A 72089-nucleotide genomic window follows, 5' to 3' on the forward strand; every position below is an offset into this window, starting at 1 on the left:
ATTTCTCAGGAGGCAGGTAAGGTGCTCTGGTATTCCTATCTCTTAATTATTTTCCACAGTTTGTTGTAACCAACACTGTCAAAGACTTTAGTGTAGTCAACGAAGCAGAAGTAGATCCGTCTCTTCAGTTCAGTTCAGTTCGGTCACTCAGTCGTGTCCGACTCTTTGAGACCCCATGAATCGCAGCACGCCAGGCCTCCCTGTCCATCACCAACTCCCGGAGTTCACTCAAACTCACGTCCATCGAGTCGGTGATGTCATCCAGCCATCTCATCCTCTGTCATCCCCTTCTTCTCCTGCCCCCAATCCCTCCCAGCATCAGAGTCTTTTCCAATGAGTCAACTCTTCACATGAGGTGGCCAAAGTACTGGAGTTTCAGCTTTAGCATCATTCCTTCCAAAGAACACCCGGGACTGATCTCCTTTAGAATGGGCTGGTTAGATATCCTTGCAGTCCATGGGATGCTCAAGAGTCTTCTCCGACACCACAGTTCAAAAGCATCAATTCTTCGGCGCTCACCTTTCTTCACAGTCCAACTCTCACATCCATACATGACTACTGGAAAAACCATAGCCTTGAATAGACGGACCTTTGTTGGCAAAGTAATGTCTCTGCTTTTCAATATGCTATCTATGTTGGTCATAACTTTCCTTCCAAGTAGTAAGTGTCTTTTAATTTCAATTTAATTGGCTGCAATCACCATCTGCTGTGATTTTGGGGCCCCCAAAATAAAGTCTGACACTCTTTCCACTCTTCCCCATCTATTTCCCATGAAGTGATGGGACCAGATGCCATGATCTTCGTTTTCTGAATGTTGAGCTTTAAGCCAACTTTTTCACTCTCCTCTTTCACTTTCATCAAGAGGCTTTTTAGTTCCTCTTCACTTTCTGCCATAAGGGTGGTGTCATCTGCATATCTGAGGTTATTTATATTTCTCCTGGCAATCTTTATTCCAACTTGTGCTTCTTCCAGCCAAGGCTTTCTCATGATGTACTCTGCATATAAGTTAAATAAGCAGGGTGACAATATACAACCTTGACATACTCCTTTTCCTATTTGGAACCTGTCTGTTGTTCCATGTCCAGTTCTAATGGTTGCTTCCTGACCTGCATATAGATTTCTCAAGAAGCAGGTCAGGTGTTCTGGTATTCCCATCTCTTTCAGAATTGTCCACAGTTTATTGTGATCCACACAGTCAAAGGCTTAGGCAGAGTCAATAAAGCAGAAATAGATGTTTTTCTGGAAGTCTCTTGCTTTTTCCATGATCCAGCGGATGTTGGCAATTTAATCTCTGGTTCCTCTGCCTTTTCTAAAACCAGCTTGAATATCAGGAAGTTCATGGTTCATGTATTGCTGAAGCCTGGCTTGGAGAATTTTGAGCATTACTTTACTAGCATGTGAGATGAGTGCAATTGTGCGGTAGTTTGAGTATTCTTTGGCATTGCCTTTCTTTGGGATTGGAATGAAAACTGGCCTTTTCCAGTCCTGTGGCAACTGCTGAGTTTTCCAAATTTGCTGGCATATTAAGTACAGCACTTCCACAGCATCATCTTTCAGGATTTGAAATAGCTCAACTGGAATTCCATCACCTCCACTAGCCTTGTTCATAGTGATGCTTTCTAAGGCCCACTTGACCTCACATTCCAGGATGTCTTGCTCTAGGTGAGTGATCACACCATCATGATTATCTTGGTCATGAAGATCCTTTTTGTACAGTTCTTCTGTGATCCATCTCTTATGAGACACCAATTCTCCTTCAGTTTACCTTGGTGTATTTTCAACCTCTACCCTCTACTTCATAGATGCATGCCCTGAACATCCTTTGTATGGCCCTGTGTTGGCAGTAAAGGCAGTGCTATTATCATACACTACTCAGTCTGTGCTGTGCTAAGTACTGCCCAACTTAAGGCACAGAAATTAATTTCTGGGCTCTTTGCAAATCACAGTAGTTACTCAAAGTAACTCAAAGTAACAAAATTCAGTCATTTTAGACTGAATAAAGCAAGGAAACTTAATGACTCTTGGTCAAGTCATTGGCACTGTTATTCTTTGATCCTGTTCTACTATGAAGGTTAATGCACACTTTGGGTGAATTTTTTAATATAAATCATGATATTTCAAATAAATTTCAGGGTCAAGGAAGGCTGTTATAGTAGTATTTTCAGTTCTATCACACAGTGATGAATCAAATATTTTATAGGTATTCTTTAGCTAAAAGTTTTGGAAAGGATTTCATCTTCTGGGTTGGAAACTAAAAGTTCCACCCTAATCATGAGAGCAACATGGATAAATTACAAAACACAACAGCACACTGAAGACACAGAGAAACCTGAATGAATTAAATCTTAGAAATAACAAGGGGCCCTTTGGTACTTTCATCTCTGTGGGTAATGCAGAGCTACAGAAAAAAGTCCCCAAGGATGGGTGAAAAGAAAAACCAAACTATTAACAAATTTTTATTGACTACATATTTATGATGTGACAGATTCAAATTCTGAGGAGTCTAAAATAACTCCAAATCTGACTGTCAAATCTCCTTCAAGGCTCTCACTGGTTGCCTCTGAGTATCACACCAATGACTGAGAGCAGAGCAAGGTAGATGAGACAGAACCATGAATTCTTCCTTAGGTGTAAGATAATGACCAAGAGGAGGATGCTAATGTGGAACAAGGAACTAAGACCCTCCAAGGTACAGATCTTTCCTGAGTATAAAGCAGTGGCATGCAAGATACTGTGGGCAGAGAAAGCGAACTGACAGCCCATACTCCCAAGGTGTACAAAGTCATTGAGTACACAGTGGCCTAATAAAGATTGAGGCAGGGAATTAAGAATAAGAAAGACTTTCTGAAGCTTGAAAATGCAGGATCAGAGCTAGATAGTAAAGAAAATTCCCTATTGAACCCCAAAACTGTCATCCAGGTTTAAAGGAAGAGAATCAGAAGAGGGAAACTTGGGTGTGGGCAAGGGGAGGGAGAGATGCAGGGCAGGCAGAAAGTAAAATAGCAATTTCTTTCCTATAGTCTTACAACAAGCAACTGGACCTAATAGATACATATTTGAATTCGCATTGATATTAGATTCAAATCTCTGCTGAAAAGAATGTCTTACTCTAACCCTCAAAATATGTAAAGCCATTGTCTCCAGAAACTGAGTCTCAGTATAGTTGAAAATTCTCTATCCAGCAGGAAAAAAAAAAAAAAAAAAAACTTTCAAGAATAAGTTGATAGAGAATATACAATGAAGAAAGGATAATCTTTTCAGTGAAAGCTTTTGGGAATATTGGACAGCTCATGCAAAACAATGAAACTGGACAGCCATACATAAAAACCAACTCAAAACAAAGATTAAAGATTTGAATGTAAAAGACCTGAAACCATAAAAATAGAAGTAAACAAAGCAATAAAGCCCCTTGACATTGATCTTAGCAATGTTTTTTTTTTTTTTTTTTGGCAGTGGTGGGGAGATTTGATTCCAAAAGCAAAGACAAAATAAACAAGTGGAACTACATGAAAGTAAAAGGCTTCTGCACGGCAAAGGAAACCATCAGCAAAATAAAAAGGACACCTGCAGAATGGTAGAAAATGTTTGCAAAGTATTTATCTAATAAGTAGTTAGCCTCCAAAATATGTACAAAATGCAAACAGCTCATTAGCAAAACAAAAGCCAATTAAACAATGCTCAGAGGAATTAAACATTTTTCAAAAGAAGACATACAAATGGCCAACAGGTACATCAAAAGGTGCTCATCAACTCTAATCATTAGGGAAATGCAAGTCAAAACCACCAAGTGAGATATCACAACATATTGTTAGAATGCTGCTGCTAAGTCACTTCAGTCGTGTCTGACTCTGTGCAACCTCATAGACGGTAGCCCACCAGGCTCTGCCATCCCTGGGATTCTCCAGGCAAGAACACTGGAGTGGGTTGCCATTTCCTTCTCCAATGCATGAAAGTGAAAAGTGAAAGGGAAGTCGCTCAGTCGTGTCTGACTCTTCGCGACCCCATGGACTGAAGCCTACCAGGCTCCTCCGTCCATAGGATTTTCCAGGCAAGAGTACTGGAGTGGGTTGCCATAGCTATCATTAAAAACACAATAGATAAGAAATGTTGGCAAAAAAAATGTGGAGGAAAAAAGAACCCTTTATGAACTATTGGTAAGAATGTAAATTGATTTAACCACTATGGAAAAGAGTGTGAAGTTTCCTTTAAAAATTAAAAATAGAATTACCACGTGATCCAGAAATCCAATTTCTGGATATATATTCAAAGAAGACAAAATCACTACCTAGAAAATATATATGTGCCTCCATGTTCATTGCAGCATATTTACAGTAGTCAAGACACAAAATAAAACTGAGTGTAGATCAGTGAATCTATAAAGAACATGATATGTGAGTGGGGTGTGTGTACATATAATGGAAAACTATTCAGCCATGAAAAATATTCTACCATTTGTTATAACATGGATGGACCATAGGGCATTATGCTAAATGAGATAAGTTGGGCAGAGAAAGACAAAAAGTGTATGATCTCTCTTATAAAAGAAACTACATTCATAGTTACAGAAAAAAGACTGGGGTTGCCAGAGGTGGGGTAAGGAGTGGGCAAAATACGTAAAGTGGCTCCCCCCAAAAAAATGAAGGTAATGAGAGTAAAATAACATTTTCAGATAGGCAACAGCTGAGAAAATTTGTTTCTTCCAAATATTCACGATAAGTAATATTAAGGAAATTTTCTCAGGCTGAAGGGAATTAATACCAGAAGAAATCTTGATATGCAGGAAGGAATGACGGGAAAGAGAAAGTACATATATATTTATATGTGTGTGTATATATTTATATTTTATAAATGTAATGCAATATAAAATATAAAAGGACTTTAAAAACTATTCTGCTATATATTATATGTATAATGTTTACAACAGTTTAGCATGTAATATTTAATATAATGCATAATAATATAATAATAATTCATATATTTAAAATTGTATACACACACATATACATAGTATAGGCAGTCTATGATTTGCACAGTGTTGTGTTGAGTAAAACTTGTGTGTATCAGAACAACATTCTCATTTGTTCAGCTACCAGATATCTGAACAAAATTAGTACACTTTTCCAATGTGCACAGGATTCAGTTAATATGGTTTTGTGCATAGTAAGAACTGTAATATATATACTACATATCAGATCAGATCAGATCAGTAGCTCCGTGGTGTCCGACTCTTTGTGACCCCATGAATCCCAGCATGCCAGGCCTCCCTGTCCATCACCAACTCCCAGAGTTCACTCAGACTCATGTCCATCGAGTCGGTGATGCCATCCAGCCATCTCATCCTCTGTCATCCCTTTCTCCTCCTGCCCCCAATCCCTCCCAGCATCAGAGTCTTTTCCAATGAGTCAACTCTCTGCATGAGGTGGCCAAAGTACTGGAGTTTCAGCTTTTGCATCATTCCTTCCAAAGAAATCCCAGGGCTGATCTCCTTCAGAATGGACTGGTTGGATCTCCTTGCAGTCCAAGGGACTCTGAAAAGTCTTCTCCAACACCACAGTTCAAAAGCATCAATTCTTTGGTGCTCAGCCTTCCTCACAGTCCAAGTCTCACATCCGTACATGACCACAGGAAAAACCATAGCTTTGACTAGACGAACCTTTGTTGGCAAAGTAATGTCTCTGCTTTTGAATATGCTATCTAGGTTGGTCATAACTTTTCTTCCAAGGAGTAAGCATCTTTTATTTTCATGGCTGCAGTCACCATCTGTAGTGATTTTGGAGCCCAGAAAAATAAAGTCTGACACTGTTTCCACTGTTTCCCCATCTATTTCCCATGAAGTGATGGGACCAGATGCCATGATCTTCGTTTTCTGAATGTTGAGCTTTAAGCCAACTTTTTCACTCTCCACTTTCACTTTCATCAAGAGGCTTTTGAGTTCCTCTTCACTTTCTGCCATAAGGGTGGTGTCATCTGCATATCTGAGGTTATTGATATTTCTCCCAGAAATCTTGATTCCAGTTTGTGTTTCTTCCAGTCCAGCATTTCTCATGATGCACTCTGCATATAAGTTAAATAAACAGGGTGACAATATACAGCCTTGACGAACTCCTTTTCCTATTTGGAACCAGTCTGTTGTTCCATGTCCAGTTCTAACGGTTGCTTCCTGACCTGCATACAAATTTCTCAAGAGGCAGATCAGGTGGTCTGGTATTCCCATCTCTTTCAGAATTGTCCACATTTTATTGTGATCCATACAGTCAAAGGCTTTGGCATAGTCAATAAAGCAGAAATAGATGTATTTCTGGAACTCTCTTGCTTTTTCTATGATCCATCGTATGTTGCCAATTTGATCTCTGGTTCCTCTGCCTTTTCTAAAACCAGCTTGAATATCAGGAAGTTCACGGTTCACATATTGCTGAAGCCTGGCTTGGAGAATTTTGAGCATTACTTTACTAGCGTGTGAGATGAGTGCAATTGTGTGGTAGTTTGAGCGTTCTTTGGCATTGCCTTTCTTTGGGATTGGAATGAAAACTGGCCTTTTCCAGTCCTGTGGCCACTGCTGAGTTTTCCAAATTTGCTGGCATATTGAGTGCAGCACTTTCACAGCATCATCTTTCAGGATTTGGAATAGTTCAACTGGAATTCCATCACCTCCACTAGCTTTGTTCGTAGTGATGCTTTCTAAGGCCCACTTGACTTCACATTCCAGGATATCTGGCTCTAGGTCAGTGATCACACCATCGTGATTATCTGGGTCATGAAGATCTTTTTTGTACAGTTCTTCTGTATTCTTGCCATCTCTTCTTAATATCTTCTGCTTCTGTTAGGTCCATACCATTTCTGTCCTTTATCGAGCTCATCTTTGCATGAAATGTTCCTTTGTTGTCTCTGATTTTCTTGAAGAAATCCCTAGTCTTTCCCATTCTGTTGTTTTCCTCTATTTCTTATATTTTTGGATGACCTTCATCCATTTTACCCACCCATCACTGCTATCTCTGGCAACCACCAATCTGTTTTTTGTATATATCATACATCATACATCATTTTAAAAAGGTAACTGACCATTTAAATAGAAATAAATAGCCATGTATTGTGGGGTTTGTAGCACATACAGAGGCAAAATAAATGGCAACAAGAACACAGAGGAAGAGTCTAAACAGAATTACACTGTTGACAAACTGTTATATTACACATGAAGTAAGTAAGATATTTGAATTAAATGTGGCTAAATTGAAGGTGCATATTGTAATCTGTAGAGCACTATAAGAACATGAAGGAGGTATAAATTAACATCCAATACAGGAGATCAAATTGAATGCTAAAATATTTGATTAATCCTAAATGGGAAACAAAAATTAGATGGCAGACATAGAAAATAAATGCCAATATAGTAAACATGCATCCTACTGTATCATTAATTATAGTAAATGTTAAGTGATTCCATGAAAAAGGCAGAAATTAGCAGACAGAATTAATAAATCACAACCTAAGTGTGACTGTTAATTTTATGTGTGAACTTGACTGGGGCACATGGTGGCCAGACTTGGTCAAACATTATTCTGGGTGTTTCTGTAAAGTTATTTTATATATGATTAGCATTTAGGTCAGTAGACTCAGTTCAGTCACTCAGTTGTTTTTGACTCTGCTACATCATGGACTGCAGCATGCCAGGTCCCCTTGTTCATCACCAAATCCCAGAATTTACTCAAACTCATGTCCATTGAGTTGGTGATGCCATCCAACCATCTCATCTTCTGTCATCCCCGACTCCTCCCGCCTTCACTCTTTCCCAGCATTAGGGTCTTTTCAAATGAGTCAGTTCTTTGCATCCGGTGGCCAAAGTCACCTGTACAGAATATTGTCCTTCATAATGTGGATGCTGCTGCTAAGTCGCTTCAGTCGTGTCCGACTCTGTGCGACCCCATAGACAGGAGCCCACCGGGCTCCCCCATCCCTTGGATTCTCCAGGCACGAATACTGGAGTGGGTTGCCATTTCCTTCTCCAATGCATGAAGTGAAAAGTCAAAGTGAAGTCGCTCAGTCGTGTCTGACTCTTAGCGACCTCATGGACTGCAGCCTACCAGGCTCCTCCGTCCATGGTATTTTCCAGGCAAGAGTACTGGAGTGGGGTGCCATTGTCTTCTCCACATAATGTGGATAAGCCTTATCTAATTAGTTGAATGACTAGATAGAACAAAAAGGCTGACCCTCCCCCCACGTAAGAGAGAGTTATTTTGGTCTAATGGCCTTGAAACTGAGACACTGGGTTTTGTTTTGTTTTGGCTCTGTTTGGACTTGAGCTGCAACAATAGCTCTGACTGGGTTGCAAACCTGATGGTCCTCAGGTTGGAATTACACTATTAGTTCTGCTGGTTCTCAGTCCTTCTAATTCAGACTGGAATTAAATTATTTGCTCCTCTAGGTCTCCAGCCTGATGACTGACCCTGCAGATTTTTGGACTTGCCAGCCTCCATAATCACATGATAATAATATCTCTATAATAAACCATAAATTACCTGTGTGTGTATATATATATATATATATATATATATACACACACACACTCACATACACACATTCACACACACATAAATTTCCCATGGGAGAGTAACAGAAAAGTGTCACTTTATCAAAAATACATAATCACATACATAATGTGAGTTACAAGAAAAGAACTCATAACATTAAATTTTTAAGTAAGGGAAGAAATAAACAAATTCACCATCAAACAAATCCACCAAGTGTTAAATTCTATCTAACCCTTTCTGATTAATTGATAGAACAAACAGATAAAAAAATCATCTATGATACAGAAGATGTGAACACCATGCTAAATCTAATTGACCTAAGTGACAAATACATAATCGGTCAATGGCAGAACATAGTTTCTTAATCATAGGACATTTTTCAAAGTATACCTTATGTTGAGCATTAAATTCAAGCTTTAATACATTTACAATAACTAAATATTATAGCAATATTCTCTGATCACATATTACAGTGGAATGAAATTAATGTTAAGAAAACATGCATAATACGTACAAAAGTTTGGACATTAAGTGACATATTTCCAAAAAACATATAAATCAAACAAAATAAAGAAAAGCATAAAATATTTTGAAATGAATGATAATTCATTTCAGTTCAGTCGCTCAGTCATGTCTGACTCTTTGTGACCCCATGAATCACAGCACGCCAGGCCTCCCTGTCCATCACCAACTCCCAGAGTTTATTCAAACTCACGTTCATCGAGTCGGTGATGCCACCTAGCCATCTCATCCTCTGTTGTCCCCTTCTCCTCCTGCACCCAATACCTCCCAGCATCAGAGTCTTTTCCAATGAGTCAACTCTCTGCATGAGGTGGCCAAAGTATTGGAGTTTCAGCCTCCACATCAGTCCTTCCAATGAACACCCAGGACTGGTCTCCTTTAGGATGGACTGGTTGGATCTCCTTGCAGTCCAAGGGAATCTCAAGAGTATTTCCAACACCACAGTTCAAAAGCATCAATTCTTCAGCACTTGGCTTTCTTCACAGTCCAACTCTCAGATCCATACATGACTACTGGAAAAACCACAGCCTTGACTAGACGGACCTTTGTTGGCAAAGTAATATCTCTGCTTTTTAATTAAAACATACCAAAATTTGTAATATACTTCTAAAGTAAGGCTGAAAGAGATATTTGTAGTTTTAATTACCTATGCTACAAAAGAGGGGTTTCAGAGGTGGTTCAGTGAGTTAAGTACCTGCCTTCAATGCAGGAGACACTGGAGATATGGGTTCAATTCCTAGGTTGGGGAGATCCCCTGGAGGAGGGCACAGCAACCCAATCCAGTATTCTTGCCTGGAGAATCCCCATTGACAGAGGAACCTGGAAGGTTACAGTCCATGGGAGTCACAAAGAGTTGCACACGACTGAAGTGACTCAGCACAGCAGAGCACTACAAAAGAGGGGACTTCCCAGGTGGCATTAGTGGTAAAGAACCTGCCTGCCAATGCAGGAAACTTAAGAGACTTGAGTTAGATCCCTGGGTCAGGAAGATCCTCTGGAAGAGGGCATGGCAGACCACTCCAGTATTCTTGCCTGAAGAATCCCCATTGACAGAGGAGCCTGGTGGGGCCACAGTCCATAGGTTCACAAAGAGTTGGACACGATTGAAGCAACTTAGCAGGCATGGACACACTTCAAAAAATGAACGATTTAAAATAAATTACCTAAGCTTGCATGTTACCAATATAGAAAAAGAATAAATCAAAATTAAAGTAGAAGAATGAATAGAATAGAAATAAGACCTGAAATAAATGAAAAAGAAAACTGATCAACAATGGAGACCACTACACGTCAGTTATTTTGTGAAAAGAGTGTGAAAATGAGTAACCTCTAGAAATACTAATAAAAGGAGAAAGAAAGCAAAAGAGAGAGAGAACAAATCATTTATGACAGGAATGACAGACAATACTGAATATTTTACATTCATTAAAAGGATAATAAAGGGACAGTTTGTTGATTTTGATCTCCATTTAATAAAGGAAATCATTAACTTAAAACTTTAAAAATTAGCAAATTGTTAAATGTTAATAAAGGCATATTAATACCTTTAAGTCGACAACTTAGATGAAACAGAAAAAAATCCTTAGAAACTAAAATTACCCAAACTGGCAAATGAGAAAATTGAAAATCTGAACAATGTAATTTCTAAGATGATCATGCATCTGGCAGCTCAAAATCCCTGTGCTATTGTCACACCAATAAAAGACCAATATATGGTCAGGCAATAAATAAATAAAACAAAACAACAACAAAAAAAACCCAGCAGTATAGATTCAACACAACTAAAAAATTGGAAACAGAATGAAAAACACAAAGAAGATACATTGTGTTGGCCAAAAAGTCAGCTCGGGTTTTTCTGTAACATCTTTTAGAAAAATCTGAATGAAATTTTGGCCAACTCAATAGGAATAGTCTCCAAGTACAGCAACTTTGGAAGTTGGTTTTGGCAGTTTCTTATGAAATTAAATATACTGTTATACAATTCACATTTTTCTCCCTGGAATTCATGTAAATGATTTGAAATGTATGCCAGCACAGAAATCTTCATGCAAATGTTTATAACAGTTTTATTCATAATTGTCCAAACTTTGAAGCTACTAGCATGTCTACAATAAGTGAATGCTAATAAACTATGGCCCCTCCACACAGTAGAATATTATACCAAGATGAAAAGAAATGAGTCACCTACACATGGAAGTTTATGGCAGCTTTATTCATATTCATCAAAATTTGGAAACATCTGAGATGCCCTTTCATAGGTGAATAGATAAATGGTGATACATCCAGGCAATGGAATATTATTCAATGCTAAAAATGAAGCAATCTCACAAGCTATGAGATCTTGGAAGAATCTTAATTGCATATTAGTGGAATTAAAAGATGCTTACTCCTTGGAAGAAAAGTTATGACCAACCTAGATAGCATATTCAAAAGCAGAGACATTACTTTGCCAACAAAGGTCCTTCTAGTCAAGGCTATGGTTTTTCCAGTGGTCATGTATGGATATGAGAGTTGGACTGTGAAGAAAGCTGGGCACCGAAGAATTGATGCTTTTGAACTGTGGTGTTGGAGAAGACTCTTGAGAGTCCCTTGGATTGCAAGGAGATCCAACCAGTCCATTCTGAAGGAGATCAGCCCTGGTATTTCTTTGGAAGGAATGATGCTAAGGCTGAAACTCCAGTACTTTGGCCACCTCATGCAGAGAGTTGACTCATTGGAAAAGACTCTGATGCTGGGAGGGATTGGGGGCAGGAGGAGAAGGGGACGACAGAAAATGAGATGGCCAGATGGCATCACTGACTCGATGGACGTGAGTCTGAGTGAACTCCGGGAGTTGATGATGGACAGGGAGGCCTGGCGTGCTGCAATTCATGGGGTCGCAAAAAGTCAGACACGACTGAGCGACTGAACTGAACTGAATTGAGGTGAAAAAAGCCAACTTGAAAAGTTTATGTATGATTCCAAGTAAATGATATTGTGGAAAAGGCAAATCGATGGAGACATTAAAAATGTCAGTATTTTCCAGGGGATAGGGAGTAGGAAGTGTGCTTTCCAGGTGGCACAATGGGGGCGATATAGGAGATGTGGATTCCATCTATGAGTCAGGAAGATGCCTTCGAGTAGGAAATGGCAACCCACTCCTGTATTCATACCTGGAAAATCCCATGGACAGAAGAGTCTGGTGGGCAAAAGTCCATAGGCTTACAAAGAATTGGGCACAAATGAGTGACTGAATACAGACACACACACACACACACACACACACACACTCACACACATAGTGACTATTGGAGCACAGAGGATTTTTCAGATAGTGAAATTATTCTTGTATGTTATAAACGTGGACACATGTCATTATATATTGTCAGAACCCACAGAACTCCAAGAGGGGAACTTTACATAAACTACAGACTTTGGATGACAATGATGTTTCTATGTAAAGTGAAAGTCACTCAGTTGTGTCTGACTCTTTGCAATCCCATGGACTATACAGTCCATAGAATTCTCCAGGCCAGAATACTGAAGTAGGTAGACTTTCCCTTCTCCATGGGAATCTTCCCAACCCAGGTCCTGCATTGCAGGTGGATTCTTTACCAGCTGAGCCACAAGGGAAGCCCATGTCTATATAGGTTCATGAACATAACAAATGCACCCTCTGGTACAGGATGCTGATATTGGGAGAAGTTGTTTCTGTGTGGGATGGTCAAAGATTATATGAGAACCCTAAATTTCCCCTCAATTTTGGGGGAATCTATAACTGCTCAAAAATGATCTATTAATAAACAAACATATAGACAGATAAACATTGATACACCATTTTTTACCCACTATTAATAGAATGCCTAAAACCAAAATGGCCAATCACATCCAATTTTGGCAAGGATGAGGAGCAAATGGAACACGCATACATTGCTCAGAGGAGCACACAATTATACAGTCACAGTTTCAAATCTGCTAAAATGACCAAAGGACTTCCCTGATGGCTCAGTGGGAAAATAACTCACTGGCAGTGCAGGAGACACAAGAGACACAGGTTCAATCCCTGGGTCAGGAAGGCTCCTGAAGGAGGGCATGGAAACCTACTCCAGTATTTTTGCCTGGAGAATACAATGGAGAGAGGAGCCTGATGGGCTACAGTCCACAGAACTGCAGAGTCAGACATGACTGAAGCAACTGAGCACGTTTGTAGAATGACCACAATTAATTTAAAGAAAAAAAAAAAAGACCGACAATTCAAAATCTTGAAAGGCTGCCAAGCACCTGGAATTCTCATGCATTCTGGAAGAGTGTACATAAAGTGTTCTAACCCAACTATGGATAACTGTCACAGTTCCTTATAAACACACACACACACACACACACAAACACATCTGCTCTTTTACCCATAGTCTGACATTTGCTAAAGATACATGAAAATGAAGAATTTTATAAGAATTTTCAAACAATATTTTTATACTATCTCCAAAATATAGATAATTGTAGTTGGCCATAGAAAGTAGTGAACTTCTAATATAAGTAACATGTTTAATTCTAAAAAAAAGTTAAATACAGACACTTTAAAAAGAATATGCACTATACTTACTGGATTTATATGAAATTCAGTAACAGGTAGAACTTATATTTGGTGAAATAAATCAGGAAGTGGTTCCTTTGTACATGAAAAGATGTTCGACATCACTAATTCTTAGAGAAATGCAAAAGAAAACTATAGTGACATATCACCTCGCATCAGTCAGAATGAACACCATCAAAAAGTCTACAGTAACAAATGCTGGAGAGGGTGTGGAGAAAAGGGAACCCACCTACACTGTTAGTTGGTTGCTGCAGGCACTATGAAAAACTTCTATGGAGATAGCTAGTGGGAACCTGCTGTTTAACATAGGAGCTCAGCTTAGTGCTCAGTGGTGAGCTAGATGGGTGTAATGTCAGGGGAGGGAGATCCAAGAGGGAAGGGTTACGTGTACACTTATACTTGAACAGTAGAAATTAACAGTATATCATGAAGCAACTATACCCCAATAAATTTTTTTAAAAAACTAAAAACAGAGTTTCATATGATCCAGTGATTCCACGCCTGGGCATATATCTGGAGAAAACTCTAATTTTAAAAGATACATGTATTTCCAAGTTTTGTTGTTGTTCAATTTCTAAATCATGTCAAACTCTTTTGCAATCCTGAGGACTATAGCCCACCAGGCTCCTCTGCTCATGGGATTTCCCGGGCAAGAATACTGGATTAGGTTGTCATTTCCTTCTCCAGGGGATATTCCTGACTCAGAGAATGAACCTCATCTCCTGCTTGGCAGTTGGATTCTTTACAATGGAACCACCAGGGAAGCCCAACCCCAATCGTTATAGCAGCACTATATACAATAGCTAGGACATAGAAACAAACCATGTGTTCATCAACAGATAAATAAAGAAGGTGTTGAACACAGTGGAATATTACTCCACCATAAAAATGAACCAAATTTGCAGCAACATGGGTGGCTTAGAGATTATTATACCAAGTAAATTAAAGTGAAGTAAAGTAAGTCAGACAAAGAAAGATATGATATAACTTTTATGTGAAATCTCAAAATATAATACAAATGATTCTATATACAAAACAGAAACAAACTCACAGATATAAAAAGCAACCTTCTGGCTCCCAAAAGGGAAGGAGTCATTGGGAGGGGATAATCAGGAGTACAGGGTTAACAGATACAGAATACTCTGTATAAAATGAGTGAGCAGGAAGAATTTACTATTTATTTCAGGGAAATATATTGAATAGCTTATAACCCATAATGGGAAATGATTTGGAAAAAATAGTGGTTGCCTTTGGAGGAGAAAGAATTGATTGGGGCTTTATTTGATAAGACCTTCATCTTGTTTTGACAGATGGCTATTTGGTAACAAAGCTCATTTAACAGAATGCTGTGTATCTATGTATCTAACTGTTTGCTGGGGCTTCCCAGGTGGTTCAGTGGTAAAGAATCTACTTGCTAATGCAGAAGAAATTGGTTTGACCTTTGGGTCAGGAAGATCACCTGGAGAAGCAAATGGAAACCCACTCCAGTATTCTTGTATGGGGAATCTCATGAACAGAGGAGCTTGATGGGCGACAGTCCATGGGGTCACAAAAGAGTTTGACACAACTTAGCAAATAAACAACAACAAGATGGTATGTGAATTATATTTCAAATTAAAAAAAAAAAAAAAGTTTTGGCAGCGCCAGTGTAATGGCCAAAAATGCTCCCTTTTGGCAAAAAAGAGATCAGGTTTCAGTTCCAGATTTTGCTGTAGATTGCTGGATCTTCCACAAGTTAATTATCATCTGAAGCCTCAATTTCTTGATGTGTAAAATGGGGCCAAACATTGTGGATTTTGTGAGAAATATGCAATGTGTAGAAACCTTGTAGGATGGTATTTGGTAAAATAATAGCAATTCAATAAACAGCAGTTACACTATTTTTATGAACCTCTTGCAATTCTTCTTTCAAATGCCTGTATTTCTGACATACTCTGTTCTTTTTTTCTTTTAGTGCTCCATCTATCTGGAGAACATGTATGAATTTCCTACAGCTTTGGATTTTTTTTCTTTCTTTCTTTTTTTTTTTTTTTTCATTGCTACTGCCAGAATCACAACCCCACCACCACACTCCAAGCAGAAGTGAGTACTGTTATTTGCATCGACTATAATCAATATGAGTTTTAAACAGTGCAAACTACTTTATTGCACTAAAAATAGCATATTCATATCCCTCTGTATCTGTAAGATCTGATGTCAGATTTTTCTCTGAACACAGCACCATGTCAAGTACATACTAAATCCTTAATAAAAGACATTTCATTAATAAATAATTTTAGACTATGAAAATCATAACATTATTTTACTGACATCCATATTTACACCAAGTCTAAAGGTATCACAGAATGAAAGATGGGCACTTCTAGTACTAATCTTACACTTTCATCCACTAGCTCCTTATTGAATACTCAGAATGGGATGGGAATACAAGAGTGAACAAAAAAGACTCAAGTATGCAAGGAGATACTATGCTTGCTGTGATCCAGACAATAAAGAAATGTACAGAAACTTTATTTGTCTAGCCAGTAATTTCCCACTCCTATTTGTATCTCCTCATTTCTCCTACCCCAATCTTTTCCATTAATTTTGTTACCTTTCTGTTTTATACTTAAGAAATACTGAAAGTTCTTTCTGATTAGGAAGCAGACAGACACCTACATTCCATGAATGTTTTGTGTATATGTCTTTTCTTTCTAATGTACCTTCAATTTTTAAGCTGTTTCATGAGAAGAAAGGATGGGAATTTGACAACACTTGGGTCAGAGGTATGGAGATGGGAGAGCATATACACAAAAGGGTGGTGGGAACTTCAGGAAGCTAGAAGATTCCACAAGGAGAAGAGGGGGGTTTTGGAGACCTATTTAAGGCTTGTAGTTCACATCCATTAGACTGAGGACATTATTGGGAATGCTTTTATGAAAACAGTCAGCCCTCAAAAGGGTCAATATTTCAGTTAATTCTTCAGGTGTGACTGATACTGGAAGTAGGAAATTTTGGGGTAGCTAGGTTGTCAAGTGGCCTGGGTCCGAGATCTGTGACTGTCTAAAATAGGCATATTATTTTCCAGGGAAGAAAAATCCAATTCACTCATCATTACTTGACCCACCAGAATCACTAGGTACTTACACCTTAATTTTTCTCAGATAGTTCAGTAACATTACCAAAGAGTTGCAAAGGTGCTATTTTAACTACTTTCCATTTATAATGGCAGCTACATCCCCCACATAATTCCTGATCATTTTTTAGGCTTCCATATCAGTCCCAAGTATAAAGTAGGGGTAAAGGATTTTGACATAGAGGATTTGGTGGGAGTTGACATTGTGTGGCAGTGCTATTCATTAAGCCCTAGCCTCTGTGAGAACAATTGAGCTCTGCTGGCAATCATTTACTCTGTGGGATGACCCAGAGCATAATGGACCAAAGGTTAAATCCACCATAATCCTGAAAAACAAATGGTTAGTGGGAGAACTTAATCTCTGATGAATTTATATATCAGAATTAGAGGAAGAAGAAGTGTGCTTTAGTGAGGGTAGAAATGTAACTGGCTGAAAAATAAACTGATTTTCCTAGAGCCATCCACAGCCACCAACTGGTATGTGACAGGGTTGATAATAGGGAAACATGAGGGTGAAGGTTGACAGATGGCCCCAGTGAAGTAGGCACTTCTTAACCTCATAAAACTGATAACTCTTTTATGTACTATTATCAACCCATGAGAGGGACCCAAAACCATGAGATATGGTGTGTCCATTCTTCAGAAGCATCTTTCTGTGAGTATGGCAGCATGACACATCATCAGGCACCAGGGAAGAACTACTGCTTATGAAAAGAAGATGCTCCTAGGGGATAAAAATTCTGATTTCTCATCCCTTCAACTGCCAGAGAAACTACGGAAACCTCACTCTCAAGTTATCATTTCATTATTTAAGACAATAATAAATTTGGACATGTGTTTCTGCTTTCATTGGGATTCATAAATTACTACATTTGAGGACTACTAGCTAACAGTATTCTTGCCTGGAGAATCCCAGGGACGGAGGAGCCTGGTGGGCTGCCTTCTATGGGGTCACGCAGAGTTGGCCATGACTGATGCGACTTAGCAGCAGCAGCAGCTAACAGTACTGCAGGCGGAGTGGGATTTAGCCTTCATCATTCTCATCTGCCCCCTTGTGGTATCTTTCACACTTTTTTTTTTTTTTTATCACTCCAGACTCCTGCCCTAGGCTGTAAATAGCCTATGCTAAACTAAACATCCTTGATATTTAATATTTTGTATATTTCCAGGAAACTATACTAAAGGAGCTGTCATTTCCTTTCCGCATGAAATAGTATACTGTTACTCAATACATTTGATACCTTCTACTTTATCTGTTAATACATTGCTTGTTTAATTTTTAAGCTAAATTTCCACACACACACACACCCAGTTCTGTGTTATGCTGTTTATCTGTTTTCCCTATATATGAACTGTGGGTCTATTCATTCCCCTATTTGATTATTCTCTAGTGATTTTTTGTTGTTGTTGTCATTGTTACAATTTCTTTCTTGCTCTGCAACTGAAAAATAAGCAGCAGGAAACCTACCTTGTTCTTTCATTCCAGTTACTCCACAGGAATTCCAACCCCCCTCCATACTAAAATTGCTCTCTCTCATGGATGTCTGGAACATCTCAACTTCCAGTGTCTCTTTCCTTATCTCTCTATTCTTGGATGTCCTTTTTCTGCCTGTGTCTGAAAATGTCTGCAAGCTCTAAGACATACCTCAGTAATTTCACTCTAAATCTCACTCTTCTTCTGCACCACAATCCCTGCAGCAGCTCTATTTCCATGAAGAGTATCTGGATCCCAATTCAGTTTTCTTCTGAATCCCAAGCTTTTATACGAAAGTGTCTGCAGGCTATCCTCTTTGGCATGTCTACAGGACTGTAAATGCCTATGTCCCACCCAATAATCATCAATTTCTCTTCCTTAGGAGCCTCCAGTGTGTCCCTGTAAGAATCACCCACCCTAGCAATTTATCCACTTTCCCGGGACTTCTCCTCCTCTTTCACATTTACATTAAAATATAATAGGTGTCTACTGTGAGTCTTGAGATATATATATATATACTCCTGTGTATGTGTGTGTGTGTATTTTCTTTTCTTCCCTCTGGCTCCCGTTTTGCTGTATCTGAGCTCAGACCACACCATCTTCCCCCTCTTGGATACCTTCCATGTTCCCAGTGGTCTGTTCCCAACTCTATACTGCAGTACAGGGATTTCTAAAACATAAATCTGTCCCTGTCACTCCCCTGTGAAAACTCACCCATGGGGAATCTGACCAGGCTGCATTTGGGGACTGGTCAGAGTGAGGAGGGATCTTGTGTCGGCTAGGATTTCTGGTAGACGCCCCTCTGCACTATCCACTTGTGGTGGTCGGGGGCGGGGAAGGGGCGGGATTGAGCCCCCTTCCCCCCTCCTCCTTACTGCGGAAAGCTGCAGAGCTAAGGGCACTCACTTCCTATTCACCAGTCAGCAGGGAGGACTCCTCTCAGCAGCCACGTAGGCATTCTCTTCTCTCTGGAGGAAAAGGCCCAGCAGCTGTCGGAGGAAAAGGCTCACCAGCTGTCAGAGCAAAAGGACATGTCGCAGCTAAGTAAGAATCTGGGAGATCCGAGTCCCCCGGAGGAGGCCCCTAAGCCCGCGGTTTATAGCCGCCCTACGGTTCTGATGCGGGCCCCGCCCGCCTCCTCGCGGGCCCCTCCAGTCCCTTGGGACCCACCTCCGATTGATTTGCAGGCTTCACTGGCCGCTTGGCAGGCACCGCAGCCTGCTTGGGAGGCTCCGCAGGGCCAGCCGCCTGCCCCCGTGGCACCCATGTCCCAGCCTCCGTCCCTAGGGGGCCCGATGGTCCAGGCTCCCCCTCTGGGGGGCCCGATGGGCAAGCCTCCGACTCCCGGAGTCTTGATGATCCATCCTCCACCTCCGGGAGCCCCGCTGGCCCAGCCTCCGACTCCTGGGGTCCTGATGATGCATCCTTCGGCTCCCGGAGCCCCCATGGCACATCCTCCTCCTCCGGGGACCCCAATGGCACATCCTCCTCCTCCTGGGACCCCGATGGCCCATCCTCCTCCTCCCGGGACCCCGATGGTGCACCCTCCTCCTCCGGGGACTCCAATGACGCACCCTCCTCCTCCCGGGACCCCGATGGCACATCCTCCTCCTCCGCCGGCGACCCCAATGGCCCATCCTCCCCCTCCGGGGACCCCAATGGCGCAGCCTCCAGCTCCGGGAGTCCTGATTCCCCAGCCTCTGACTCCGGGAGTCCTGATGGTTCAGCCTCCTGCTCCGGGAGCTCCGATAGCCCAGCCTCCGCCTCCGGCACCCCTGATGGCCCAGCCTCCTCCTCTAGGAGCCCCGATGGCCAAGCCTCCAGGTCCTGGAGTCCTGATGATCCATCCTGCAGGCTCAAGACCTCCGATCACCCAGCCTCCAGCGACAGGAGCCCCGATAGTTCAGCCACCGGCGCCGGCCCCACCTGCGCAGCCTATGGCTTCCTGGGCTCCACAGGCTCAGCCTCTGATCCTGCAGATCCAGTCACAGGTTATAAGGGCTCCTCCGCCGGTTCCCCAGGGCCCACAGGCCCCGCCGGCGCCGCTGGCCACTCCCCCGGGCTGGCAGGCCACCTCGCCAGGATGGCAGGCCCCACCACAAGGCTGGCCAGCCACACCCCTGGGCTGGTCGACCACACAGGTCACCTGGCCTGGTCCGACAATCGCTTGGCAGGCACCTCTATCTGTGCGCCCTGGGCCACCACCCATCCGCCCTGGCCCACCGCCCATCCGCCCGGGCCCACCGCCCATTCGCCAGGCCCCACCCCCAATACGCCAGGCACCGCCACTGATCCGCCAGGCACCGCCACCCATCCGCCCTGCCCCGCAGGTCCTGGCTACCCCACCGCCTCTCTGGCAGGCCCTGCCACCCCCACCACCACTGCGGCAGGCCCCGCAAACCCGACTGCCTACCCCGCAGTTGAGGGCGGCCCCGCCAATTCGGGCGGCCCCGCAGGTGCCAACAGCCCCTCCAGCACCGCAGATGCCGACCGCACCTCCTGCTGTCCCGCAGGCACCCCCAACCGTGATGCCGGCCCCTCTACCGGTCCCACTGTCGGCCCCTCAGGCTGTGCACTGCCCACCCATCATCTGGCAGGCACCAAAAGGCCAACCTCCAGTGCCACAGGAGATGCCAACGTCCATGGAGTTCCAGGAAGTGCAGCAAGCCCAGGCCAGCCTGGCCTGGCAGGCTCCGAAGGCCCAGGGGCAATTCTGGCAGTCCCTGCCCACACAGGAGGCCCAGAGGCAGGGCCCACCACTGGTTCAGCTGGAGCAGCCCTTTCAGGGGGCCCCCGCCTCCCAAAAGGCCCTGCAAATCCAACTACCCACCCAGCAGGCCCAGCTCTCGGGCTCGCAGGCAGAGCTGCCATCCATGCAACTCCAGCCCTCCTGGCAGGGCCCCTCTGCAGCCCTGCAGGGCCAGCCTGGAGCCCCCTTAGCAGGGGCAAATTTTCCCATGGGCTCTGCTAAATCATTGATGACTCCATCAGGAGAATCTAGGGCTTCTTCTATGGACCGAAGGACCTCTTCAAAAGATCGTAGGACCTCTTCAAAGGAACGCAAGGCTCCTCTAAAGGACCGGATGATCTTCGGTGGCACTTTCTGTGCTCCCAGGGCAATCCCAACTGCTGGAGCACACCTGCCGACTCCCTGGAAAAACTTGCCTACCACATCTGAGACCTTTAATGCCACCCCAAGGGTCTTTCCATCTACCTCCCAGTTCCAGCCTGCCTCTTCTAATGCCTTCAAGGGCCCATCTGCCACCTCAGAGGCCCCAAAGTCACTGCCATTTACTCTGCAGGATCCGTTTGCCTGCATTGAGGCCCTGCCTGCAATCCCATGGGTTCCACAGCCCAATGTGAATTCCTCAAAGGCGTCCAAGGCAGGACCCAGTATCCTGATGGCGACTGCAGCTGCCCCACAAGTGATGGCCATCACTCAAGAGGCCTCAAAGACCTCGGCTGAGCCACCACGTCGCTCGGGCAAGGCCACCCGGAAGAAGAAGCATCTGAATACAGAAGAGGGGGATAGCAGTGGCAAGATGCTGAACATGTGTCGCTGGCAGGCCCCCAGGCACTGGGAAAGTCTAGACTTGAACGACTGGGAGGTGCAAACCCCCATCCAATTCCTGTGTGACTGGGAGGGCCCAAGCACTTCCCGAATCCTGAGTGGCTGGGAGGGCCTGAGTACCTCCCAGATCCTGAGTGGCTGGGAAGGGCCCAGCACTTCTTGGGCCCTGAGTGCCTGGGAGGGCCCGAGCACCTCAAGGGCCCTGGGTCTCTGGGAAAGCCCAGTTAGCCCTCCGTCCTTGATCATCTCTGAGCTCCCTACTCTTGCTCAGGGATGTGGTGCCACCCAATATGATCCCAAGCTGGAGACTCAACCACTGTCTCCCTTGGATGAGCGAGCAAATGCACTGGTGCAGTTCCTCTTGGTTAAGGACCAAGCCAAGGTGCCCATTAAGCGCTCAGAGATGGTGAAATTCATCATCCGTGAATATAAAGATGAGTGCTTAGAAATCATCAGCCGTGCTAGCCACAAGCTGGAGTGTGTTTTTGGTTATCAGTTGAAGGAAATTGATCCCCAAAACCACTCTTATATTCTCATCAACAAGGGTAGAAAGGGTGACACAGGTGCGTCCTATTTGGACAGGCCCAAGTTAGGCCTCCTGATGGTGGTTCTGAGCCTTATCTTTATGAAAGGCAATTGTGTCAGGGAGGACCTGATCTTTACTTTTCTGTGCAAATTAGGGCTGAATATCCGGGAGACACATGGTCTCTTCGGAAATACAAAGAAGCTCATCACCGAAGTGTTTGTAAGGGAGAAGTACCTGGAGTACAGGCGGATCCCCTTTACTGAGCCAGAAGAGCATGAGTTCCTCTGGGGCCCCCGAGCATTCCTTGAAACCAGCAAGATGATTGTCCTGAAGTTTTTGGCCAGGCTGTATAAGAAAGATCCACGGTGCTGGCCGTACCAGTACTATGAAGCACTGGCAGAGTGTGAGTCTGAAGATCTGGATGAGGATGAGTCTGGCCCCGATGATAAAACCGACGACCCCACCAGCAGCCCCCCTCCCCATTAATGTTGTTTAGCAGATATCTCATGGTTCCTTTGGGTCCCCGGCCTAAGGCCACTGACAGGGTGGGGTGGGGGGGACGTTTTGTTTCTGGTATTTCTGTTCAAGTTCTGTGTGTGTAAGTTTGGATTTCAATTTGCTTTTGTATCTGCCAAAGCTTTGTACATTTTCATGTGGTGTTGATTTCAACTAGCTATCGTTCTATTTGGTATTTTGGCATCTGTATTTTTAACTGAGATCTGTGATCCTCTGTTTTGTGTTATAATTGTTATGTTTTGGTATCAGAGTTGTGCTGGCTTTGTGAAATGAATTGAGAAGCTATCCATCTCATTCTGGTACAGATTATGTAGCATCAAAATAGGCTATTCTTTGAATGTTAAAATGACTCATCAGTAAAAGCTGTCTGCAGAAAAGGAAATATCTATATCTATATATAAATATAATTTCAGCATAATATGGAAGTGTTTGTCTTTATTCTAATTTTTATTCCAGGTACTGGGAGCCAAGTTTTACCATCCTCTCCAAATACAGCTGAACATCAAGACAATTTCCAGTAATAGTAGATACCACGGTGACAGAACTGTTTTTCAAAACAGTGCTACATATGTTGTAATTATGCAGTAATTGCAGTGGGAGTTGGAATGTAAGATGAAAGCAAGAGTAAAGCTTCACACATCAATGAAGGTGAATCAAGAGGAGGTTTTTAATCCTTCTGATTCATCACAATAGTCTTTCAAAGTAGGCATTATTCCCATTTTGTAGGTGAGTGTCTGAGGCTAAAGTCGATCAACTAAGTGGGACATGTCAGTACCAAGACAAGGTTGTAATTTGAAGCAGAAAATTTTCTTAAGGTTATGTGGAAAGCCACGACCATCTATCTGCCTGTAGATCAAAGTACCAGGTTTGTTAGCCATGGGGAGAACAAAGGGGTCTTGGTCAGTTCTGGTGGGTGGCGGGTGTCCAGTACCTCAGGGAACCATGAGTTTAATCAACACATTGACATGGGCATTGAAAGATGCTCCCTGCAAAATATAACAGGGAAAAGGAAATACCAGGCTTCATTGAACTGAGATCATGCAGGTCGCAGTGGGTCAGGGGGAAGACGGGGGATAACACAGGGGTCTAACATACAAGGGAAGTCAGTTGGAAACTGGCTGATGTACTAAATAACCGGCAGTCAGTCCTTGGGTGCAGGATCTGGTGTGGGAGGTGGGGACCAAAGAGTTTTGGAAGAAGATATTCATGAGCACCTGACCCGCTGGAGTGCGCAAAAGGACGTTCCTGAAGGTATCGCTATCTTCTCAGGGATGGGGACCATCAGCGTTGTTGCATCTCTACTGTTCTGGAAGGATCCAGAGCCCCCAAATCCCGCCCTCCTTCTCTTGGTGGGTAAAGCACCTCAGTGGGGGTACAAGGCAAAAGTGGTATTCATCTGCCACCTAGCGGCCTGTTACGGTTCTGTCGCTCCTGCAATGGCTCAGCCCCAACCGCGGTCAAGAATCTCACACCCCAAATACTTGGATTTAGACTGGAACTTGCTTCACAACCCTTGCCCTTAATTTTACCTGCATTTAGGCTCAAATGCTCCTTCTTTTCTTTTACATCATAGGGCAAGGTGAAACTTCCTCCCGAGGTCCAATTCAGTCTCATTTGAGAAGCTGAAATTCTAGAAGAGGAGATGAACTCATAAATCCATTCCCCGCCCCCAGCACAGAGCTGTATTTTCTGGGATGACAGCCCCCACCCCAGGATTGTCCTGGCTACAGAGTATTTTTGGCACATTATCCACGTGGCTAGGTTTTCCAGAGATTCGGAAGGAGTTTCTTGTAAACTCCTTAGGTCAGTGTACTGGGCTTCCTTGCCAATCTTCACTTATTTAGATGACAACAGCAAATGCCCTTTGAATGTAATAGCACCGTTGCAGCTGAGAACTGTCCCCCAAAGAGGCTTTGCTGAGCCTCAAAATTGGCACATGGGTCTAGGATTTTTAATTTCTTTATAGCTTATTTACAATTTTTATAGTTTTTTTCTCCAAATTATCCACTCACGGGTGACTTGAGCAACTTCATCTCATTTATCCTATCATCTGATGCAAAGCAAATGATCTCATTTAAGCAATGCCAAAGGCTTAAGACCTGAACAGAATTAAAATGTAATGAGATATAAGTGGCAATAACATTACAGTTTTTTAATTACATTCAAAATAATTTGGAAAAATATTCAACTGAAATGTTTAAGAAAGAACAGTTGACATTATAAAATCAGAGAGATGAAAACAAAATCCAGGAAAATGGGAAGCTACAGGGTAGGATGCAATGAGAGAAAATTCAAAGCTGTTTCAGAGTTCTAAAATGTAGCTAAATTTAGTAGGAAGATTTTTAGTAGGAGGATTTTTATTACAAAATGAAGAAAAACTAAAACTTCTGTAAACTAAATGGGCAAAAGCTATCAGATGACAAACACAAAAAGAAACACAAATGGAAAATGACATTGGAAATGTTTCACCTCACTAATAGATAAGGATGTTACCCATTATAAGTATTAGACCAGTATTCCACCTTTCATTTATTAAAGTGGCACAGAATAAAATGAAAGCTCATAGAATATCCAGTGAAAATAGAGTTATTGTAAAACTGGTATCCTTATAAACTGGTGATAAAAGTATAAATTATTGCAAATTACCCTGAAATAAATTCAGTCAACTGCATCTCCAAGAGATTTAAAAATAATAACACTAGCTAGAAATTCATCGAATGGGAATGTATTGAATGGAAATAACTTGCATGGGGCAAAAGCTTTTCCACAAAGAGAGCTGCTTAGGGAAGTGGAGGAGACTGATGATATGCACGCACGCCTCATACAAGCCTACTAGCAGCAAGGTGGTCCTGCTGCCAAAGGCGTCCTCAGAAACCACTTTCAATTTGCTACAGCACAAAATTATGTGCAACAGAACAGAGACATAACAATCTTTGCCTGAAAATTTTGAAAGTGGGTGCTAGCAGTCTTATATGAAAGCCATGGAATTATCTCAACCTTTTAGATTAAGCTGTAGACTCCTTGAGAAGAGAAATTTAAAGTTTTTTGCAAAGTGGGACTTCCTTCATGCACAGTGGATAGGAATCTGCCTGCCAGAGCAGGGAACATGGGTTTTATCCCTGTTCCAGGAAGATCCCAAATGAGGTGGAGCAACTAAGCCTGAGTGCTGCAACTGCTGAGCCTATGCTTTAGAGTTCGCAAGCTGAAACTTCTGAGCCAGCCTGCATGCCACAACTACTGAAGCCCATGCCTAGAGCCTGTACTCCACAACAAGAGAAGCCACTGCAATAAGAAGCCCGTGCACCATGAAGAAGAGTAGCCCTCTTCTTGCTGAAACTAGAGAAAGCCCACACAAAACAGCAAAGACCCAGTGCAGACAAAAATATAATAAATAAACAATTATAAATGTTTCCCAGAGGGATGGAATCAAGTGCATTGTTGTACAGGATGTTAAGTTGTATAAGCAAGGTAATATCTTAGGATGTTGACCTAGAAATGATCTGAAATTCACAGTACTATTACTGCAAGTCATTCTTCTTGAGAGACTTAGAGGCAAAGATCAATTGCCTGTCAAAGCAGTACATAAAGCAACATTGTCAGCAACCACAATGTGCAGCATCATCTCATCTAAAAGACAGAGGCTCAGCCCCAACATGTCTATATCTAACCAGAGCCTAACATGTGTGCAGCTCCCCCCACCCCCCCGCCCCCATTTGGTCACTAGGCTGTTGCCTTTGACATTGCCTCCTATCTTCAATATTACCTCACACAAACTGCTGTGTTTGCTGTATGGAGCACAATGTTTCACTCTGTGTAAAGCCTGTGATGGCTTTTAGTTTATCTTAGAGTTAGCCACTGCTCACTTTCTTCATCCTGAGTGTCAAGGGGCATCAGGTTAGAGTTGGGTAGCCTAAATTGGATTTACAAATGAGACCAGGGGTCCCTCTGCTGGAGAGTTGGAGGAACTCCTAGGATTCTATAGGAAACACCCAGGAGTGACAAAAAGGATGGGTCTTAAAGAGAATTCCTACTGTATAGCACAGGGAACTCTGCTCAATACTCTCTAACAACCTAAAATGGAAAATAATTTGAAAAAGGATAGATACATGTATATATATAACTGAATCATTTTGCTATACACCCTAATGGCAGAAAGCAAAGAGGAACTAGAGTCTCTTGATGATGGTGAAAGAGGAGAGTAAAAAAGCTGGCTTAAAACTGAACACTCAAAAACTGGGATCATGGCATATGGCCCCATGGCAAATAGATGAGGAAAAAATAGCAACAGTGACCTGATGTAAAGAGCTAACTCATTGGAAAAGATCCTGATATTGGGAAAGATTGAGGGCAGGAGAAGGAAGTGACAGAGGATGAGATGGTTGGATAGCATAATAGACTCAATGGACATGAGTTTGAGAAAACTCCAGGAGATGGTGAGGGACAGGGAAGCCTGGAGTCCTCGGGGTCCATGGGGTCCACAAAGAGTCAAACATGACGTAGCAACTACTGAACAACAACAATACACCTGAAACTAACACAACATTGTTAATCAACTATCAGATCAGATCAGAGCAGTCACTCAGTCATGTCCGACTCTTTGCGACCCCATGAATCGCAGCACGCCAGGCCTCCCTGTCCATCACCAACTCCCAGAATTCACCCAGACTCACGCCCATCGAATCAGTGATGCCATCCAGCCATCTCATCCTCTGTCGTCTCCTTCTCCTCCTACCTCCAATCCCTCCCAGCATCAGAGTCTTTTCCAATGAGTCAACACCTAGCATGAGGTGGCAATACAAAATAAAATTTTTAAAAGAGAGAGACTGTCATTTAGATTACACACTCCCTGTTTTCTTTTATCTCCAACCCCAAAAGTCCTGTGAGCACAAGAAAGACATGCAAGATAGCAGGTCTGGCTTCTCTGAAGAGAATCTCTGGGAAAGGAAACCTAGCAATCCATTATGGTTTGTACTATAAAGATAGATTGTTAGGTTTCCTTTCCTGCAGTGCCACCAAGCTAAATAGGAGAAAACTGATAATGAAGGAGTCTCCCCATATGGGCAATGTCCTTCTTTTAAATTGTTCAAAGAACCTTGCTGTGAACACCATGGAGAGATTTATAACACTGCTATCCCACTGGGTCAATCCCCTAATCCTTTTAGATTCTGAAACCTATACTGGTTCCTTTCTGTTTTAAGTGACAAAGCCTATATGGGGAGACTCCTTCATTCTCAGTTTTCTCCTATTTAGCTCAGTGGCACGACAGGAATTCTCCTGGGGTCTCAGAGAGATACGTTCTCAGTGCAAATGACTTCATTCTGCAAGCTGTCAGTCTCCCAGTTAGACTGGCTTTCTCTGCCCTCACTTCTTCAGAGTAACTTCAACTTGTTTGTCTTAGAGGGCTACCAGAGGGATTCAGGTTGTCCCATCAACCAGCAATAATCACAGAAATATTTCCTATACCTGTAGTCTTCCTGGAGTGTGCTCTCTAGTGATGCAGACTCTTCCCTGAAACAGAGCTAGCTGGGGTCACAAAGCTGTGGGAATTGATTTCTGACTTTCTTGACTTCTTCAAGGTATGCTTAAAAACATTTTGCTTAGAATTTAAAAAAAAATTTGCTTATTAAAATTTTTAAATAAATTTAAATTAGAGATACAAAGGGAATATTTCATGTAAAGATGCACACAATAAAGGACATAAATGGTATGGACCTAAGAGAAGCTGAAGATATTAAGAAAAAGTGGCAAAAATATACAGAATAACTATGCAAAAAAAGATCTTAATGACTCAGGTAACCACAATGATGTGATCACTCATCTAGAGCCAGATATCCTGGAGTGTAAAGTTGAGTGGGCCTTCGGAGGCATCTCTACCAACAAATCTAGTGGAGGTGATGGAATTCCCATTGAGCTATTTCAATAATCAAAGATGATGGTGTTAAAGTGCTGTATTCAATATGCCAGAAAATTTGGAAAAGTCAGCTATGGCCACAGGAATTGAAAGGTCAGTTTTCATTCCAATCCAAAATAAAGTCAATGCCAAAGAAAGTTCAAACTACCACAGAATTTCACTCACCTCACACACTAGCAAAGCAATGCTCAAAATTCTCCAAGGCAGGCTTCAACAGTACGTGAACTGTGAAATTCCAGATATTCAAGCTGGATTTAGAAAAGGCAGAGAAACCAGAGATCCACTTGCTGACATCATTGGATCATCAAAAAAGCAAGAGAGTTCCAGAAGAACACCTACTTCTGCTTTATTGACTATGCCAAAGCCTTTGACTGTGTGGATCACAACAAACTGTGGAAAATTCTTAAAGAGATGTGAATACCAGACCACCTGACCTGCCCCCTGAGATATCTGTATGCAGGTCAAGTAGAAACAGAACCGGACATGGAAGAACAGACTGGTTCAACATCAGGAAAGGAGTATGTCAAGGCTGTATATTGTGACCCTCCTTATTTAACTTCTATGCAGAGTACATTATGTGAAATACCGGGCTGGATAAAGCACAAGCTGGAATCAAGACTGCAGGGAGATATGCAATAACCTCAGATATGCAAATGATACCACCCTATAGCAGAAAACAAAGCAGAACTAAAGAGTCTCTTGATGAAAGTGAAAGAGGAGAGTGAAAAAGTTGGCTTAAAACTCAACATCAGTAAACTAAGGTCATGGCATCCAGTCCCATCACTTCATGGGAAATAGATAGGGAAACAGTGGAAAAAATGAGAGATTTTAATTTTAGGGGCTCCCAAATCACTGCAGATGGTAACTGTAGCCATGAAATTAAAAGATGCTTATTCCTTGGAAGGAAAGTTATGACCAACCTAGACAGCATATTAAAAAGCAGAGACATTACTTTGCCAACAAAGGTCTATCTAGTCAATGCTATGTCTTTTCCAGTAGTCATGTATGGATGTGAGAGCTGGAATATAAAGGAAGCTGAGCACTGACGAATTGATGCTTTTGAACTGTGGTGTTGGAAAAGACTCTTGAGAGTTCCTTGGACTGCAAGGAGATCAAACCAGCCAATCCTAGTGGAAATCAGTCCTGAATATTCGTTGGAAGGACTGATGCTGAGGCTGAAACTTCAATACTTTGGCCTCCTGATGTGAAGAGTTGACTCACTGGAAAAGACCTTGATGCTGGGAAAGACTGAAGGCAGGAGAAGAAGGGAACAACAGAGGATGGGATGGTTGGATGGTATCACCGACTCGATGGACATGAGTTTGAGCAAGCCCCAGGAGTTGGTAATGGACAAGGAAGCCTGGCGTGCTGCAGTTCATGGGGTCACAAAGAGTCAGACATGAGTGACTTACAGAACTGAGCTGATTTTTCATTTTTTGCTTTATTTAATTTTTTACAGTGTTTTGTTTGTTTCTGCCACACAACAATGGGAATTAGCCATAATGATACATTTAACTCCTCTTTCATGAGCTTCCTTTCCTCCATCCTCCCTACCCTCATCCCCCTTGGTCATCACGGAGTGCCAGACTGGGCTCCTTGTGTTATACAGCAAGTTCTAACCACCTATCTATTTTACACATAGTAGTATGTACATGTTGATGCTACTTTCTCCATTTGTCCCACTTTCTCCCTCCCTGACTATGTCCACAAATCCATTTTCCACACCAGCATCTCCATTCCTTCCCTGCAAATAGGTTCATCAATACCGTTTTTCTAGATTCCATACATATATGCATTAGTATCTGATATTTGTTTTTCTCTTTTTGACTTACTTCACTCTCTATAATAGGCTCTAGGTTCATCCACCTTACTAAAACTGGCTCAAATTTTTTTTTTTTATATAGTTAAGTGATATTCCATTGTATATATGTCCCACAGTTTCTTTATTCATTCATCTGCTGATAGACATCTAGGTCACTTCCATGCCCTGGCTGTTGTAAATAGTGCTGCAAGTGGCAAAGGTTTTACTGGACAGTCTCCTGCATCCTTCATCTGATCCCCCCTCCATGTTTACATTGTATATATCAATAGTATAGTTTCAAAGATGCTGACAGCACTACTAAGTACATATTAAGTTCAATTAAATTTTATCACAAAAATGTGGACTCTGTAAATATCATCTCAGTCAACATCTAGAATTATTTCACCACCACGAAGATTTCTCTCATGCTGTCTCATTATAGTCATGTGTAAACCTTCTCCCTGGCAATCACTAAACCCTGACAATCACTGCTATGTCCTTCATCACATTAATTTTCTAAGTTTGAGAATGCTATATAAATGGAATCATGCCCTTGGAGTGGCATTTTTCCACTCACTATAATACCCTTGATATTTATCCAAGTTGCTGTGTGTATCAGTATGGAGTTCATTCCTTTTCAGTGCTGCCAAATCATTTACCTATGAAGGACATTTTGGTTGTTTCAAACTTTGATCTCCTGTAAATCTGCTATGGAGATTCCTGTGCAAACATTTGTATGCACATAAATATTTATGTATCTGAGATAAAAACGCCTGGATATAATTGCTGGGTTGGCAATTGAATATGGCAAATGAATAGTTAGTTTTAAAATGAAGCTACCAAACTGCTTTCCAGAATGATTGTAACATTTTACATTCCCATAAACCATGCATGAGAGATCCAGTTACTTCATATCCTCACAAACAGTTGGTATAATCACTTAAAAAATGTAGCCATACTAGTCGATGTGAAAAGAAGAGAAGTGAAAAGCAAAAGAGAAAAGGAAAAATACACCCATTTGAATTCAGAATTCCAAAGAATAGCAAGGAGAGATAAGAAAGCCTTCCTCAGTGATTAGTGCAAAGACAGAGTAAAACAATAGAATGAGAAAGACTAGAGATTGCTTTAAGAAAATTAGAGATAGCAAGGATACATTTCATGCAAAGATGGGCTCAAAAAAGACAGAAATGGTGTGGACCTAACAGAAGCAGAAGATATTAAGAAGAGGTGGCAAGAAGACACAGAAAAACTATACACAAAAGATCTTCATGACCCAGATAATCACGATGGTGTGATCACTCACCTAGAACCAGACATCCTGGAATGTGAAGTCAAGTGGGCCTTAGGAAGCATCACTACAAACAAAGAGAGTGGAGGTGATAGAATTCCAGTTGAGCTATTTTAAATCCTAAAAGATGATGCTGTGAAAGTGCTGCACTCAATATGCAGCAAATTTGGAAAACTCAGCTGTGGGTACAGAACTGGAAAAGGTCAGTTTTCATTCAAATCTCAAAGAAAAGCAATGCCAAAAGAACGCTCAAACTACAGCACAATTGCAATCATCTTATGTGCTAGTAAAGTAATGCTCAAAATTCTCCAAGGCAGGCTTCAACAATACATTAACTGTGAACTTCTTGATGTTCAAGCTGGTTTTTCTTTGAAAAGGCAGAGGAACCAGAGATCAAATTGCCAACATCTGCTGGATCATCGAAAAAGCAAGACAGTTCCAGAAAAAAAAAAAAAAAAAAATATATATATATATATATATATATATATGCCAAAGCCTTTGACTGTGTGGAACATAATAAACTGTGGAAAATTCTGAAAGAGATGGGAATAACAAACCAACTGACCTGCCTCTTCAGAAACCTATATGCAGGTCAGGAAGCAACAGTTAGAACTGGACATGGAACAACAGACTGGTTCCAAATAGGAAAAGGAGTACATCAAGTCTGTATATTGTCACCCTGTTTCTTTAATTTATATACAGAGTACATCATGAAAAATGCCAGGCTGTATGAAGCACAAGCTGGAATCAAGATTGCTGGGAGAAATATCAATAACCTTAGATATGCAGATGACACCACCTTTATGGCAGAAAGGGAAGAAGAACTAAAGAGCCTCTTGATGGTGAAAGAGGGGAGTGAAAAAGTTGGCTTAAAGCTCAACATTCAGAAAAGTAAGATCATGGCATCTGGTCCCATCACTTCATGTCAAATGGATGGGGAAACAGTGGAAACAGTGGCAAACTTTATTTTTGGGGGCTTCAAAATCTCTGCAGATGGTGACTGCAGACAGGAAATTAAAAGACGCTTGCTCCTTGGAAGAAAAGTTATGACCAACCAGGACAGCATATTAAAAAGCAGAGACATTACTTTGTAACAAAGTTCTGTTTAGTCAAAGCTATGGCTTTTTCAGTAGTCATGTATGGATGTGACAGTTGGACTGTAAAGAAAGCTGAGCACCAAAGAATTGATGCTTTTGAACTGTGGTGTTGGGGAAGACTCTTGAGAGTCCCCTGGACTGCAAGGAGATCCAGCCAGTCCATCCTAAAGGAGATTAGTTTCTGTTTCTTAAAATAGGCTCCCTGCCTTCGGTTTTTGTGTGGTGTCCCCTCTACCTAGAATGATTGATTCTCAGGTATTCACATGGATTGCGTTTCTCTGAAACCAGGCATGATTTCAGAATCAAATACCAGGTCCTCACAGGTATACCTTTTGGGTTGCTCAGATAAATTATAACTAGGCTCAATCTAGAGGCTTGGTTGTATTATACTGTGTTATATTAGGTGATGTCATCCCTTGTCATGTTATGTGATATCACATTATTCTTTTTTTTTTTTTCCTTTTTGGCCTTGCCATGCATTATTTGGGATCTTAGCTCCCCAATCAGGGGTGAAACTTGTCCCTGCTTCACTGGGGGCATGGAGTCCTAACCATCCAACTGCCAGGGAAGTCTTAATATCACATTATTCTTGATAATGTAAATGTCAGTATGGATTAAAGCGAGTGGAGATTGAGAAGCTCTGTTCCCTGTAATTACTCAGGAACTGGGCATTTGCTCACTTAATGACCATATGTTTCACCTGGTTCTTAGAATCTACGTCATTCATTTATCAGAAGAAGTAAGAGCTGGAGGATTCTGTCAGAGGGTTTCATAGACCGGATACTGGACTGGAGTGTTTTATTTCTGCATAAATCCCATCAGTTGGATTTCAACCATGTGGCATCAACTCACTGTGACTATGGATGGTAAATGTAGACTATCTGTGCATCCCAGGGAAAGAAGGATTGGATGAAAAATGCCAAGGTGGTCATTTTGTTCATTGAATATTCACTTCACTATTTCCTAAGTTGTTGAGCAAACTCCTTTCCTAAAGGGAGACAACCCAAAATTCATCTATGTATCAAATACAGTTCAAAATTTGGAATTTCAGAATTACACTGAAGTCCTGATGTGGTTTTTCATAGTCAAGGGCTTGGATAAGTTATTTTCTCTTGACATCAAATAGTCAACCAGAGAAAGGGAAAGGCTGGCCATAATGAAAATCCTTATTTGGAAAAGCAAATGAGACCCAGAGGTGTATAGAAATTATGGGTGCTACTGACACAAGTGATGCCTATCTACTGACACAAGTGATGCCTATAAGGCAGGGAGAAGTAATATTCTGGAAGGACATAGATGTGGGATGAAATCCTCATTCCTATTTTGTTAGTAAAAGGAATAAAGATGGAAGGCCTGGTAATACGTTTCTTTACATTTGAATGCTGAGCAGAGAAAAGACATATGTCTTGATTCTATGTTGAAGTCTTGTCTAAGTACTTCATAAGTTTAATCCCACACCCTCACATTTGTACCTAGAAGGTCAGGCCACTTGCAGGCATGAGGGAACTTCTCTGAAGGAGAAACCAAAACTCTGTCTTCAAAGAACAAAACTCAAAGTCTGAAAAGAAAGTAAAAAGACATATGCAGTTGTGTGTTTGTAGAGCTATTTTTTTCAGTTCTTAATAGCTCAAAGAGGAATTAAGGGATGGAAAGAGTGTGTGAATAGGAGATACATTTAAATGGGTTATATGTGACCTTGAGAAGTGAAGAGAAAGATGAGGTTGATGCTTCAATAAAAAGGATGTTTGTGTTTATAACAGGGATCCTTTTGCAGCATAGGTCCCAAATCAATGCTGGGATTTCATGTGTCTCCTGAGACACTCTATAGCGAGATGTCAGTCCTTAAGACATTGAGTATGTAGTCTGAGATAATGCTTGTAGGCACTTTGCTCTTTGTGTCCAAAGAACCTAGAAACTTGTAATTCTAGGACAGAGGGTGAGTTGTTTGGACACACTGCGCAATGGCAGAGCAATAAGAAATCTTAAACACACAATCATGCTCAGTTCAGAAAGATCCATATAGAATTTACTCTCTGATATAGAAAGGGCCCTTGTTCTGTAGGATACCCCATAGTTGTTGGCAATCTATGATAATTGATTGTCTTCCTTACTAGGCTGTAAGCTCTACGATGGCCAGAGCACTGTTTCTTTTTCTTACTATTAGTCTCTCAGCTTTTGTCACAATGCCTGTCATATAGCAAATTTTCAGTAAATATGAGCTGAATAAATGAGCAACTTTCCTATCATCATCATTGATGAACTGAATGAGAATCAGGCAATGATGCTTGTGTATTCTCTCTCAGTGTATACACTGCAGCTCAGGGTTAAATGCCTATGGTACATGTTTGAACTCTTAGTACCTTGTTTAAAAAGAATTGGCTGTGTTGAATGTTGTATGCCTGGAATCTTTAAGGTTAACCATATGGGAACCACTGCATCTAACAATAAACTTAACTTCATTATCTAGAAGAGATTCCTGGGTTTGAAGATGGTTATTGATTGTTGGAAACAAAAACTGAAGACGTGTATCACAACTGAGTTCTGGGAGAACAAATGACAAAGCCTAGACTTATGTGCTCTGACCACCTCTTTGTATTGTAGCAATTATTAGATGGGAGATGGTTTATGGGTGGAGAGATCACCTATGGCATGCATAATTCAGGGTATACCTTGAACAAGAGAGATACAAACCATGTCTTGGAGCTCCCAGACTAGTGGGGGTCTATTTAGTTCAACAATGGTAAAGGTACAGTGGATTATGCATCACAAATCAGGAAGATTTACCAACTTTAAGGAGGTTAAAGAAAGCTGTCAGCAGAAGTGTCACATAAACTGAAATTGAAGGCTGAGTAAATGGTAGAACACTCAGGGATCAGCTATTACAAACAGAAGAAAAACATGAATGAAAGCCTGAGAAAGGAATCACAGTGCATTGAGAGAGTGAAAGAGAAAGAAAGAAGTTGATGTATTCATGAGAAAGTATTCTGCATTCAAAGAACTGAGACCAGAGCATTGTTTCTTAAACTTCAAGTGTGTGTGTGTGTGTGTGTGTGTGCATGTGTGAAGAAGTTGGGAAGGGAGAATGTTGAAAGCAGAAACACAATGAAAAGGAATACGATGAAAGATCTTGTACATTATAATGGTAGGTTTGGTGTTTAACAATAGTAAGAGACCTCTGAAGGCATTTAATCAGGAGAACGGTGTAATCAGATTTACATTTTGAGAGAGATGAAATGATATCTGTCTTCCCATACTCCCTGGTCCCCTACCTCCTAGAGCTCCTTTTGCTGCTTCTGCTGCTAAGTCACTTCAGTCGTGTCCAACTCTGTGCGACCCCAGAGACGGAAGCCCACCAGGCTCCCCCATCCCTGGGATTCTCCAGGCAAGAACACTGGAGTGGGTTGCCATTTCCTTCTCCAGTGAATGAAAATGAAAAGTGAAAGGGAAGTCGCTCAGTCGTGTCCGACTCTTAGCGATTCCATGGACTGGAGCCCACCAGGCTCCTCCATCCATGGGATTTTCCAGGCAAGAGTACTGGAGTGGGGTGCCATTGCCTTCTCTGAGAGCTCCTTTTACTTTACTGAAAATCCTGGGGCTTAAAGGCAGTTGATTTGGGTAGGTCATGCATCACTGTTAACATTGTAGAGAGGCTTTAAAATAACCAAGGGTTCAGAAGGTGTGAAGGCACCGTTTGCATAATGAGACCATTACAATCATCTGAGGTGGCTTTGTTTCCTTTGTGTAGATTCAGATTCTCATGGAGAAAACTAGCTATAGCTCAGAAAGGAGACCCTTTCCTATAACACCCCTGGAATGAGAGTATAAGGTCTCCTTCCCCTACAGGGCCACTAGGCAGTGGGAAAACAACAACAACAACAACAATTCTCCACTCCACCAACTACTGACTGAGTATAAACTGAGCTGAAGAAAAAATGACTAAGAGGCAATGGAGGTGAAGTGACATGAAAATGGTCTTGGTGGCCAGGATCCCATAATGTGAAAAGGAGAGAAAGTGGCAGGGGAGGAGAGGGTAGACAGCCTGGATGGGGAAGAGTTTCAAGGGAGATGACTGCGGCAAGGGACATGGAGAGAGCAGGAGTTAGGAGATGATAGAAGCTTCTTCACATGAGACCTCCTTTCAGATCTGGGACATAAGACATTGCCCTGAGCACTGAGGTGTCAAAGTGCAGCAAAACTCAAAATTTTCTACCACAGACTCAAAATTGTAGATCAGCTTAAAGTATTGGCAGAACTCTGAAGGAAAGAAAAGATTGAACATTCTTTGTGAATTAGCAGTCATTTGGTTTGAAGAAGGAATGTGAGAAACCACGTGTCCCTAATTGGGAGAACAGATCCTGCTCCGAGGCCATCATGTGGTACTAGACCCACTATGCCCTTCTGGACAGTATGAAGTATTAACCTGTTAGTTTTCCAGTTGGAAAATTGTAAGGCTACCCGCCCTTCCCACCCATGTCCTTCTATTCTGAGACTGAAATTTGTGACATGCCCTGTAGAAAGGAACAGAGGATCTTTAAGGTTAGAAAACTCATTCTGACTAGGGTGAAGAGAATGGATTGAGTGGGAATAATTAAGAAAGCAGGAGAGATAGATGGAAACTGTTCCAATAACTCAGCAAAGAGTAAAAGCTCACTAAGGTTACATAGCAGCAATGAGATGGAGAGAACCAGAAGATTTGGAGACTAAGAGCAGCCATCACTTGCCAACTACCTTACACTGAAGATAAAGAGAGATTCAGAGACATATGGAATTAAATATGAATGTAAGCTTTCTGGCTTGAGTGACTGGATGCATACTGGTGTCCTTACTAGAACAGAAACACAGAAAGGTTGCTACTGAAATGGGAATTCAGTTTCTGATATCTGTGTCACATATCTAGAAAATAATGCCACAAAGGCAGATGCATTTATTTGTTTGTTGGTTTATTGCTTGATTCTGGAAAGCATTTGGAGTGATCTAGAAGGTGTTCATATATTCAACTGTAATTTTAGTTCCCTATGTGGAAAAAAAAAAAATGTGAGTCAGAATTAAGACAATGATTGAAACCCTGGATGGAATTGAGATAGTGACTGATTATACAAAATGCTATTGAGAGCCAGGGATGGGAAGCTCCGAAAGCAGATGTGGAATATGCAAGTAGTAGAAGGGTTCAGTTCAATTCAGTTCAGTGTCTCAGTCGTGTCTTACTCTTTGTGACCCCATGGACTGTAGCATGCCAGGCCTTCCTGCCCATCACCATCTCACAGAGCTTACTTAAAGTCATGTCCATCGATCTAGTGACAACATTCAACCATCTCATCCTCTGTCCTTCCCTTCTCCTCTTGCCTTCAATCTTTCCCATCTTCAGGGTCTTTTTCAATGAGTCAGTTCTTCGCATCAGGAGGCCAAAGTATTGGAGTTTTCGCTTAAGCATCCAATGAATATTCAGGACTGATTTTCTTTAGGATTGACTGGTTTGATCTCCTTGCAGTCCAAGGGACTCTCAAGAGTCTTCTCCAACACCACAGTTCAAAAGCATCAATTCTTCGGTGCTCAGCTTTCTTTATATTCCAACTCTCACATCCATACATGACTACTGGTAAACCATAGCTTTACAGAACATGGTTGCCAAAGTAATGTCTCTGCTTTTTAATATGCTAAGTTTGTCATAGCTTTCCTTCCAAGGAGCAAGCATCTTTTAATTTCATGGCTGCAGGTACCATCTGCAGTGATTTTGGAGCCTCAAAAAATAAAGTCTGTCACTATTTCCATTGTTTCCCCATCTATTTGCCATGAAGTGATGGGACTGGATGGCATGATCTAAGTTCTCTGAATGTTGAGTTTTAAGTAAACATTTTCACTCTTCTCCTTCACTTTCATCAAAAGTGTCTCTTCAGTTCTTCCCTTTCTGCCGTAAGGTTGATGTCATCTGCATATCTGAGGTTATTGATATTTCTCCCAGCAGTCTTGACTCCAGCTTGCGCTTCATCCAGCCCAGCATTTCCCATGATGTACTCTGCATATAAGAAAATAAGCAGGGTGACAATATACAGACTTGACACACTCCTTTCCTAATTTGGAACCAGTCTTTTGTTCCATGTCCAGTTCTAATTGTTGCTTCTTGATTTGCATACAGATTTTTCAGGAGGCAGATAAAGTGGTCTGGTATTCCCATCTCTTTAAAAATTTTCCACAGTTTGTTGTGATTCTCATAGTCAAAGGCTTTGGTATAGTCAACAAAGCAGAAGTACATGTTTTTCTGGAACTCTTTTGCTTTTCTGATGATCCAAAGGATGTTGGCAATTTGATCTCTGTCTCCTCTGCCTGTTCTAAATCCAGCTTGAACATCTGGAAGTTTTTGGTTCACATACTGTTGAAGCCTGGCTTGGAGAATTTTGAGCATTACTTTGCTAGTGTGTGAGATGAGTGCAATTGTGTGGTAGTTTGAACATTCTTTAGCATTGTCTTCCTTTAGGATTGGAATGAAAATTGACCATTTCCAGTCCTGTGGCCACAACTGAGTTTTCCAAATTTGCTAACATATCGAAGGCAGCTTTTTAGCCGCTTCATCCTTGAGGATTTGAAATAGCTCTACTGCAATTTTATCACCTTCTGTAGCTTTCTTCTTGGTGATGTTTCCTTAGGCCCACCTGACTTTGCATTCTAAGAAGTCTGGCTCTAGGTGAGTGATCACACCACCGTGATTATCTGGATCATGAAGATTTTTTTTTGTATAGTTCTTCTGGTATTCTTGCCACCTCTTCTTAATATCTTCAGCTTCTGTTAGGTCCATACCATTTCTGTCCTTTATTGTGCTCATCTTTCCATGAAATGTTCTCTTAGTATCACTAATTTTCTAGAAGAGATTTCTAGGCCTTCCCATTTATATTGCTTAGAATGGAGGGTATTGTCATACTCTTCTGTTTATAAGAAGGGTATCACAGACAAATAAGAAAAATAATGATAAAATCTATTGACAGAGGCACTAGGAAACTGCAATGTTCAGTGAACCAAGAAGGGGGAGAATTAGGCACTGCTCACAGATTTAGATTGTGACAGGAAAGTATTCATTGGATTTAGCAGTAGCAAGGTAATAGGAAGGGAAACTCTGATAACAATGGTATGTAAGAATGCATGTTAAGACTCTTTAGGGCTGTTTTACTTTTTGCAACCCTATGGACTGTAGCCCACCAGACTTCTCTTTCCATGGGATTCTCCAGGCAAGGATACTGGAATAGGTTGCCATGTACTCCGACAGAGGATCTTCTGACCCAGGGATCAAACTCACGTCTCTTATGTCTCCTGCTTTGGCAGGTGTGATCTTTACCACACACGACACCTGAGAAGCCCCAACAATGGTATAAAAATAAGAAAAAATGAATAAGTAGAAGGAATGAGGTTATACAAATAAATTATAAATGAAGTAACCTGCATGTGTACATTTACACAGAAATTTGCAATAAATGTAAAGGAGTCATATGCCAGAATCTGATCTTGACACTCTTCAGTGATATCATAGCAGTAGCAATTTCACTTACACTCTCTTATTTGCAGTATTATCATAAGTAAAATCAACATGATAATAGTTATCTTACTAAGTTGATCTTAATAGTTCTAGCTTACATTTCTCAAATCCTGCAGCATTCTGGATTCATACTGTTACACCTGGGGGTTACCTGCCATTTCTTGGTCAGTTCTGTTAAGATTCCTTTTCAATCACTGAAGAAAATTTTCTGGAAAATAAGGGTTAGGTGCCACACAATGGTACATTAGTCTCCTTGATTTTCCTCAAAGTGCAGTATCAAGCAACTCATTTACTCTTTATTTACTCAAAAAATGTATTAATTTTCTACTATGTTCTGGGACTTCTGAATCCTTGTATCCTTTCTTCTAACCAGTTTGTTGATTATTTAGTTATAAATAATCCTGTATAAAGTTCATGAAAGTTATTTATTGTTGTTGGAGTTCTTTCAGTTCTATTTGTTCTGTCTCTATATTGTACTTATATATAAACCCGAGCCTGTCTCTTGCAAAGGCTTCATTTCACGAGAAGACACTTATGAGGATTTCCATGTGCTTTGTTGGACTGTGAAGAAATCTGAGCACCGAAGAATTGATGCTTTTGAACTGTGGTGTTGGAGAAGACTCTTGAGAGTCCCTTGGACTGCAAGATCCAACCAGTCCATTCTGAAGGAGATCAGCCCTGGGATTTCTTTGGAAAGAATGATGCTAAAGCTGAAACTCCAGTACTTTGGCCACCTCATGCAAAGAGTTGACTCATTGGAAAAGACTCTGATGCTGGGAGGGATTGCGGGCAGGAGGAGAAGGGGACGACAGAGGATGAGATGGCTGGATGGCATCACTGACTCGATGGACGTGAGTCTGAGTGAACTCCGGGAGTTGGTGATGGACAGGGAGGCCTGGCATGCTGTGATTCATGGGGTCGCAAAGAGTCGGACACAACTTAGCGACTGAACTAAACTGAACTAAACTAACCCATGACATTATAGGAACCTGGGTATATAGTCATACCACGTAGGGGTGGTTGTTCCCTGGTTTCTTAAAAAGCCCAGTAAGGTGAAAAGTTGGTGCCCAAGGAAAGCATATAGGCCTGCTTCTGGGACTTAGTCTAAAATGCCATGGGGAGCCATATAAGCACATGTTTGTATCACCCATGCCTGCCTGGATTTATCTCTACATTTAACACCTAGTATTTGACAGAGATGTTTTGTAGCTGTGATTTAAGAGATATACAAGTGCCTTAAACTGCCTTAAACAGCTCTGACTTGACCACAGGAAAGCACCTGCACAGATGAGAACTGGAGGTGTCTGAGAGTTCCCTTTGCTTCATTACCAGGCTAAAGTCTCTACCCTGGGCAGGATTTGTAATCTGCTAGGCACAACTCATGATATTTCAAAGATGTGCGGGAAACTGGGTGTGCCCCAGCTGCCCCTAGAAAAACCCCATTCCTTCCCTAGATCCCTGGTGACACACCTGCCTCCTATCCTTAAATTTCTTTACTCCCTGGGAACACTCCTGGGAAGGAGGTGTTCTTAAAGAACAAGCTCTCTTTTCCCTATTCCTTGGTCAATGAATAAACTTTCTGCTCTGGTATCCAGAACCTGGTTTCATTTAATTGGTGTTTGCAACTCAGTGCAAAGGATCCACTGGAACCCAGTAACACTTGGTCCAGAGACCCCAGGAGTCATGGTCAGGGGTGGCCAAGGACCCGATTTGGAATGTGGAGTCAAGTGGAACTACAGGTAAAGCTTGGGAGCCTTCCTGTTGGCTGATTTACAAATCACACTGTTAGGGCTTTGCCCAAGGTTCAGGTGGAAGGCTCATATATCTACAGTGTGAAATTAGTGACAGTAATGGATGTGTTGCCTCTAGAACATGAAATTACCTGGGATGTGCTGTCCTGTTCCTGTATGTAACTTGTTTAATGGTGAGTCACAGGTTTTTGACTGGGAAATTTTCCAGCTCACAGAGAACAAAATCATGGACAGAACCTTGACAATGCTGCTGAACCCTGGATATTGTGAGGGATGGATTGTCCAGCTGTACTAGTGTAGGTAATATATGAGGTTATACACATCCATCCATACTGCTTCCTCATAGGGACCCTCAGTATCCACATGATACCAAAAATGACATTTCCCACTTGTAAGGGATTTAAATATTGGCATAAGAGTTCTGCAATTACAGAACTGTTTAAATACCCACCAGGAGCTGTGTATATGTATATTAAGCTTTGTCCAGAATGAAAGAAAAGTGGACTTGGATTTTCCCCATAATGGAAACAGAACAGAACATGCTAACTAGGTTAAGGTCATTTCTTGAACCACCGTTATGGCCTCAAACAATTCTGAAGTATCAGGAATTAGAGTCTTAATCAGGGGGAATCACAGTATTGAGTTTCTGATAGTCAGGGGTGAGGTGCCATTCATTAGTCGTTGGCTTAGGTTTTGACCTAAAGGGGCTTTTGAAAGGGAAGGTTTTGGCTTAATATCTCCAGTCTCAAGCACATTGTTAATGACAGAGTGTTGACCTTCAGTGCCTTATTTAACTTGGTACTAGAGGACATTTACCATCTTTCCTGAGGACGAAGAGTTACTGGTGTCTATCAGGAAGGCTAAGAATTTGTTCCACATGGCATGGGGCCATGTCACCACAGCCATGAAAGAAAAAGTCCAGGGGCCATGAGGAGGAAAATCAGTTTGAGATAAATATCCCATTGATTACATCCAAAAGGATTTGTACACTTTTGATTATTTTACCTGCACGCCCTGTAGGCAAATACGTTTCCCTTTTATGAATTTAGAGGCACTGTCTGGAATGGCAATGACTTGAGTCAAGGTGTCTAAAAGGTCCCAAAAGGCTGTAATTGAAATGGAAGAAAACTTTTTATTATTATTTGTATTAACTTAAATACATGTAAATTGAAGTGTCCAAAATTTTAAACCATATAAATGTAATGACTTGTGGCAAATATACAGATCTGTACAGCAATGTGGTGGTTAACTAGCTCTCTAGACAAATAATAGCTGATGTGCTGTTTGTCAATGTTTATGGTATAAATTTGTTGCTGCTCAGTTGCTCAGATCAGATCAGATCAGTCGCTCAGTCGTGTCCGACTCTTTGCCACCCCATGAATTGTAGCACGCCAGGCCTCCCTGTCCATCACCAACTCCCAGAGTTCACTGAGACTCGCGTCCATCGAGTCAGTGATGCCATCCAGCCATCTCATCCTCTGTCGTCCCCTTCTCCTCCTGCCCCCAATCCCTCCCAGCATCAGAGTCTTTTCCAATGAATCAACTCTTCGCATGAGGTGGCCAAAGTACTGGAGTTTCAGCTTTAGCATCATTCCTTCCAAAGAAATCCCAGGGCTGATCCTTCAGAATGGACTGGTTGGATCTCCTTGCAGTCCAAGGGACTCTCAAGAGTCTTCTCCAACACCACAGTTCAAAAGCATCAATTCTTCGGTGCTCAGCCTTCTTCACAGCCCAACTCTCACAGCCATACATGACCACAGGAAAAACCATAGCCTTGACTAGACGAAACTTTGTTGGCAAAGTAATGTCTCTGCTTTTGAATATGCTATCTAGGTGGGTCATAACTTTCCTTCCAAGGAGTAAGCATATTCTAATTTCATGGCTGCAGTCACCATCTGCAGTGATTTTGGAGCCCAGAAAAATAAAGTCTGACACTGTTTCCACTGTTTCCCCATCTATTTCCCATGAAGTGGTGGGACCGGATGCCATGATCTTCGTTTTCTGAATGTTGAGCTTTAAGCCAACTTTTTCACTCTCCACTTTCACTTTCATCAAGAGGCTTTTGAGTTCCTCTTCACTTTCTGCCATAAGGGTGGTGTCATCAGCATATCTGAAGTTATTGATATTTCTCCCGGCAATCTTGATTCCAGTTTGTGTTTCTTCCAGTGCAGCATTTCTCATGATGTACTCTGAATATAAGTTAAATAAACAGGGTGACAATATACAGCCTTGACGTGCTCCTTTTCCTATTTGGAACCAGTCTGTTGTTCCATGTCTAGTTCTAACTGTTGCTTCCTGACCTGCATAGAAATTTCTCAAGAGGCAGATCAGGTGGTCTGGTATTCCCATCTCTTTCAGAATTTTCCACAGTTTATTGTGATCTACACAGTCAAAGGCTTTGGCATAGTCAATAAAGCAGAAATAGATGTTTTTCTGGAACTCTCTTGCTTTTTCTATGATCCAGCACATGTTGGCAATTTGATCTCTGGTTCCTCTGCCTTTTCTAAAACCAGCTTGAACATCAGGAAGTTCACGGTTCACATATTGCTGAAGCCTGGGTTGGAGAATTTTGAGCATTACTTTACTAGCGTGTGAGATGAGTGCAATTGTTTGGTAGTTTGAGCATTCTTTGGCATTGCCTTTAGGTCAGTCATGTCCAAATCTTTACAACCACATGGACTGTAGCATACCAGACTTCCCTGTCCTTCACCATCTCCCAGAGTTTGCCCAAGCTCATGTCCATTGAATTGATGATACCATATAACCTCTGTTATCCTCTTCTTCTCCTGCCTTCAATCTTTCCTAGCATCAGGGTCTTTTCCAGTGTATCAGTTCTTTCATCTCATGGCCAAAGTATTGGAGCTTCAGCCCCAGAATTAGTCTTTCCAATGAATATTCTGGATTGATATCCTTTAGGATTGACTGGTTTGATCTCCTTGCTGACCAAAGGACTCTCAAGAGTTCAAAAGTATCAATTCCTCAGGGCTCAGCCTTCTTTATGGTCCAACTTTAACATCCATACATGAAAACTGGAAAAAAAAAAAAAAGCAACCTATAGCTTTTACTATATGAGCCTTTCTCAGCAAAGTAATGTCTCTGAATTTTAATATGTTGTCTAGGTTTGTCATAGCTTTTCTTTCAAGGAGCAAGGGTCTTTTAACTTCATAGATGTATTCACCATCTGCAGTGATTTTGCAGTCCAAGAAAATAAAGTCTATCACTGTTTCCATTGTTTCCCCATCTATTTGCCAGGGAGTGATGATACTGGATGCCATTATCTTAGTTTTTGAATGTTGAGTTTTAAGCCAGCTTTTCCATTCTCCTCTCTCACCTTCATTAAGAGGCTCTTTAGTTCCTCTTTGCTTTCTGCCATAAGGGTGGTGTCATCTCCTCTCACCTTTTCCAATTTCAAGCCAAAAATTTCACAATACTGAATGTGGAATTGAAAGGGTATGTGCACTTGCCTCTTTGGGGCCATTAGTGCCACTCCAACATGTGGTTAGACCTGTGCAGCCAAAGACCATATGAGATACAGAACATTTCCATCATTTAATCATGTTTTCCAAGACCCTTTTTAGACAATCTCTATCCCCATAAGTAACTAACTTTCTTTTTTTTTAATTTTTTTAAATTTTATTTTATTTTTAAACTTTACAAGATTGTATTAGTTTTGCCAAATATCAAAATGAATGCGCCACAGGTATACATGTGTTTCTCATCCTGAACCCTCCTCCCTCCTCCCTCCCCATACTATCCCTCTGGGTCACTAACTTTCTGATTTACATCATAAGGAGTTATTTTAATTTTCTTTAAATTTTTGTAAATAAAGTATTAATAACCAATATGTTTTCTTAAATATCTGGATGAAAATATTGAAATATTACTTCATCATTTATTAATTTTGCTGTTTTCTTAAATAGTTATGTGCCTCCAAATGTATACTTAGGCGTTTTTTTTTTTTTTTCTGTTTGTTAGAAAATAAAAAGTAACATTACAAGATTTTCAATATCAGAGTTTTAACGTTTTTGCTCTTATAAAAATACATTACAAAATATTCCACTATCTTTAAAGGGTGAGGGGACTGGGTTAATACGCCTCCTGTCTAAATCATTATTTATGTGTGAATAATAAACTCTATAGATCCTGCCTTAAAAATATTGGTAGAGCCCAGATCCTTGAGTACAATCATCATGCACATCTTAGGTTCCAAGATACCCAAAAGTTCCTTATTTATAGTATCTAGATTCCATTTGATTCTTTTCACCCAGATTTCATATAAACACTGCAAATGAGATACTGTTATTACCATTCTCTCTCAGACGAGTAAACTGAGGAATAGGACACTTTATTAACTTGCCCAAGCTACTAAAACAAATAGATGGTGTTAACTTCCAACCTGGCACGTATCTAGTCCTCAAAAACCTTGCCCATTCTATAAGCATAGTCTAGTGTTTCCTCTTCCTCTTATGTGACAGTCTGGATAATGGCACCACTGTATAATATATATTGAGATAGCAGAGAGGAGAAAGAGGGAGAATTAGGGGGGAAAAAATATGACACCTTTGTAATGAGAAAAGTAGCTTAGGAGAAAATCTGCAAAGTGCCCAGGGCCAGACTCAATGCCTTTTGTTTAGATCTACTTCAACTGCCTTAGTTGGCTATTCTGCCTTTATGTTTTGTAGCACCTGCTTTCTTTATTACAAAGTCCCAGATTCTCTAGTCGTTTGGTTCTTTGACTGATTGGAGCCCTCAAAAAGGAAACTCTATTAAGAATGAGTGTCTTGCCATATATCAACATGAATCCGCCACAGGTATACAGGTGTTCCCCATCCTGAACCCTCCTCCCTCTCCATCCCTGTACCATCCCTGTGGGTCATCCCAATGCACCAGCCCCAAGCATCCAGTATCGTGCATTGAACCTGGACTTTGTAAAGTTAAATAATAAAATAAAATTTAAAAAAAAAATAGAAGCATAAAAAAAGAATGAGTGTCTTCCACCAGATAATTACTAGAGCTAATCAATTAATAGAGTAAAGTTGCAGGATATGAAATTAACACACAGAAATCACTTGCTTCCCTATGCACTAACAATGAGAGAACAGAAAGAAAAATTAAGGAAATAATTTCATTCACCATTGTGACAAAGAGAATAAAATACTTAGGAATAAATCTACCTAAAGAAACAAAAGACCCATATATAGAAAACTATAAAACACTGATAAAAGAAATCAAAGATGATAGAAACAGATGGAGAAATATACCATGTTCACGGATCAGAAGAATCAATATAGTGAAATGAGTATACTGTGCAAAGCAATCTATATATTCAAGCTACCAATGGTATTTTTCACAGAACTAGAACAAATAATTTCACAATTTGTATGGAAACACCAAAAACCTCGAATAGCCAAAGCAATCCTAAGAAAGAAGAATGGAACTGGAGGAGTCAACCTGCCTGACTTCAGACTATACTACAAAGCTGCATTCATCAAGACAGTATGGTACTGGCACGAAGACAAAAATATAGATCAATGGAACAAAATAGAAAGCCAGAGATAAATCCACACACCTATGGACGACTTATCTTTGACAAAGGAGGCAAGAATATACAATGGAGAAAAGACAATCTCTTTAACAAGTGGTGCTGGGATAACTGGTCAACTACTTGTGAAAGAATGAAACTAGAACACTTTCTAACACCTACACAATGATAAACTCAAAATAGATTAAATATCTAAATATAAGACCAGGAACTATAAAACTCCTAGTGGAAAACATAGGCAAAACACTCTCCGACATAAATCACAGCAGATCCTCTATGACCCACCTCACAGAGTTGTGGAAATAAAAGTAAAAATAAACAAATGGGACCTAATTGAACTTAAAAGCTTTTGCACAATGAAGGAAACTATAAGCAAGGTGAAAAGACCTCCTTCAGAATGGGAGAAGATAATAGCAAGCGAAGCAATTGACAAATATTTTAAATTTAGTTGTTCAGTCATGTCTGACTCTGTGACACCATGGGCTATAGCCTACCAGGCTCCTTTGTTCACGGGATTTTCCAGGCAAGAGTACTGGAGTGGGTTGCCATTTCCTTCTCCAGAGGATCTTCCTGACCCAGGAATCTATCCCAGGTATCTCACATTGACAAAGAATTAATCTCAAAAATCTACAAGCAGCTCACACAGCTCAATACCAGAAAAATAAACCACCCAATCAAAAAATGGGCCAAATAACTAAACAGAATAAACAGACACTTCTCCAAAGAAGACATACAGATGGCTAACAAACACATGAAAAGATGTTCAATATCACTTACTATCAGAGAAATGCAAATCAAAACCACGATGAGGTACCATCTCACGCCGGTCAGAATGGCTGCTATCAAAAAGTCTACAAACAATAAATGCTGGGGAGGGTGTGGAGAAAAAGGAGCCCTCTTGCACTGTTGGTGGGAATGCAAACTAGTACAGTAGTCACTATGAAGAACAGTGTGGAGGTGCCTTAAAAAACTGGAAATAGAACTGCCATATGACCCAGCAATCCCACTGCTGGGCATACACACTGAGGAAACCAGAGTTTAAAGAGACACATGTACCACAATGTTCATCGCAGCACTGTTTACAATAGCCAGGACATGGAAGTAACCTAGATGTCCATCGGCAGACGAATGGATAAGAAAGCTGTGATATATATACACAATGGAATGTTACCCAGCTATTAAAAATGAAACATTTAAATCAGCTCTAATGAGGTGGATGAAACTAGAGTCTATTATACAGAGTGAAGTAAGCCAGAAAGAAAAACACCAATACAGTGTACCAATGCATATATATGGAATTTAGAAAGATGGTAATGATGACCCTATATATGAGACAGCAAAAGAGACACAGATGTATAGAATAGTCTTTTGGACTCTGTGGGAGAAGGCGAGGGTGGGATGATTTGAAAGAATAGCATTGAAAAACGTATATTCGGTTCAGTTCAGTACAGTTCAGTCACTCAGTCGTGTCCGACTCTTTGCGACCCCATGAATTGCAGCATGCCAGGCCTCCCTGTCCATCACCAACTCCTGGAGTTCACTCAAGCTCATGTCCATCAAGTCGGTGATGCCATCCAGCCATCTCATCCACTGTCATCCCCTTCTCCTCCTGCCCCAATCCTTCCCAGCATCAGAGTCTTTTCCAATGAGTCAGCTCTTCATATCAGATGGCCAACGTATTGGAGTTTCAGCTTTAGCATCAGTCCTTCCAAACAACACCCAGGACTGATCTCCTTTAGAACGGACTGGTTGGATCTCCTTGCAATCCAAGGGACTCTGAAGAGTCTTCTCCAACACCACAGTTCAAAAGCATCAATTCTTCGGTGCTCAGCCTTCTTCACTGTCCAACTCTCACATCCATACATGACCACTGAAAAAACCATAGCCTTGACTAGAAGGACCTTTGTTGGCAAAGTAATGTCTCTGCTTTTTAAATAAGCTATCTAGATTGGTCATAACTTTCCTTCCAAGGAGTAAGCATATTCTAATTTCATGGCTGCAATCACCATCTGCAGTGATTTTTCAGCCCCCCAAAATAAAGTCTGACACTGTTTTCACTGTTTCCCCATCTACTTCCCATGAAGTGATGGAACCAAATGCCATGATCTTAGTTTTCTGAATGTTGAGCTTTACATTACTGTATATGAAATAGACCTGCAGTCAAAGTTCAATGTAAGAAACAGGGCACTCAAAGCCAATGCACTGGGATGACCCTGAGGGATGGGATGGGGAGGGAGGTGGGTGGGGTTTCAGGATGGGGGACACATATACACTCATGGCTGATTCAATGTATGGTAAAAACCACTACAATATTGTACAGTAATTAGCCTCTACCAAAATAAATAAATTAATTTTAAAATATGCAAAAATGAAAAAAAAAGTGCCTTTTGCAGACACAAGAAACAAAGTTACAGTTACCACAGGGGTAAGTGGGGGTGGGGAGGGATGGGGTAAAAATTAGGAGTTGGAGTTAACATATATACATTGGTATATATAAAATAGGTAAACAACAAGGAAATACACAATGAACTATACTCAATATCTCTTAACAACCTACAATAGAAAGGATAATGAAAAGTATAAGTGAATCATGTTCCTATACACCTGCAACTAACATAACATTGTAAACCAACAGCACTTCAATTAAAAAAAATATTTATGGATATAACAATAATGAGCACCTCATAGGATTGAATGTCCATCATCAGGTATTGCAGCACAGGTGGACAGTTAAAGATCTGGCTCCTTCAACAGGTACTTGGAAATCCTTCCAACTACAGGGATTTTAACCAACCAAGGGCCCCAAAAGCTGTGCTCTGAAATCCATGACTGTGTTTATGTCAAAACCATGCTTCCCATGTGCTGCTCCCAGCTAGTAAGGGAATGTGACGAGGACAATTTCTGAGAGATAGGGGAAACTGGTGATGGCTGGCTGTGGCTTGAGGATTCCTGGATGGACATATTGAGACTCCACTAGAGTGCAGAACAGATCAGGATGCTTACACTCTACCATCCTCCTCTCTCTCTGTCACCTGCAGCCAGACTTGGTATGAAATGTTTTCCCACTTTCCTCTCCCTAACTTTTCTCATGAGAATTTACCCCCAATAAAATCTGTGCACACTTAATTTTGTTTTGGTGCCTGCTTCTCAAAGGACCAAGATTACCATCCCTTGTTGACTATTTGGGCGATATCATTTTGGAAGGTGTGATCTGGAAGAAATACAGAAAGCCATAGGTAAGGAGTCTGAATCACTGCTGCAGGAAACAAAGAAGCACAGCAAAGAGAACATAAAATCCAAGAAACTAGACAGAACCCAGACAGTGGAAGAACTAGTCCCTTGTTCAGAGGCAGAAAAGATGGAAAGATAAGATCTGGATTCAGGGATGCTTTTCCTTGCCTTTGAGGTTTGTCCATTTACAGTGAAAGGGTGTGTGCTTTTCTCCAATTAGTTTTATGTAGGAGCCACTCCCACCCGCACACACACACACTCATTCCAGATCAATACGTAGACAGAATGGGAGAGGCCAATTGGAATCAGATAATCCAAGTTCAAATCCTTTCTCCACAACTTTATGGATGTGGTCCTGACAGCGGGCAAACTATTTAACTTACCCATAATTAGCATTATATTCTCTAGATATCAGAAAGATTATTAGCATACTACTCTGGGTGTTGTCATAAGAATTAGATCACACTTACAGACACCATTTTCACTTTGCCTACTACATGGTAAAAACTTTTTCGTGGTATATATTTTTGTAAGAAAGATCGTGCAAAGTTTTCTGCATCAAGGCATCTGGCCAGGCATCTTCCTTTTTTTATCTGCTATCCATACCACAAGAAATTTTTATGACTGCAGGATCCTAAACCTGAGAAGTTAAGTATACAGTGTTCATAGTGTTATGTAAATCTAGTTTATCCTTATTTCTTTTAAAATAAGGACTGATTAGGATGTATTAAAAATTCTACTAAGCTTGTGGATTCCTGGGTTTCCCCTATTCATTCTTTTGTCTTTTCATTTTCTGAGGCTATGTAATCACACAAATATAAATTTTATCTGCTTTTAACTTCATGATGCACTGAAATTTTATCACCTATTCTACTAACACTTTTGCCTTAAAATTAATTTTTATATAAATCTAGAAAATCTTTCTTTTGGATTATTTGTTAATTTCCAATATTTCTGTTTACTTTCTATTTTTTGCTTATTCTATGCCAATTTTCTCTTTTTTTCTGATTTTCTTATATTATTTGTGTTCTTCTTTTTCCATGCCAATTTTGCTTTCTCATATGGCTCATTAGGTTTTCAAGGCAAGAATGCTGAAGTGGTTAGCCATTCCCTTCTTCAGTGGACCACTGAACTCTCCACCATGAGCCATCCATCTTGGGTGGCTCTACACGGGATGGCTCATAGTTTCATTGAGTTACACAAAGTTGTAATCCATGTGATCATTTTGGTTAGTTTTCTGGAGTGTGAAGTCAAGTGGGCCTTAGGAAACACTACTATGAACAAAGCTAGTGAAGGTGATGGAACTCCAGCTGAGCTATTTCTAACCCTAAAAGATGATACTGTTAAAGTGCTGCACTCAATATGCCAGCAAATTTGGAAAACTCAGCAGTGGCCACAGGAGTGGAAAAGGTAAGTTTTTATCCCCAAGAAGGGCAATGACAAAGAAAGTTCAAACTACCACACAATTGCCCTCTTTTCACATGCTAGCAAGATAATGCTCAAAATCCTTCAAGTTAGGTTCAACAATATGTGAATGGAGAGATGTACAAGCTGGATTTAGAAAAGGCAAATAAACCAGAAATCAAATTACCAATATCCACTGGATGATAAAAAATGCAAAAGGATTCCAGAAAAAAACCCATCTATTTCTGCTTCACTGACTACACTAAAGCCATTGACGGTGTGGAGCACAACAAACTGTGGAAAATTCTTCAAGAGATAGGAATACAAGATCACCTTACCTGCCTCCTGAGAAACCTGTATATAGGTCAAGAAGCAACAGTTAGAACCAGACATGGAACAGCAGACTGGTTCCAAATTGGAAAAGGAGTACATCAAGACTGTATGTGGCCACCCTACTTATTTAACTTATACACAAAGCACATCTTGCAAAATGCTGGGCTGGATGAGGAACAAGCTGGAATCAAGATTGCCGGGAGAAATATCAATAACCTCAGAGATGCAGATGACACCACCCTAGTGGCAGAAAGTGAAGAGAAACTAAAAAAGCCTCTTGATGAAAAACTTGCTTAAAACTCAACATTAAAAAAACTAAGATCATGGCATCCAGTCCCATCACTTCATGGCAAGTAGATGGGGAAAAAATGAAAATAATGGCATACTTCTTTTCTTGGGCTCCCAAATCACTGTGAATGATGACTGCAGCCATCGGTAAATGATGTTTACTCCTTGCAAGAAAAGCTATGACAAACCTTGATAGCATATTAAAAAGCAGAGACATCACTCTGCTATGGTTTTCCAGTAACCATCTACGGATGTGAGAGTTGGACCATAATGAAGGCTGAGAGCCAAAGAATTGATTCTTTCAAACTGTGGTGCTAGAGAAGACTCTTAAGACTCCCTTGGACAGCAAGGAGATCAAAGCAGTCAAACATAAAAGAAATTAACCCCAAATATTCATTGGAAGGACTGATGCTGAAGCTGAAGCTCCAATACATTGGCTAACTGATGTGAAGAATGGACTCACTGGAAAAGACCCTGATGCTAGGAAAAATTGAGGGCAAGAGGAGAATGGAGTGACAGAGGATGAGATGGTTGGATGGCATCATTGACTCAATTGACATGAATTTGACCAAGCTCAGGGAGATAGTGAAGTGCAGAGAAGCCTGGCATGCTGCAGTTCATGGGATCTTAAAGAGTCAGTCGGACATGACTTAGTGACTGAACAACAGGAGAATATTGAGTATAAAGACCTGTGCATCTGGGTCACAATTTGAATTGTCACATGACAAAAGCACCACTACCAAGCCCTACCATGAATGTGTATCTACATCTGTGGGATCTCAGGAGTCATCTCTATTGCCACAGTGACTAATGATAATAGCGACTCATGGGTCCTTACAGTGACAGTGTGCTGTATTTGGCTGAAGCTTTTTAAATGATTTTTCTCATGGAGTCTAATCAATCTTTATATATTTGCAGCTTTTATTCACACAACCCACAATCATAAGTGAACCAAATGTACTAACCACTGATTCAATTTTCAGATCTACATTTATTTTATATATATATATATATATATATATATATATATATATATACACATACAAACACATGTACATATTTTCTCCTGTATGTGTATTTACTAATATTGAACATGCATGCATGTATATGTATGTACATCTACAGATACAATCTTTTTCTTTAATAAAAAAGACATATATTCTTTTATTAAAAAAAATGACTTGTCAGGAGGTTTTTATGCACATAAGCACACACACCAAATATAACTATATATATAGACAAAGACAGTTTACATAATTATTACTGACCTGCCTCTTGAAAAATCTGTATGCATGTCAGGAAGCAACAGTTAGAACTGGACATGGAACAACAAACTGGTTCCAAATAGGAAAAGGAGTACGTCAAGGCTGTATACTGTTACCCTGCTTATTTAACTTTTATGCAGAGTACATCATGAGAAACGCTGGGCTGGAGGAAGCACAAGCTGGAATCAAGATTGCCGGGAGAAATATCAAGGACCTTAGATATGCAGATAACACCACCCTTGTGGCAGAAAGTGAAGAAGAACTAAAGAGTCTCTTGATGAAAGTGGAAGAGGAGAGTGAAAAAGTTAGCTTAAAGCGCAACATTCAGAAAACTAAGATCATGGCATCTGGACACATCACTTCATGGCAAATAGATGGGGAAACAGTGGAAACAGTGGCTGACTATATTTTTCTGGGCTCCAAAATCACTGCAGATGGTGACTGAACCCATGAAATTAAAAGACGCTTACTCCTTGGAAGGAAAGTTATGACCAATCTAGATAGCATATTAAAAAGCAGAGACATTACTTTGTCAACAAAGGTCTGTCTAGTCAAGGCTATGGTTTTTCCAGTGGTCATGTATGGATGTGAGAGTTGGACTATAAAGAAAGCTGAAACTCCAGTACTTTGGCCACCTCATGCAAAGAGTTGACTCATTGGAAAAGACTCTGATGCTGGGAGGGATTGCGGGCAGGACGAGAAGGGGACGACAAAGGATGAGATGGCTGGATGGCATCACTGACTCGATGGACGTGAGTCTGAGTGAACTCTGGGAGTTGGTGATGGACAGGGAGACCTGGCATGCTGTGATTCATGGGGGCAAAGAGTTGGACACGACTGAGCAACTGAACTGAACTGAACTGAACCTTCTAGTTATATCTTTATGTGGTGGAGAGAGAGAAACCATCTCTCTTATGTCTCTTCTTATTAAATCACGTATCCCATTCATGAGGGCTTCACTCTCAACACCAAATTACCTCTGAAAGCCAACAGCTCCAAATACCACCACGTTGAGGATCAACATATGAATGGAGTGGGCAAAAAGTCAGTTGAAAGGAGCAATTTATTAGGATTTTGTCAAGTATGTAAACGAACTTAAAGAACTAACACAATAATATGTTGAACTTCCCTATCAAATTCCGTGGTATACACTTTCACTTCTTCAAGTATTCTTTAAGAATAATTACCTTATCAAAGTGCTTAATTTTGCAGCTTTTCCGGACTTATTTTTGCTTATTTTTATACTCTTTATAGTCTCCATAAAAAAGTCTCCATTAAGTTTTCTGTATTTTATATATGAAATTTCCATTAATTTTTCTTAGCCTCTTAGAGATTTTTCTGAAATTTTCCAGATAGTTTTGGATTTTCAACATGAAATATATTATCTCAGAAAGATAAATTTACATCCTTCTTTGAAATTTTATATGCCTCAATTGTTTCATTTTGCATTCCATGTACTGATTCTCAATATAATACTGACTGGCAGTACAGATAGGGGATCTACTTGTTTTTGCTTGATCAGAGGAGACAATTTTATGGTTACTTCCTTTGTTAAAAGAATGGAAATGCTGAAATAACTTTATTTTGGCTATTACCAATATATTTACACTTTACACCAGGTACATGATAATTTTCATAAACCATATTTCAATAAATCATTTAATCATTTGTATGAAAATGTATGTGTGTACACAGTATCATGATTATACTTTGGCATAAATTATGCATCATACAATGGAATATCATATAGCCATAAACAGTAAATAAATCCTACATTTGCTACAATGTGGATAATTCTCAAGGCATTATGCTATGTGAAATAAATCAGACAGAGAAGACAAATGCTATACCATTTATAGCTGGAATCTAAAAAAAAATGAACTCAGAGAAACAGGGAGCAGATCAGTGGCTGCCAGGGTAACGGAGTAAAATGGGGAAAATAGGTGAAGGTGGTCAGAGTACACATTTCCAATTATAAGACAGGTTCTGGGGATTTAATGTATGGCATGGTGACTAGTTAATAATTGAGGTACTGTATATTGTAAAGTCACTGAAACAGTATATTTAAAAAGTTCTCATCACACACACACACACACAAATTGTTAACTATGTGAGGGGTGCCACATATACATATATCAAATCATATATTTCACATCTTAAACCTACACAATTTTGTCAATTGTATCTAAGAAGAGCTGAAAAAAATAACAGAACAAAATAAAACCACATAAGAGGTCCTAATTTCCATTTTCCATTTGATAATGGTTTCCAAATTATGTAAAATAGTACTGAAATATTTGTTCTTTAAAGGTTTTATGAAAATCACTATTTTTTTTTTGTAAAACTGCATTCTGTGAAATAATTTACTCATATTAAATATTAGGTTATATTTTGTGTAGTCAATGTGTAATTAATTACATAAGCCTAAAATTTATCAACTTCTTTCAAGTTCTGCAATTAATTGGTATCTGTTTGAGTAATGTTCTTTTGTATGTTTAATAGAACTTCTCTTTGTGGTGAATTCCTATGAATTGAGTGTGTGTCCAACTCCATATTTGCATTTTATTGCTGTTTTTTCCTCCTTTTCTTAAGTTAGATAATGGTGTATCTATTTTACATATTTTTAAATAAATCAAATCAATCATAATATTTAATATATTAATTTCTTCCATTATTTAATATTTTTAACTCCTTTGCTTCCTTTAGTCATGTGTTTTGTGACTGTGCATTAAAAATTTTATAGATGTATACTATATATGTGTACACATATACATATATAGATAGCACATCTCACACATTTATATAAAATTATATAGAACTTGAATTTAGTGTTTTTCCAGATATAAGATGTCCAAATAATTATGTATTTTGCTACATTAAGATCAAACATTTTTTAATATTCTACCATCCTTTTTTATTTTTTGGAAAATAACCTATTCTTTCCTGATGTACTCTTCTTCTGCTGTGCTAGTTTTGCTTGTTTGTCAGTTTTTCATTTGAGATTATTTTGGCATCAATATTCACAAATGAAAATGAGACTGGGCTCTAGTTAACTCTGTGTTATACTATATTAGAAACATTCTGATATCAATGTTAGGTGTCATTCACAAGCTAACTAAATCTTTTTCTTCTCTTCTCTGGAGTGGTGTATATAACATTGCAATCTATTTAAAGGTTTTAGTAAATTTCTGGGACAAATGTCTTTTGGGGCAGTCCAGGACATAAGTACATTCCTGAAACTTTAACTTTTCATTAGTAATTGTTCTGGTTTGATTTGTTTCTTAGATTGTTGTTTGGAAAATCACGCTGAAAATTTTAAAGTCCTATCACATTTCCAGGTGAATCTGTCTTAGTGTAACAAGGGTTTATTTCCTATTTCTTTGGTGTATGCTTTTCTCTGAGTATGTCCTATTCATAGTTTCCTATTTTGTTTAATTGCACTTCCTCCTTCTTTTTTTTTTTTTAATTACATTAATGGTTTATCTGTTTATTGATTTTTCTTAAAAAAAAAACAGCTTATATATTTGCATTTTATTTTTTTGCTTTAATCATTCTTAATTCCTTCTGCTTACCAGTGTTGTGTGTGTGCATCTGAATGTTGTAGTTTCCTTAAAACTTACAGATTTGCATACCTAATCAATTATGTAAACTGTATTTCTAGACATTTTATCTTGGTATTTAACATTATTTTTACTCTGAGTGCAGATTCAGCACTATTCCATAGATTATAGTATGCATACATTTTCATTATCTTATTCTGCCATTCTAGATGATTTTAAATTTATTCTTTCATCAAATTACTTTTGAGAGAGGTATTTTAAAAATCTCTATATAATAGTGGTTTCAGAGTAGCCAGTGGTACCCCACTCCAGTACTCGTGCCTGGAAAATCCCATGGACAGAGAAGCCTGGTAGGCTGCAGTCCAGGGGGTCGCTAAGAGTCGGACATGACTGAAGTGACTTAGCAGAAGCAGCAGCAGTAGTGGTTTATTTTCTTGTCTTGAATCAGAGACCGTTGTCTGTACTACTATTTTTTCAATTTAATTGACAGTTTCATTGTGATCTAATAAATAGCCAGTTATTTTTGTTAGTGATCAACTCTAGAAAATGTGATATGCAATATTTTTCATGGCAAAAATTCTAACATGTGTTAATTTATTTCTTTTTACCAGTTTTGGGTTATTTTCCAAGTACCCCTTTTTTCATACCCACCTCAACTTCATTTGATACTTAGGTTGTAGTTCAGCATTTGCTGTGGAAACAGAAATCACACCCCTGAGATATTTGCCAAAGTGAAAAATGGAACACCTATAGGTATCAAATATGAATTAGAAATCTTTCCCTTTAAGTCACTGAGATCCAGTAAATTGACTTAGTGAAGGAGTATGAGGTACATTTTTAGCATATTCATTTCATTAAGTCTTTACATCCACCAAACTTAAACAAATGGAGCATAAGAAAATCAGATCTGCTTCACCCAGGCATTCTTTGTGTGGTCAGAATGACACTCTGTGTGCTACAAGCCCCAGAGGCTGAATCCATGAATCTCCTGGAGGAGGGAGCAGCATACACTCTGAATCACTCACAGAGCAAACCTTTGTATGGCAAAGGGCTCCTTTGTTCCTAACTGCAGCAGGGGGGGTTCATTTGTCCTTATGGGCAGACCCTCAGGACACTTCACCCAGCTTCAGTCCTGGTGATATCCCTGTTATTTGATCTCTTCCTGAATGAGCTGATGAAGAACAGGGAATCTCATTAAAAAAAAAATCTTATTTCTTATTTTCCTCATGTAGGTATCAGTCAGAGATAACATAATTTTTGTTATATTTTTAGGAATTGAATAGCACATTTTTGGTTTCAACTGAGTGACATTTGCTAAAAATATTACTTGGTCTTTTTGAAATTATGAATATAAAGTTAATGTACCATTTTCTAAGAAAATCATTTAAAAATAATGTTACCTTAAGACAAATTCCAAAGATGATCAAAGAGAAAAACTTGGTGGTGTTTTAATTCTTGTGCAAGCTTTTCTCAGGTTCACAAGTACACAAATGTCACTTTTATACATGCTATTTTTAAAATACCACATATGTCCTAAGCATTGTCCAGATTACACTTGACATTCACAACAATCTAGAAAAATATATGGTGTTATACCCATTTTTCATATAAAGAAACTGAGGTATAGGAAGTTTAAATAACTTGCTCCTGACTGCAGGGATGGTAAGATGCAGTCGGGATTACAGTCATCCTTTGTCTCCCAAACCATATTATGTTCTATGGACCCTTTTCACATGCTATATAAAGATCAAACTTTATATAATTATTTGGGCTTAAAATATTTGAACAAAATGTGATATTTCACAACATTAAATAGTGCATATTAGGACAAACTTTTCAAAATTTTTTGTGCTTGGCTTCAAGTGTCCTCCTTGACAGCACAGTCACCACACAGAGCTCATGTTTTGAGCCCCTGGGGTTAGTTCAGTCTTTGAGACTGCTCCATCTGGTCCTATTCTTTGGTTTCTTGGTCATCTAAGTCCCCTTTCCCCTGAATGACTAGGACAGCCTAGTAGGTGGAAATATATTTGGATTTACACTTTAGAATCACTCACTCTAGGTGCTGGTAATAACCAGGCATCAAGGGCCTATTGACTGAGAAATTATTTGGACAACAACAATCAAGAGGGAAGGAATATGGCAAAGACCTCAGTGAAATAGGCTGAGATATTCACCCACAAAATCGGGAATCATGTAATAAGAAAGAGGCAGTTTATGAATACAGGCAGCTGAGGCACATTCTGAGTGGTGAACTAAGAAATACTGGGTCTGCAGCCCACAGATAAAGCTCCAGAAATCCAACATTTTGTAGCTCACTTATTCTCACCTCTGTCCCACCGGGCAGTTTATGAGACTCCACACATAAATATTGCACGTGTTTCCAGTAGCTATATTAAGTGGGTCCACCTGCTCTCAGTCATAAATGTGGGACAAGAAGCAGCATGGTGCCTATGATCTGGAAATATACTACCTGAGGTTCATTTGCTGCTGTTCCACTTATTTATGCCTACAGGTCAGAGCTATATAGGCAAGTAATTTAACATCTCTCTCTCTCATTCATCTCATCATGATGGTGATAAAAAATTATAGCCAGTACCTGATAAGGTGGTTCTGAGAATTAAATTACTGTTTTGAAGAGTATAAACTCTGTAAATTTGTCCTGTCTTTGTTAAACAGTTGGGGAATTCTGCCACCCCTGTGACTCAGGTCCCCAGGATACTTTCAGCTATGTTAGGCAGGAGGAGAGCTTTCTGCAGTTGATACACAGCATTTTATACATGTCAACTAGGTAAACTGTTAAAACTGTGCTATTTAACCCAGATTGTTTCTTTCTTTGCTTGTTCAGTTATTGAGAAGTATTCAAATTGTTTACCAAGACTTTGTAGCTTATCAATAATTTATTTGCTTATCTAATACTATGATACTAAACAGAAAATTGGAATAGTTAATCTTCTTGGTAAATTATAATTTCATGTTTATATACTTTATGTATCTCCAGTTGTGTATTAATCCTTAATAATGAACTCTATGCTCAAAAGTTGTAACACCTCTGATTAGTTTTTCATCCTTATAATGTTTATGTATTCTTCTACTGTATGTAGTATGTAGTTAACAATATATAGTTTCATTTTCATTTTAATTATGTCTGCTAATCTTCAGATTTTAAAATACTTCCACTTAATACAATTATGGTGTATTGGCATTATTAACTTTCCAATTTACTATTATTTAGTTCTCATTACTTTCTATATTTCATTTATTGTCTTTCCATTATTGCAGTATGACTTATTTGAAAATGTTTATTATTCTACTTTAATTTTTATAATCTTATCACTTTTATGCCAAAAATTTCTGTCAAAAGCCCCTACTCTGATATGTCTATAGATGACACAAAATACTGAATACAAAGAACTGTGTATCTGAGTCAAAGACTGTTGTTTTAAATAATAATGATACAGTGGCTAAACTGCATGGGAACTCACATAGCAGCAAGCTATTAATGGCATCACAGTAATTACCAGTGTCATATTCTGTAAATTCTTTAAGATCTGTGTCTGCTACATTTAGATAGAGCCACTGAAATAGCTGTTTTCATTAGATGCTAATCACTGAAACCTGTGAAAGGGACAGAAAAATAATTTACATACCTCACACTCACACAACAGCAATCCTATCAACCTTTCAGCTTCCAGCTCAGTATTTATTTTATTAAATAAAGATTATATTATAGTATACACCTTAAATATATATTGTCAAATGCATAACTTTCATACACATTAATATGCACGTATATATAATTCTTACATATATACTTCCAAATATAAATGATTTCACATCAAGTTAAACAGGATAAAAACATGTAAACATATGCACCTGGTTCTGGTCAAGTAAAACATAAAACCACAAGGTAATCACAAGTTAAGAATGCACTTGAAGGGGAATGGGGGAGGGAACAGACATGTAAACAACAGAGATGCTGAAGCTGCACCATAAAGCCCCACGAGGGTCCATTTCTTAAGACTGAAGCAGCAAAAAGCTCCTGGTTCAGTTTAGACTTCTCCCTTCACCCTGTCACATTTATTCTTGAGGGGCTTCAAAATGAGTGTGGAAATTCTGTAAACACTAGACTACAACTGAGTCAATCCTGTTAAAAACAGATGACAAAATAAACCATAAACTGACAGTCATATTAATTTCACCAAACAGTAACTTTAAGGATGTTTTGTTACTTTTTAACACAGTGCAACACCATAATCCTGGGGGACCAGAAATGGGAATGGTCAAGAAAACAGATGGATGTTTCTATACAAATGGTTTCAGCAGCCCCTGGAAGTGACAGATGTGTCTATAAACAAAACACAGACAAGAGCAGATGACAGAGCCTCAGCACACCAGACAACATGCCACAGCAGAATGCCACAGATTCAAAGTGCAATATTCTTCCGGCTCACAATGAGGTAAGTCCCACCAGACCTCTGTGAAGGGGAGCGCATAGCTCCTGGTGAAAACACTTACACAACAGATTGGCCAGCCAAAGCATGACAAGCTCTTTTCTACTGCTTTTAAAGGGCATGTTGCCCTCTCCCACCTGCAGAGGCTCCAAAGGTTCCCAATGGCAAGTACCAGACGCCTCAGTACCCTGCCGCTGAGGCTCCTCTCCCTGGCCCTCAGGATACACATGTTTGTAAAAACAGTTCTCTCCAAATGGGCAGACCCTGCCTCGAACAAAATACCTGCAGGTCTTGTGACTCAAAGCCTCCAAGTACTGCTGAATAAGTTTCTGCTTTTCTTCTTCCTCCTCCACCCAGAACTCACTGGGAATGACAAAGGTGGACATGACCCTGCACTGAGGGCAGGACTTGATAACTCTGCTCCCAAATTGTCTGGCACTTCTCCACTTGCGGATACACTTAAGACAGTAGGTGTGGTTGCAGCTGGAGAGGATGCCAAAGCGGCAATCATTCCGGTTGGCTTTCTCATAGACAACCTCCATGCAGATGCCACACACTTTGTCCGCACTGCGCTGCACGGCAAAAGAGAGCTCCATATTCTTTTCGTGTGCTTCAATGCAGGCCTTTACATGGTCTGCCCTCTGGGCACCATCCAAGGGGTGTAAGACCGGCAGCCCACACATATCACATATATCTCCATGGAGATAAATACAGCTCTGCCCACGAAAGCACTGCCCCGCGATAGCATCACGGCAAAGCTGCCTCCCCATGCCCAAGACAATCTGCCCCCTCTCAATCATCGAGCTCTGCAGAGGAGCCTCGGAAACATAAGGGACCATGCGGCCCCGGTAGGGTTGCCCAGGAACAAATTCAACGGCATTCTCCCAGCCTTCTACACCTGCTCCTCCAGCAGCTTCAAGGCCTGCATTGTCTGTCTTGGCTTCAAACAAACCCCTTTCACCAGCCGAGCCAATCATAGGCAAGGAGCATGAGGAAGCAGCAGGGGGGGCTTCCGCCACTTGCTGAGGCAGGGGGTCCATGTGCGCAGCCGTGCTAGGGCCGCTGTCTGCAGAGGCCTGGGGTTGCGAGCCAGGGCCCTCCGCGGCCGCCTGCCGGCCGAGAGGTCGTGGGAGTATCGGCACTTCTCCCCCTCCTTGCACAGCCCATGAAGATAATACCTGCAGACGACTTGCTTTGTCCAGCTGCCAGTGCTCCGGCTCTGCAGCCAGCTGGGCCCGGCCCCTCCCCATGAGGCTTGGGCAGGCCTCAGACGTGATGGGCGGAACGGGGATGGGCCTGGAGCCGAGGACCACCGGGAGACAGGGCGCACCGGGAGGGTGGGCCGTGAAGCACCCCCCCCTGCTGCCTCGGCACCCCCAGAGGCCCCGGCTGCCTCGTGGGGTTCTTTGGGAGCTGCAGGCTCTTCCATGGCAGCTTTTAGTCCCCCAGAATGGTACCGGAACTTCCCCGGTATGTCTTCCTTTCGGGCTTGAGGCCCGGAGGCCACGAGCTAGCTCCGGGGCTCCTCCTTTGGAGCTGTGCGTCTGTTTTCCCTCTCCCCCAGTCCCTGCTTCCTGTGCCTGTGTTCCTACTTCCTTTTCTGAGCAGGCGCAGCAAACACTTCCTGTGGCGGCAACGTCAGTCCTCCACTGGGTCGGTGCACGGTCGGTCCGGCTGGAATTGTGACCGGCATTCTCTTTTGTTCACATCCGGCAGTGCTGTCCGCCTCGCCGTTCCTGCTCTGCTGCGTGCAGCCTCTCGCCCTCCCGCGGCTCCTCTGAGGGAAGAAATCACAGCCCTTTGAGGTTTTAAATCAATCCTTTACAGTGTTCGTTCGGACGCATTCATTTCATTGGTTTTTCATACGTGTCTATTGAAAACATCATAATCATGCCTTTTTAAATTTCCCACTGTGTAAAATTCATCTTGTTTCCGAACCATATCACACATGAATTTTATAAATGCTTTGTTCACTTCATTTTATGTCTATGTGGATCTGTTTTTGTTTTAATTATTTTTCATTCTGAGTACCTTAACTGTTGCTTCTGGAAGCTTTATTCATTTAGTTGTGTTAACAAGAGCTCTTTTCTTCTGCTCTTTGTTTTCTGGTAATTCTTACAGGCTTAGGTTGGAAAGGCTTTTCGCCAGTGAGGCATGAGCAGACCTCTGGTCTGAGGCTGCTTTAGTGCCTTTCAGCTGGGTTAGGTTATTGTGGTTTCCAGCCTTTCCCTCCCTTTGTGCAGAAACCTCAGACCTCGCTGGTCCTGATGCTGGCTTAATAAGCCTCTGTCCCCGTTGTGACCCTGGCTTCCCCTCCCCCCCCCCCTTTCTGATTTAATTCACAGTGGCTCTTTGTTTCTGTTTCTTTATTACACCCAGTTTTGTATGGTATTGTGCTGGGCCAGCCTTTCATGGTAAATCCTCTACCCTTCTGCCCATGTGGTGGTTTTTAATTTCATCTGAGCTGTCATTTTGCACATACATCTTATTAGATTAGTAAACAAAGTAGTTATAAATATAAAGTGTTGATGTATACTGAATTTTATCATGTAGGTTTCTGTACTTTTAAAGAGATGATCATGTTATTTTTCTCTTTTTTATTTTATTGTGATTATTTGCAGATAGATTTTTCAATGTTTAACTTACCCTTTTTTTCCCCAAGAATAAACCTTTTGTGGTATGATTATCATTTTACATAGTATTAGATTTTGTTTGCTAAAACAAGTTTCTCAGAGGAAATTTTATGTCCAAATTTTTATTTTAAAATTTGAGAAAATATGAATATAGCACAGAAATTAGATCGAAGTAAATCATAAACATAAATTAATTAAAATCATAAATTAATTAAAGTAAAACAAATATGAAGTAGGGGGAATTAATCAAAATCCTTTGAAAAGATTCTTGAACCTGAAGTGAAGAAGACTCAAATAACCAAGATCAGAAATATAAAAAGTGGTATCAGTACATTAATAACAGGTATTAAAAATTATATGAGGATATCATAAAAAAGTTAGTTATTAAATTTTAAAATGTGAAATGGTCATATTTCTAAAAAAACATTTATTAACAAAAATGAAAGGACCTGAAGTAAGGAATATAAATATTGATCTGTTAGATATATATTTATTTTAAAATAACTCTATAAATGAAATTTTTTAAAGTTTACATCTACAGAAAAGTAAAAAGTCTATATGTGCTATTATTACAAGTCTTGTCCACACCAGTAAGGTAAGCAAAGAAATAATAAATGTTAGAATTGCAAAGAAAGTATTCATGGACAGCAGAAAATTAAGAATAATTTACTGATAAACTATTATACTTAAGAGGATTTAGCAAGGACCATGAATAAGAGTGCAATTAAACAAAATAATTTGAATTTGTATTTATATTTATATGTATATTATATACATGCATATAATCAATGATATTTAGATATTTAGAATTCATAATATTTATAACACTCAAAGCTAATTATCCTAGGAATTAAAGTACTAAAATTAAAATCATTTTATTTATGAAAACAAAAAGAAATTGAAGGATAGTCTGATCATGCAGTAGAAGGCTCAATAATTTCAGATAAATTATGTAAGAATGATGTTACTGCATTATGAATCTAGGAAATCTTGGTGAATTTATATTTTTCTCCTTTATGTTGAATTTTGTGTTTAGGATGATAACTCTTTCAATGTTTGGCTCACTTTCACTCTTTTTCTCTATAAATGTGTTGGATATTGATTATTCCTTTGACAACCCTCCAAATTTTCACAGAAAATGACTTGAAACACAGCTATTGGGTTGTCCACAAATTCACAAACATAAAAAATCCTGAATATAAATCTATTACATGTTTAATTGTAGTATGTTCTCAGCACCATGTCTCAATTATATTTATTTGACTTTTTTACTTTTTATAGATTAGCACTACTCAAGGTAGTGTTTTATGATGACTTCATATGTGTTGTTCTGTATGGTAATCATTAATGCATATGGCTCTTAAGCACCTGAAATTCAGGTGAGTGGTAGCTCAGTTCCAGATGGTATTTGATCTTCCTTGTCCTCAAACATGACTTCCCCGGTGGCTCAGACAGTAAAGCGTCTGCCTACAACGCGGGAGACCTGGGTTTGATCCCTGGGTTGGGAAGATCTCCCGGAGAAGGAAATGGCAACCCACTCCAGTATTCGTTCCTGGAAAATCCCATGGTTGGAGGAACCTGGTAGGCTACAGTCCATGGGGTTGCAAAGAGTCGGACACAACTGAGCAACATTTACTTTATTTACTCCTCAAGAAAAGGCAGTATCTTCTAACCTGCCCAGCTGTACAGCCGGCATGGGACAGTGTCTGCTTTCAGATCACCTCCTGTGTGACTCGCAAAAGTGTTTGTGTCTCGTCCTTTCACCATGAACCACATCTTCTCATTTTATAATGAGATATTCCTTATGCACTATTAGAAACTAAAATCGTACCCCATGATTTTAAATGTTATCTAAGACTGAATAACTACAAACTCTAGGCAGTGTGTGTTGAGAGAAATAATCTAATATTTTCCATACTAGTCAAATCTCTCTTCTCATAGAATTTTATCTAACCATCATATTTCAAAAACTTATCCTGATTTTTTTTTTAATGTAAGCACTGATGTTGCTTTCACATAGTCTCTGAAAATACATATCTAATCCTATCTCCAATTATTTGGCTCAGCTGAGCCCTCTTTCCCCAAAACACCACTGAGGGCATCCAGGTCTGGAACGTGACTGAGACCAATTTGTGCACACAGCAATGTGCAGGGCAGCAGGATATCTCCTGGATGATGAGTGTCAAAGTGTCCAACTGGAATGAAGGGAAGTAGCCCTCCACCTAAGCAGGCTGGGCTGAGCACCCAGTCACCAGGGAGCAAATTGATAAAGGGAAGGTTGCTGACAGCACTACAATGCTGAGGCACATTCTGGGCAGTGTAACATGAGCTATCAGGGCAAGAAACTAGTTCTGAAGTGGGCTGTGGCCATGGGCAGAAGAGAACTGGAGACTCCCACAGTCTTTTATTTGAAATATCCCAGGCCTTGGGCCCAGCCCCACATGGCTCATATGCCCATATTTAAAGGACATGTATTGTTTCCAATGGCACCCCACTCCAGTACTCTTGCCTGGAAAATCCATGGACGGAGGAGCCTGGTAGGCTGCAGTCCATGGAGTCGCTAAGAGTCGGACACGGCTGAGAGACTTCACTTTCACTTTTTACTTTCATGCATTGGAGAAGGAAATGGCAACCCACTCCAGTATTCTTGCCTGGAGAATCCCAGGGACAGAGGAGCCAAATGGGCTGCTTGCTGTCTATGGGGTCGCACAGAGTTGGACACGACTAAAGTGACTTAGCAGCAGCAACAGCAGCAGTAGCAGCAGCAGCAGCAGCATTGTTTTCAAGCAGTTTCCTCCAGCACAAACCTACTTCAGGTCCAACGTTTAGGCACTACTGTAGGGTGCAGGGAAGGAAGATTAAAAATCAAACATTAGGGGTTCAAATCTGGAATGCAGTGCTCTCTAAGAATTTATCTTGGGCAAATTAAACACTCTTTTATCTCATCTAGTAAACAACTATCATCATAATAAGAGCAATCAGCTCCCAGGTTTGCTGTGAGTATTAAATGAAATAATTCTTATAAAATTATTGAAACAGTGTTTACAAGAATAATTTTTGAGATAAAATTATTTGGTAATTTAGATTCTCCCAAAGGATACTGTAACTGGAGCAACTGTGTCAGTTTCCATTTTCTGCTGTCTGGAAACTGGAATAATCCCTGCAGGTTCCCAGTACAGAAGAGGTAGGGGATAAGTATTTGTTTTCTTATACTGATGAAAAAATTGATTTTTATTTTGAAATTTACAAAGAGTTTTCTACAGTTCACCAAATTGCATACACTAATTATGTGCAGTTGTTTGTTTTTGTACACCTTAAGAAAGCTGTAAAATAAGTTGAACTTTAAAGCTGAGCACAATTAAATATATTATCAAAAAGGGAATTTCAGTTGTAGGTACATTTGTGCAGCATGTTTGGTTCCCAAATCACTTGTATTAATAATTGTATGGGAGTCTTCTTGGGACAGGCATTCTCTCACTCATTCTGAGTGAGGGTGGGCTGTTATGAAGAGTCTAGTCACCATGCCTGAACAACTAGATAACAAGTAACCAGAAACACAAAAGTTACTCAAATATGTCTTTCTAATTTAAAGGTGTTAATCATTTTAAAGCCATTCAAATATAGTATCACAAAACTTCTCTGATTATGAAAATTACATGGAACTATCTGTATTGTAATCAAACACTGAAATTTCAAGAATAACTCTAAATGTTTTTCTGCAAGTGCCAAGAATTCTGCTATGTGCATATTGTAGTGTGGTTAGCAGAATTTATTTGTATTCATTTAATTTAAGGGCTTAAAACATACTTAAATTTTAATTTCTAGCCATAACCTAGATTAAACACTTAATAAAGCTGATATTTACATATAGAACAATGATAGAAACTAGTTAAGTATAAGAAGTAATTGCTTGAAAGATTTAGAAAATAGCTAATATGGTGAGAATTCAAGGAATAAAAATTGAGAGAGAGCATTAAAGAACCTAAATCAACTATGAGTTATAGAAGAACTCACACAAAAACAGAAAATATTTCAACTGAATAATATTCAAAATATGACAGGTATAAACACTTAGAATACACCTAAGGCCATGCATTGAAGTACAACATTTAGCCTTAAATACACTCATAAGGAAAGATAAGACTTTGTTTCCAAGTGGTAGGGAAAAGAAGATGGATGCAGAGGTGGGGCAGGAATGTCATATAATGATGTTGGAGTCCTGCTGCCTTCTCTTCTTTAGAGGGGGACATAGATATTATGCCAGGTGTGCACTTGGACCTGCATGCTGCCACCGTGGGGAGGGGGAAACAGAATTAATCTGAATCTTTGTTTCTTGAAGAAGGAGTGTTTTTTTTTAATATTTTAAAACATAAAAATACATATTTAGTTTCCTATGTTCTTTGCCCTGTTTCTTTCATCCTCCAAAAAGTTTATGCTGTTATTAAGGAGAATTACAAGCAATCATGCCCAGCTGACCAGACAATGTTCATTTCCCACAAGAAACATAAGGTGCATATTTCTGGCCACTAGAGGATGAGGATGTAATTGACTGAATAAGCCAAGGGGGAGAAAAAAACAAACAAACAAACAGCAAGTTGATAGGTTTTTATACACTATTAATACTGCTGACCAAATCTTATCAGTGAAAATTACACATCGAACACTTATTAAAATTTACATATTGGGCCTAAAAGATGTCTCAACAATTTCAAAGGCTTGAAATAATTCAGAATATATTTTCTATGCCCAGACTGAAATTGAATCAGAAATCAATAATAAAATACAGCTAGAAAAATCATTTATATGTCAGGATATTAATAAATACATTTCTAAATCACCCACTTGTCAATGAAAACAATTACAAAAGGAATCAGAAAATATTATTATTTGATTAATAATGAAGTGTTATATAAAAGATTGTATGCTGGGTGGAAAGCAATACTTGGAGAAAATTTTGTAGATTGAAATAAATATATTAGAAAACGAGAAAGTCATTATTTCTGATGCAATCACTAAATTTGGATAATTACAAATGTATGTGTGGGCTTAGTTAGTCATGTCTGACTCTCTGTGATGTCATGGAGTGTAGCCCACTAGGCTCATCTGTCCATGGAATTCTCCAGGCAAGAATACTGGAGTGGGTTGCCATTTCCTCCTCCAAGGCATCTTCCTGACCCAGGGATGAAACTTGCTTCTCCTGTGTCTCCTGCATTGGCAGGTAGATTATTTTCCACTGAGCCACTTGGGAAGCCCTTACAAATGTACATTATATTACAAAATTGACAACAAGTTTAGCAGAAAGAATACATATGTAAAGAAATGACAAAAATAAGAACAGAAATTAATAAAATAAAGCAAATGTATAACAAGGAGAATAGACAGAGGCTTGTTCTTTAATAAGTTAAATAATTCAGATAAACCTCTAGTATGCTTCACTGAAAAGATAAAATGGAGATTTCTCAACTAACCAATATCAAGAATGAAAAATTGTGATATCTCTATTGTTCAAACATACTTAAAAAGATCATAAGATTGTATCATGAACATTAGGCCATTCAATATAAAAATATAGTTCAAATTTTAAGCTTCCTGGTAAATAAATTATCATAACTAAAGTGGAAGTAAATGGGAAGTATGAATAGCCTTCTAACTTATAAAATTAATTGTAATTAAAAGCCTTCATAGAATGAAAACTCCAGGCCCAGAGAAATTCACAATAAATTATATTAAGTACGTAATAAGGATCATTACAGACCCATGTTGCTTATAAACTTTGATGCAAATTTCAGGAAAATTGAAATATGAAGCCCAGTGATCTATAAAAGAGTGGACATAAAACAAAGAAGAGTTAGTTCTCATTATGTCAATATTTAAAAATCAATTGGGAAAAATAACACATTTATGCATATAGAAAACAGATAAGTGGTTTCCATACCCAGGGATGGGGCTAGGTAAAAAGAGTGAAGGTAGCCAAAAGGAACAAACTCCCAGTTACAAATATTACAAAATAAATAATATATTACAAAATAAATAAGTCCTGGAGGTGTAATGATGACTATAGTTAATAATAATATGTTGTGTTCTGAAAGTTGCTTAGAAAGTAGATCTCAAAATTCTCATCATAAAAAAAAAAAACCACATTATAACTATATGTGGTGATGGATATTATAACTAGACTTATTGTGGTGATCATTTCACAATATAAACAAATATCACATTGTTTTATTGTACACCTGAAACTAATATAATGGTTTAAATCATGTATATATCAATAAGAAATAAATAAAAGGAAAGAACTGATTCACATGCATGCACATGCACACAACACCACATACAAAGATATTTCCAAGAACACTAACTTCAAGATGCATTTAAAATGCTGTTTGCAAGCCCATTGAGAACAGTGTTATATCAGTGAAAGGAAGTTACACCCATTCTGAAATGCATGCAGAAAAGTGTTTGAGAATACTTGTAGTTAAAGGTGTTTCTAAGATGCTACTTGAAAGCTGCATTGAGAACAGCACCATACCAATAAGTGGAAGTTATATACACCTGTAATGCATGCAGAGAAGTATTTAAGAGCACTTGATATAAAGATGTTTCTAGGAATGATGAAAAGAAACAAAATCAACTAGTATAAATAACCACATTAAAATATTAAGGAGAAAAAAATCCACATTTTTATGTTTAAGCAATATGCATTTCTGGTAAAATTATTGGGGCAACAGGAAAAGAAATGAATGTTCCTAACTGAAAAAAGAAATATTCTTTAAGAACTCTAGATAAATGTCTTACTGATTAATATAAATGTTGAAATGTACACAGATTATCCTCTGACACCAAGAATGAGGCACAGTGTCATCAACCAACATTTATATTTAAAATTTTACTTAAAGTCTTATCTACTGTAATAAGGAAAGTAAATAAATACAGTATATTACAGTTGGAAAAGAGTTATCAATAGGGGGACAGTTGAAAATAGAGAAGAATCTATAGTTGAACTATTTTAAGTAATAAATTTAGCAAAGCCATTGAGAAAAATCAATATATAAAAACCAATTTTATATTTGCATGTCTATAGTGAACAGTTAGAAATGAAATTTTAGAACTATAGAACTAACAATGCATTTTCAGTGTTTTAGGGATAAAGATACTTCCATGCATTGGAAAAAGAAATGGCAACCCACTCC

General features: G+C 39.9%; 2 protein-coding genes across 2 annotated transcripts; one reads left to right on the top strand and one right to left on the bottom strand.

Moving 5' to 3' along the window:
• The first annotated feature begins 19128 nt into the window (after positions 1 to 19128).
• MAGEL2 (MAGE family member L2) lies at positions 19129 to 23240 on the top strand. Its single transcript, XM_006068841.3, has one exon. It carries the CDS (start codon positions 19241 to 19243, stop codon positions 22790 to 22792), a length of 3552 nt encoding a protein of 1183 aa, XP_006068903.1. The 5' UTR covers positions 19129 to 19240; the 3' UTR covers positions 22793 to 23240.
• A 32593-nt stretch (positions 23241 to 55833) lies between these two features.
• Positions 55834 to 65309, bottom strand: MKRN3 (makorin ring finger protein 3). Its single transcript, XM_006080952.3, is given in 3 exon segments — positions 55834 to 62319; positions 62321 to 63386; positions 63389 to 65309. Coding segments are annotated over 3 exon segments (1494 nt in total). The 5' UTR covers positions 63696 to 65309; the 3' UTR covers positions 55834 to 62198.
• Between the last annotated feature and the right edge of the window lie 6780 nt (positions 65310 to 72089).

Source organism: Bubalus bubalis, chromosome 20 (assembly GCF_019923935.1).
Source record: "Bubalus bubalis isolate 160015118507 breed Murrah chromosome 20, NDDB_SH_1, whole genome shotgun sequence".
Lineage (NCBI taxonomy): Eukaryota > Metazoa > Chordata > Mammalia > Artiodactyla > Bovidae > Bubalus > Bubalus bubalis.

What these genes read in the sequence shown, in the direction of transcription:
- MAGEL2 (XM_006068841.3), top strand. Translation starts at nt 19,241, where the DNA reads ATGTCGCAGCTAAGTAAGAATCTGGGAGATCCGAGTCCCCCGGAGGAG.